Here is a 72,089-nt window from a genome sequence, read left to right as displayed (position 1 = left end):
TTACCTCTCATGCCAGTTCCTGATTCAAGTTCCTGATGGCCTTGTAGGGGTTCAGGGGTGGAACATGAATGTGAAAGCCTAGAATTAGATGGGGTTAGCATTGAAAAATGCAGAAAACAGGGGGAAAAGTACTGATAAGTGATAACAGGTGGGATTGAAGTGGTCGCAGCTAGATTTTCGGGTAATTTTCTCTTCTTCCCCTGACATTTTAGCAATCAAGGTAGCAAACACAGCATACCTGAAACTACAGCAAAAGCATGTGCTTCCCACTAGTTTCTGGGCTGTACAATACCTGTTTTCCACTCAACTCAAACCAATTTCTGCACATTTCAATGTGCATACCTCTGTACTTGAGAAGCGGAACTGGATGCAAGATGAAAAATTCTTGGGGATATACTAATATTCATGGGAGTCTTGTTTGAGACAATATATCTTCAAGAAAAAAGTGAAAAATTGGAACTCATATACACTTTTAACGGTTTTTGTTCTAGGTACTACAATGAAATAACTCGTAAAATAAAACAAAGTTGTGAACCCAATGTTATTGAATTTCAATAGAATACTTTCATGTACAACTATACATGTATTGGCCTGTGAAACAGGGATGCAGTACAAAAGAATGAAGCAGAACACAAATATATCTATCCTTGACACCCCCAGCCCTAAGTAAAGAATAAAAAAAAATATGCCATAAGACATGCTGCATGATTGATTTCACTTGACATGCATACAAGGATAAGCACAATTACTATATGTATATGCAAGTATGAATATCAGAGTGTACTTGCAGAGAGAGCATGCCATCCAAAACTGCCCTTCCAAGGCGGCATTCTTCTTCCTTAGAAGCATCATCAGCCTGAAAAAGATGAGCAACTGTTGTGTTCTCAAGGGACCTTGGATTCAGGGGCATGTTGAAGAGATTTCATCAGTCCAATGATGATATCTATCGTGGTATGATCATGTGGGAAGCTGTAGCAATTATCTCATAACATGGAATGTGTGCTTGAAGTACTATTACACATGCACTCAGGGACAGGGTACTTTGTAACATCCCTTCCAGCTTTGCTAGCCCTGAGCTCTGGCTGACCAAAGGAATCACGGTGCAGTTCCATTATAACCCTGTTGAACTCTGCTTCAGGGAGAGGAGAGTTCAGAAAGTAAGGAATCATCTGTCTTTTATTCGGGGTTATATACTTCTTGTGACCTGCATAAGCCCGATGCCCCTGCATCAACAACAAATTTTAGTCAGTAGGAGTAGTAGCTTAAATTCTTCTCGTCTTCTAAAATGACAGTGTTATACAATTATATATGCTCCATGTTCTTCTCAAGAAGGTATTGAAAGAACAAATATGTTTTTGGTTGATCAGCTTGGGTGTTTTTGGCAAGTTTTATTTTTCCTTTTTGGCTTTTCCATACCTGCGAATTATCAACTTCAACTTCAATTGATAGATCAGCAACAAATATGTTGGAGCTGAAAATGATGGTTCTGGTTCTCATGAAGGTATTGAAATCACGTTGGATCTTTTTGGCAAGTTTTCTTTTTCCCTCTTGATCTTTCCATATTTGTGAATTATTAACTTTAACCACAATCTAGAAATTAGTGACAAATAAGTCGGAGCTGAAAATAATGGCGATGGCATCAATACCTGAATTGCATGGCCCATGTTTCCCCCATGAGACGGCATGAAAACATCACTCTTCTCACAAACAATATAGTCAATGGCAGCCATGAAGGAGGCTTTCTTTGAAAATGGCTCTAGTTCACCAGGCAAGGCCAGGTCCTCCTTATTGTAGAAATTAGGAAACTCTTGGGTTAATGGCAGCAAAGCTTCTTCCCCACCGAATGGTTGCCCTCCAGCCCAGTATATCCTTGCACTTTTTGGAGCTCCAAGAGCTTTAAGCAGCCTAAAACATACAACATATGAATCCAAACAAACATTTCAGTCTACTACAAAACTATAAACAAAAAACCAAGGCACTTGGTAGGGCATATATATATACACATATCAGAGAATTGAGTTAAAATTCTGACCTTGTAACCTCCAAGGCGTTTAAGGGGCAGAGGCCTGCAAGCTTTCTTTCATGGTAAGTCATGTTTGATCTAGCAGTTAGGAGCTCGGGTCTTAGTTTCCTCTCATTGTTTATTATCTCATCATACTGAGAGCTCAAACCAGGAAGACAACCTGTTCTCACCCATACATCCTTTTCCATTCGTAGATGAAGGGCAAGGTAAGGTCCTTTGCTCCTCATCCTCTCTGCCAGTTTGTTACCGAGTTCCAAAATTGGCTGCGAGAACCTCAATGCATGAAAAGCCACCTACAATCAAGCAAGATGAGGTAAAGAACAAGAACAAAATCAGGAAAATATAGAAGGGAAGAACACTGCTTGCTAGGATAAAGCTAGACTCTCATGAATTATTTGAGAAATATTTGCCATAAACAGGAAATTCCTTATGATGATAAGCGATTGTTGTATAAAATCTAAGACATTTTCAAAATTCCAGAAAATATTCTGTGCTCATCCCAATTATGAAGTTCTTTGGCTCTGCAAGCCCTAGGTTCTCCCAATAGAAAGGCGTGAATATCAAACAAAATTGAACATCAAAACTAAAATGAAACCCCACAAATACCTTGCATCGAAGCTTCTGAAGATCAGAAGGGAGGTCCTTAGAAAGCCTTGAATCCAACCCGCGTAGAAGCAAAACCCCTTCCCTCCTAAGCTGCAGAAACCAACAGAATAACATCACCATAACTTCTAAATGAATAAAAATATTACTATTTTAAGCAGCAGCAAAATCTTTTACTGATGGAAACTTTGACAGAAATCTTCTAGGAAAATTATTCCTCTGAAAAGGACAATCCATCCACCAGCTACAAACATTTACTAACTACAAGAATTTAACCAATGACTGAAACAGACAGCCTATAAGCTGATCAAGTCCATTACAAAAATAGAACCATTTCAACAGCTCAAACTCTTAACTGTCCCCCCATATTACTGAAACTGAAAATTCAGTAAAACATGGATGGCGGCTTGAGACTCGACCAATTCAATGTTTCCCTAACTACCAGAATACAACTTTTCTAGAGCTCAAAATACACCTGAGGCAACAACGCCAACAAGGCCCACAACAAAGCTCAGCCTCTATGATACCAATATTGAATTGTGGGCCATTTATGCCTAATCACAAACTAACACCATTAAGGACCTCTTGTCTGCTCTCCTACATTTTCTGCTTTACTTACTATATCAACGGTTCACATGAAAATCATCCAAGAAGAAGCCAAAGTGGATACTTCAAAGGAGAAAAGGAAAAGGAAGCAATGGCCCTTACCCTTTTGAGGTACCGTGCACGGATCCATTGAGGAGAGACATGAAGTGGCGTTCTCTTCTCCTCTACAGGCCTTGACATCAGATGCGTGGACGGCAATGATGAAACTATTCTCACATCATTGGCCAGAACTCTCTTGAAATGCTCCATATCAAATATATCAGAAAATTCACTACAACCCAAACAACAAAAGAACAAAAGGGGAAAAACCAAATAAGCAATCACATCTATGAAACAGTCAAAGAACTGAACAGAGTTAATTGGGATTAGCTATAATGCAAAAATGGGCATTTTGTGGATTGAACCACAATGAAATAATTGGATTCATTGAGCCAAAATGACAAACAATCATGAAACTAAACCAAAAAATGGTACTAACTATGAAGGCATTGAAAACGGGTGTTTGATAAATTGAATCAAAATGGTAATAGATGCTTGAATCAAACAAACCTAGAATTATGGTTGAAAGAAAAAAAATCAAAGGAAAGATGTGCTGTTCAGTGTTCTTCTTCTTTACCTTTCGTCACCCCAAATGACGTTGACTTGTAGGATGGGAACAACCAGAGCAGCGCCGAGAATTCTGGCAATCACAACGGCGTCAACTATCTGATTCCTCTGCTGATTCATCCCACCTGAGACTACCACCATCAAATACTTGGTCCTGTCCTCCACAATCTCCAGGCTCGTCTTCTTATACTCTTTGCTGAACTCCAAACACGGTCTGTACCCCAACCCATCAGGCTGCTCCCAGAACTCACTCTTTTCCCCATCTTCCTTAACACCCAGATGAGAACTCAACGACCCAGCAGAGACTATCCCCTGGGACTGGGTAATACCACAAGGGTTTGGCGAGAAGGGGATCAAAGGCTCGAGATTGAACCACATTTTCAGCATGGCTATGAAGCCAAAAAGAAAGAAAGCAAGGAACCAGAGCCTTGGGTTCTTGAACAAGAAAGAAAAGAACTTGCTTGAGCTCCTGGAGGACTTCTTGGGGGAGACAAGCAGAGACTGAAGGGAGGAAGAAGAAAGAGAGTTGATTATTTGTGAAGGCACGGAGATGTAAGAGACTTTCTTTGATTTAGCCATTGTAAGATAGAAAACAGAGGCTCTTGCTCAGTTGGTTTCTCCAGAGCTGGGAGAGAGAGGTTTTAGAGAGAGAGAAAATGGGGTTCAGACGTCAGAGTAGGCCGCGGGAACACGAAAACCGAGTGAATCCGCGTTGGGAAGAAGAAGAAAAAAGAGAGAGAAAGGAAGCAGGGGGGGGAGAGACAGAGGTGTCTCTTTTGGACCGTTTTGGGTTTGGGTTTTGGGTTTTGAAAAGTGGGTTTATATATATATATATATATTTAAATGGGAAATTTCTGTTTTTATTTTTTTAATTTATTTTTTCATCTAATAATTTAGATAAAAAATAATTTTTCCTTAAATATTACGTGGGAAGTAGATTAAATATTAAAATTATTTTTTTAATAAAAATATTTTCAAAATATAATTTTCAAATAAAAAAATTAACAACACAACAAAAATAGTTATTTTTATTTTTAATTTTTTAAAATGTAAATAAAGAAAATGGTAAAATGGATAAAAAATTTATTAAAATTTTAAATTTTTAAATTTTAATTTTTAATATTATTTAAATAATAAAATAAATAAATGGAATATCCAAAACTATGTGTGTGGGAATATATATATAACAAGGGTGATTTGGTGAAATTCTAGAATTTAAAAATGAGTGTGAGAAATGAGGGGGACAAAACGTTGTCGTTTTGTGGAGGACGCCAGCTGTGAGCAAACAAATGGAAGAGAAAGGAATCATGTGACCTGCCGCCATTACCAGACAGGCTGGTCAGATACCTTCTACATCTTCCACCCAATTACTATAAAGCTCCACTCCTCTTTTCTTTTGCCAGCTGGCTTCCACTCTCTCTCCACGCTGGCAAATTTGGCCGCGTGGCAATAGTGGGCCCACCTATGCCTCATGCCACGTTGGCCATCCTTGTTCGGCTGCTATGCTTATGGCCCTGACCTTCCACGGTTCCACCCAATATACTCATTTTTTCGGCTGGCGCCACTCCCACGCCACGCTGGCTTTTTCGCCACGTGTCAGTCTTAACCCACCAAACCCTCATGCCACGTTGTTCATTCTTCTTTGGTTGCTATAATTATTGCGCTGACGTGGACCCCTCAGAAAGTGTCTTGTCCCCAACCCCCCCAGCCACATGTTGATTAGGTCTTTCTATTTTGGTTGAAGAATCCTATTTTCCATATTTATTAATTTCTCTTCTTTTTTTTCGATAGTTATATTCATGGTAGCGTGTATTTAAAATTTTATAATATTGAAAATGATGTTTTATTAAAATACAAAAATATTCTAATCGATAATAATTTATTCAACTAATTTGATAAGATTGATGCATATATTTACTATAACAATTTATTCAACTAATTTGATAAGATTGATGTATATATTTACTATTACTATTTATGATATTAAATTAAGAAAGGACAATATATTTACTATACTAATATATAAAAATTTTGTAAATATTTATCAAAAATACAAAATATTCTAATTCTAAGTTGGTTTATTCATATGGGTTTGTCCACAAAAACTAATTTTCCTCTTTTTTAAAAAAAATTGAAAAGAAACTCATTTTATATATAAATATCCTTCAATATTTTGATTATTTACATTCATATTTTAAAGGAAGAAATTATTTTTGTAAGAAAAATATTAAGATATTTTTGTCAAAAATAAATATTTTTTAGAGTGAAAAAGTAGAGAATTAGTTTTACAAATTAGGGATAATTTTATTCTTTTTAATCAAATAACCCCTAAATAAAGAGAGAAATAACATTTTTTTTTCTTTTGAAAGAATAAAACTTAGGATTATTATTATTAATTTTTAATTATTTATCACCATTCAAAGTGAGCGGTGGCGTATTTTCATTTTCTCTTCTTATTTTACATTATTATAAAAATATTAGAGCTTGTTTGAACATATGTTTCAAAAACATGGTTAAATAAGTCAATGTTTTTCTTTTATTTTTAAAATTTGTTAAAACAACATCTACTTATTCTCTATTTCATTTTGCTTTTAAAAATTGATTTGGAAAAACATGGGTCAAACAATGTTAAAAAAATTTTAAAATAATATTTTAGTTTTAAAAACATAAAATTATTTTTAAATTATACGATCAAACAGACTCTTAATTTTCTTACCTTATCTCAACAATCCCTTACTTTTGACCAATATTTTAAATAACAAAATTGTGATTAAAAAAAAAAAAAAAAAAGGCAACTATTGCACCACAAAAATTGTCTTTGATTCAAAAACCCCTTTAAGAAAAATCATTCAAACATGTGGTAGAATTTTTATGAGTAAATACAAATTGTGGATATGACTTTGTGAGAGTATTGGGTTATCTTTCATGATACAATGGCGATGAATGTGCACCATAAAAAGAATTCTTGAAGTCAAAAAGTCTTTTGAGAAAAATTATTCAAATACATAATCATGCTCTTATTGAATTGAAAATTTGGAAAAGGGGGTTTGATTTTTCATAAGTCAATCCAAAATGGGAATATGAGTTATCATACACTAACATATCTCCCATGATTCAACAACATCCACACAATACCATTAAAAAAAAATAATAATCTTAGAGTCAAATAGGCTTTTATAAAACATAAAATTGTGACTTTAAAAAATTCAAAAAAATTTAGATTTTATCAAGCTTTTAAAAAGAGAGGGTTTTTATTTTTTTTTTTATTTTTTTATTTTTTTTAAAAAAGATTTAATAATTAAAAAAAAAAACTAGATCCAAACAAAAGTATCTAGCTATTTTTAATATTGGGAAAAGCTGATAGCATTGCTAGAGCATGAGACAATACCATCAACCTCACCATAAGAAAATACCAAATTCAATTTTCATTTTCAAAGACAATCACAATTTTTCTTTTAAAAAAAAAAGGTTTTTGATTTTGAATGAGCTGATCTAGACAAAGACTAAAACTTCGAAAGACTAATAATTAGTGGGTGTTTGATAAACCAACTTAATAATTTAAAATGATTTAATAACTAAATTTAAGTCATTAAATGAATTAAGTATATTTAATAAAATAATTTAATGATATGATTTAAAACAAAAAATAATTTAAAATGATAAGTAAAAAAATTAACTTATTCTTGAGTCCACATTTTTATTTTATCATTTTATCTTTATTTATCCAAATCATTTTCATCATCTTTTTTATTATTCCACTACAAAAATTAAATAATAAATTTTAAATCAATAGCTTAAATATAATTTAACTTAAATTCAATTTAAATCGTTAAATAATAATACCATCCTTTTAAATTAAAAAATATCCATATTTCAAAATTAGGGAAAAAAAAAATAATAGCATTGCCAACATGGTACAATAGCCTGCACTAAAAGAAAAAATTTTAAGCCTAAAAAAATAAGGTGCTTAATTCCATACTCCTCAATATTTTTTTTAAAGAAAAAAATATGTAAAATAAATTTGGTTAAATTTTAAAATTTTAAAAAACAAACAAATGTTGTACAAATTGGCAACCACCACCCAATATCCGTCTTTTAAAATTTAAAAAAATACCCATATTTTAAAATTAAAAAAGAAAAAAAAAAAGAATTAATAATTAGGGAAGGTGAGACCATATGGAAGTGAACAATGGGAGCGGCTAGCGTTTATATTACGCTATTCTCCGCGTCTGGTACACCCTCCCTATCACGCTCTACAAATTCCAGCTACCTAATCATATTTTTTTTGAATTTTTGTGAGGCCATCTCTCTCTCTCTCTCTCTCTCTCTCTCTCTCTCTCTCTCTCTCTCTCTCTCTCTCTCTCTCCCTCTCCCTCTCTCTCCCTCTCCTTTCTTTCTTCTTCTTCCATCACTTACTCTCTCTCTCTCTCTCTCTCCTTTCTTTCTTCTTCTTCTTCTTCTCTTCCATCATGGCTGCTCTGTGGGTCCATACCCTTTATTATCGTCTAGCTGCCCACTTCATACTCTTTCTTATTCTTTTATATTTTCAACTCAAACTTGTACAATTTATTTACGCAAAGATGCTTCAACTTTCATTGTCGTTCACTCCTCATTTCATTGTCTTTACACCTAACTGACTCCATCACCTTTAATTTATGGCACTTGGGTTTTCTTTCTTTCTTTCTTTTTTTCTCAGTTATCTTCTATAATTATTATAATAATTTTTTTGTCTCATTAAATTTCAATCATTTTTGCTTCCCCTAAAAGATGTGGTTTAATAATTGTCCTTGAGTCTTTTCCCATCATTTTTACTTTTCTATTACAAGATTTTGTTAGTAATAATTTGGAGGTGGGATTTTTCTAGAGAAAATAATGGTTATTTACCCTCTAAAGAAGGGAAAAAATGATAGAAAATTAAAATCAAAGTTTAACTTTGTTGAGATTGGATTGGGTTTCAAGATGGATTGCATTGGAGTGAATTTTTAAATTTTAATTTATGTAATTTATCTATATTATAGTAAATAAATTAAACTCGTTATTGAAAAATTTATCTAAACATTTTAAAATTATTTTTTACCTACTTTTAACCTTTAACGTTTTAAAAAGTTAAATGTTTTTGAAATATTGTTTAGATTTGATCTTATTCTCAAGTGAATTTTTTTTGTTTATTTTACTGAATAAAAAAGTTAAAATATTTTAATTTTTCTATTAAATTAAAAATGACTTATTAATATCAACTAATATAAATAACCTATTGATATCAATTAATATAATTAAAATGAAGTTGATATCAAAAAATTGCTTTTAGTTGAATAAAAAAAAGTTAAAATATTTAACTTTTTTTTTATTTGACTAAAAAACAAGCACCATCTAAAAAAAGACAAATATTTTTCTTTGATGCTTTTTATTTTTAATTATGTCATAATTATCCTTAATTTCCATAAAAGTATTTAAAAATATTTTTAAAATACAAATTTCAATAATTATTTCACATTTTAAAATTCAAAAGTTAAACATTGTCTCAAATGGGGCCTATTTTTGCAATAATAAATTAAAATATTTAATAAAATAATAAACTTTATATTATATAATAGAAAATTCATAAATAGGTATAATAGAAAGTTTTAGTATTTACTTTTGAGGCATATTTTGTGGACATCCCATCAAGGAAACACAAAAATTTGGTGACTTTACCGGTTAGGTTAGCATCTTCTAATAATTGATGAGAATGTCTCGTAAGTCCAACTTTTGTGGTCTACCAATTGGATTTCTTCACGTGGCAACTAGAAATTGCATGATGTCATACATAGACTTTGGTAAAAGCCATAACTGACTTAGAAGTTTCGTGCAGTGTTGGCCAGCTGTAACAAGCCACTAATTTTTATAATTTTGGCAATAATTTAATAATTTCCAAAAAAAATCAAATTAATTTTTAGGGAAAAATTATTTTCATAGTTGGGTGTGTGATACTTTAATATTATTCGGTTATTAAATGTAATATAAGTAAAAATAAAGTGAAATTTTAAAAAAAATTATAATTGATATTAAAAAATATGATTAAAATATAAAAAATATTAAAAATAAGAAAAATATAATCAAGTAAAAAAGAGTAATTGAAGTAAATCAAAATAATAATTCTTAATTTAATAAAACTGGTTTTGATATAGCATTGACTAGATATATATAGGAAAAACTGCAATCAATCAAATAGTATTATATGTGCATTTTGATCCCATAGTTTTATATATGTTATTTTATATCGTGATCACATTTATTTGTACCTTAATCTCATTAATTCTTTATACTTTGTCTTGTTATCTATTTATTGACTCTAATATTTTTATTTCCATTTATAAAATTCTTTTTTGGTACATTTTTCAAAATAGTGATTGAAAATTCAACCGACATCGAATTCTTGATGAAAGCGGTTGACTTTTTAGAACTTGATAGCTAATATTAAACTTTAATATCTCATATTTTAGAATTTTTCTCCATGTCATTTTTTAATAAAATTTTGAGAAAAAAAGTTGAAGAAGAAAGTATTAAAGGAGTTAACTAAAATATTTAAAAAGTATGGACTATTAAAATTCAAACATGAATTAATAATTTATTTGGAAAGAAAGTTTAATAAATATCCCTCAACTAAACCCTAACTTGTTTATGAGCTTAAGGAAGAAGGGACCTATAATATGATGTAATAAAAAAAAGTATAAATTTGATAAAATTTAAGGTTTCTTTTTGAGCTTCTAAGGTACTAAGAAAAATAATTAAAATAAAAGAATTTAATTTAATTTTTCTTCCTTATATGCTTCTATCATTTCAATGTTCAAACCTTTCATCGTTAATAAAAATACGAGTATCATAAGACGTTAATAACGACTAAAAAAAATATAAATATGTAGATTCAAATTCGTTAAAAAAAATTATTATACTTCATCGTCATTCATCATCGATTTCATCATTAATTATCACCGACTAAGATTATATACATTCATTTAATCTAAAAAAATATATGGACCTAAATTTTAAAATTTTTACTTAATAACAAAATGTTATTTTACATCAATTTTTTATTAAGAAAAAGAATAGAAAAATGCAAGACATCACATGAGGTATATATCTAGACCATATTAAAATATGATGGGCTCATAGGTGTACAGTCTGACATCACATGTCACACATTTATTTGATAAATAATAAAAATTATTATTACTCTTTTTTATACATCAAACCTCAATTGTTGACTCTCATTTTTCAAACCAAAAAGTTTGGTCAAAATCCAATTTAATTAATTTAATTAATCACCTCCCAAACTCACATGAGTTTCATCACTTCAACCCACATATAATATTAGAAGATGCATGCTCCATTTATAGATCATGACCTTTCCTTTCACTAATTATAGATCATGACCTTTCCTTTCACTAATTAATAATGATTTGCACCTTCCATAGAGATTTTTTAATCCAAAAAAATAATTTTTAATAATTTTGTATTTTATTACAATATTACAAGTTGTGAGGTAAGATCAGGGCATCATGGAAGTTTGTGCATAGCATTTAATTTTAATTTTATTTTTTTGGTAGCATTTAATATATCCGACATTATGCATCCTTTGGATGTGTGTCCATGTTACATTTTACAAAGGTCTCTTATCCTCACCATTGAAAATTGTGAATCAAGTTTAATTAAATTAATCTTTTCTGTTTTTTTTTTTAAATAAAAGTTATTTTTACAAGAAAAAAAAGTAAAAAGTGATTATGTTAAAAATGAATATTTTTTATGGTTTGAAGAAATACGAGGGTTTGATTTTCAAATTGGGGATTATTTAACCCCTTTTAATTAGAAGAGACAAAGTTTGCTATAATTCACCAACATGATTCGAACTCAACATACTTTTTGAGAGTTTGAGTTAAGTATAATTGAATTCGAATCAAATTAGTACTGACCTGCATAATCTGTTTAATAAATATGTAGTTTTTGGGTTAATCTATATAATACGAATTTGACTAGAATTGATCCATTTAATAATACCACCAATTAACCTAATTAAAATTTTAAACAGTTCAACTTACATTCGACTTATTTTAAATTTGTTTTTAAATAAATATGTCAATTGAGTTATAAATATATTTGATCGATTGGGACATTAATTATATAAATTTATATAAAACATAACTCAACCTGATTATTAAATACGAGGAGGACTTAATTATTAAATGAGTTATACGATGTGTTATTTGCTTAATAATTATGTAATATTTGTGTTTATTTTTACCATGAGATTATTAAGCATATCGAACTTAAGTTTTTCTATATAATAGAATATTTAAACTTTAAAACGACATTAATATAACTCACTAACAAGAATTATCCTTTTTTTTTTCTATCTTTTGTTTTATGTTACCTTCTTGATCTTCTGATATCTAAATGAAACGTAAATGGTCATTTTAGAAAAGCATACTTAGAAAATGTAATATTAAACAATATTCTCTTTCCCGTCACTATTAACTTTGACAAATCATTTTATTGTGCTGATCTTATAATTCAACTTAATAAAATTATTAAATTTAAGTAACACCATAAAAGTTGTAAATAAACATAAACAAATCAATTTATTATTTTTAATTTTGGGTGGTTCAACAAATTCCAACAAATATCATCACACAAACTTTAGAAAGCACACCCACCAAGTCAATTGTGAACTAATCTATCAATCTTCCATAATGACTTGTACGTGGGCTCAAAATATTTGGACACCAAGTGAAGTGCTATTCTTTTGAATTAATAATATGTATTTTAACAACTTCAATAATATTAGTGGTTTAGTGGATTATTAATCATGAAGATTTTATGAATATGGGGGTGGGTGTGGGAGATAAATGCCACTAGCTCCATCTCTTTTCAACTAAATCATCATATCGTTTCTTAAGTGAAGTTAGGTGTAAACCCCTCAAGGTCAGCAGGTCACATATTGGTCACAAGTATTTTTATTTATTTATTTTAAAATTTATTATACTATATAGTCGAAAAAATTGGAAATATATGTTATTATAATAAAAAAAATCCCACTAAAAAAATTAATAATATTGATTAATCAAGCAAAAATATTCTCCATGTAACCGTAAGCATTAACTAATATGATTATATTTTCTTTGGGTAGGCTATGAAAGAGATAGTTTTAGATTTAAAAAATATTATTTAATAATTTTTAAGCTAAAAATAAGTGGTTTTATTTTATTTATTTGTTTTTAGACTTAGGTATAAATGATATATATGGAGGTTGAAGGGTTATGGTCATGACAGTGAGGAGTTGAACAACCATGGAATAGTTTAATTGAATGGTGTGTAGCTAATAATGTTCTCCAAATTTTTGGTGTATTGCCTAAATTTTGGTCTATGTTTGATTGGGGTAAAGGTATCAATGGGTCCACTATTTTTTTGGATAGACAATGAAAAATACAAAGAAAAATAAAAATAAAGAAAGTATAAAATATTATCCTTAAACCTAATGAACAAAGAGGCAGGTGAAATGAGGTTATGGAGGGTTTGTCAATCCCTCAACATTTTCTAAAGTAAATGAATATTTTTGAAATGCCTCTAAAATTAATTTTACAGCTGGACAACATGCTGGATAGTTGAAGAACAATAATAAATGCTCAAAATGAAAATAATTGAAACTGGCTAGGGCAAATAATTCACAAAGAGGACCAATGATTGTCCAATAATACTTGTTTCATGTATGAGTGTGAGAACAATGTGGGGTGCCTCTATAGGGAAAAAATGGTTCAATGGCTTAAGAATATGACCCTAGAACTTCACCATAACAAGAGTAAATACTTTTGTGTCCAATTTCCAAGTGATTCTATCCAAAACACTAGGTCTAGAACACTTGATTTTTGGTGGTATAGACAATAGAATTAACAATAAGAATCCTCCTATTGTTTTGTACCATAGAATAATGCTATGAATTACAAGGCCTTGGATCTTGTAATTTTTGACCGTTAGACCATGTTTCCCAAACAATTGTTTTTGACAACAGATGATTTCATATTATGTACAATGATTGGGACATAGGATTCTATCAACTATTCAATTGTTGTAACATATGCACATGGCCAAGAGCATCACTGCACAACTTGATAGTTAAAAATGTGGTTCCTAGGTTAGTTTTGTTGTGAATTAAGGTCGAGTTTGTAAATTTCATCGACGAATGCATATGGATTAAAGTTTGTGTTCACGATTTATATCTAAAAGAAAACCGTTAAACATGTTTCCCCATTAATTAATTCTGGTAGCATACATTATGATATTGGTTTTGGATCATGCAGTATGAATATAGAAAACTTAGTTAGGGTTTTATCTACCATTCAACCTTTATGACATGCACATGGCCAAGTTTAGGGTTTTATCAACTGTTCATCCATGAATGCATTTTAACTAAAAATTGGTAATCACACTTCATAACTCTCAAATTTATGCCATTGGTTTCGGGTAATGTAGGGTGATTGAAATCTAGGGTTTTGTCAACCATTGAGCTGTTATAACACATGCACATGGCTGAGTACGTACCATCCATAATGAGTCTTTTAAAATGCGAGTTCTAGGGTTTATTTTGCTAATGTTGAATTGAGTTTGAGCTTGTAAAGTCATCCATGATGAAGGCATTTTAATTAAAGCTTGATAATCACACTTTATAACGAAGGTGACCCGACATTATGGATTGATTAATAAAGCAAACATCGTGAACCCCATCTGTGCCCTATTAGGTAAACATGCAGTGAACTAAAAATTCCAGCATACATAGCAGAGGTTGTTCAATGATTAAGTAACAATCATGAAGGAGACATGGTTGTGTCAATATCTATAGCAAGAACATGTAATGTGACCACACAGTTGGAGTCTTTTTTTTTAGTGCAAAGACAATATTGTATGCATAACATCCTATACATAAAACGCTGCTAAAACCCTTATCATTTCCTCTATAATAAAGGGCCATTTAGTCTTCAACCAAGTGGGTACCCTAAGGGTATGGACCCTTAAATGTAATGGCATTGTCCTATATAATTTGACTAAGAGGATAAGATGAGGGAGAGGGAGATGTGGGTGAGTAATATATATGGTAAGTAAGAAAATATAAAACATCCTAATGGTACTAAAACCCTTCTCATTTCCTCTATAATAAAGGGTCAGTTTGGCCTTTAACCATGTGGGTACCCTAAGGATGGACCCTATAATGTAATGATATTGTCCAAATAATTTGACTAAGAGGATAAGATGAAGGAGAGAGAGGACTGTGGATGAGTAATGTGAGAAGTAAGCAAATGGAGATGTGCTTTGAATTCAGGAAGCAAGGCATAAAAGGCCCATGTTTCCTACATGTGAGTATTGTCCCCTTCCCCCATGTGCATTTATGTCCTCTATACATTGATCTTTCATTTCCTTTTCTTCCCACCCTTAAAAATGTCCAATTCTCAATCTCTTTTTAGGGTTTTACTTGAATTGAAGCCACACACCCTTGACCTCTAGATGGGGTCTCCCTTCACTTTTTTTGGGCTCACTTCATGATTGAAGGATGTGTGGGGATAGTTTTTTGGCATAATTTCAGCCAGTCGTTGAGCCAAAAAATATTCAACATTTTTATGTTTTTTTTTCCTCATCATTCTCCAATGTGGAATTCTTTTTAAGTCTCTTTGATGGCTTAATAATGTGTTTTCAAAGCTCATGTTCAAACCATTATTCAAATATTGTCCGTGATAATAGGGTAGTGATCACACAAGTTTCTAAATAGACTTCTTACTTATGTTAGAAGCTTTAGAATAGTACGAATGTCGAGATTGTCTAAAATTAGTTCATCACTTAAGATTAGGAAAATTTTTTTTCAAAAACTCATACGTAAATTCTAAGAGTACTAATAGTATTAGCTAATCGAATTTCCCTTTTTTATCATAACTTAATGTACTTGTAACCAAATTATGGCAACAATGTTTCATTTGTCAAATTGATCCCTAAGGGTTTGAGTCTCCAGTACTAGAAGTTAGATGTAAGAATGCCCTTTATTCCATAGAATGGACTTGGAAGTTGACTAACAGACATGGACTTAAAGAAAAATACAATAGGATCACCTGAATCAGTGGGCATTCAATTTGAAATTTGTGGCTTGAACCCTTTGCTTTTATCTCAGTATGTACCATCATCTTGTATTTCAGTCTGGCCCCCCCCTGGCCATGTGGTACCAGGACCAACTTGCCTTGAGCTGTCCATTTAACTTTACCTTAGCTTTCTGTAGACATGTTTCTCTCAAATTAGCATTTTTCTCAGCTGGTTTTTCAGCAACCCATGATCTGAGTTTGAATTTTCTCGTCAATTCTGACATGGGTCAGAAAAATGAACCTTTTTTTTTCTTGGGATTTGCATCAATTCCTTTATTTTCCTCATTACCCATCAGTAAATGATTTGAAAAATTGCATTTTTTTTATAGCATACATTGAGTAATGATTAGGGGACAATGCTATGAAAATAAGAACAATTCTCAAGACCTAAAGGCCATGTGACCTACAAAAGGAGAGTTGAATCAATGAGTAAATCATAAAAAATCCAACTCTAAACTCTTGGGCCATTTTTTAAGGCTATAAATATCCTAATATTTCATTTTTCATGCATTAATAATATCATTATACAACCATAAATGTGATGGGAAGTACCAAAAAATGATAAAATTGAAAAAATAAAAATAAAAATAAAAGTAAAAAGTAAAAAGTCTTATTAAACTGAAATAGTTTGCTCCTTTTTATGTATAGTTTTCCTCCTAATTTTTGAGATGTAAAAGTGGATATTGTACTATTCTGACTATGTCTTCCTGGATGTTCTCATAGCTTGGATTTGTTCTATTCCTTCAAGAGAACAGTGCCCACTTATCTTATAAACAAGAGCACATGGTGTAGTACTTGTATGACAGGCAACATTAATCAAAGCCCTTTAACACCCCAAATAATTGACCACCAAATTTTTGGCCTCACCAATCTTCCAAGATGATTTTTCTCAACAAATTAAAGCAATAATACTTGCTTTGAGCAATTTTTTTGGCATCTCCACTTGGGTTGACCTTTTAAGTTTGAGCCTTGCCAGCTACATCCTCTCAAATGGTTTTTGAAAATATCTCAGGATACATTTGTTCTTGAAAAGTGTGAGGGATTATAAGAGGGAAAGAAAATAGAGTAGAAGAATAAAAGAAAAGAAAAAGTGAGGGACAATAATTTTTTTTTTAAATCACTAATTATTTTTATATATTATTTTAAACTTATTGATTTTTTTATGTACAAATAAAGTAATTTAAAAATATAAAAAATTTTAATTAATTTTAAAATATCTTATTTTTAAAATTTTCTTCAAAAAAATTAAATATGAAATTTCTTAATATTTTTTTTTTCTTTCCTTTGTGTAAGTACAATAGTATCGTTTGTTAAAAGCTTGGGTCTATAACTAGGCTTAGGTTAGAAATTAAATCAAGCAGCCCAAAGGCTATCCTGGGCGAAGCTAAGAGCAGCTCAAGGCCGGGCCAGACCCAAGCTAAGAGAGCCTGGGCCTGGTTGACCAAGCCCATTTACGTGCTTATTTGAAATCAAACTTTTTCTCTATACTGTGATGTTTTTGGGCCTCCTATTTTTATTTTAGTGACCATGCTTGGGCCGTATTTTCAATGTTGTTACAATCATATAAGAAATTAATTGCACTTTAGCCTTGTTTGGATCAACTTCTGAAAAGGAAAATATATATTTTTAATTTAATAGGATTAAAAAGGACTAAAAGCTTAAAAATTAAATTTAAAATATAAAATATTAATAATGTTCCTAATTGAACCGGAGAACCCCAAATTAACATTGTTATCATATAATTTAATAGGTATATATTCATTTTATTTGGTCCTATATATCAAGAGCTACCCAATTACAAACTTGCTTGTGATTAGTGATTACTATTCAAAAGAGCATATTTCAGATAGTAATTTTGATGAGTTTCACATCTTTTGAGTAGTAATTATGCTTAAAATGCTCAATTAACATGTTATACTTACAAGAGTTGCAAACAAGTTTTATGAAGTTTTGGGGCCATTTCAAGGTATGTTTTGATAAATTGGTGATGAAAGAGATGAATTGAATTGAAGAGAATAAATAATGTTGATGATGATCCAAATACATAATGGAAGAAGAAATGCAATTGGTTTGGATCGAGATTTGGGTTAATTAGAGATAGTTAAGGTGGAATAAAAAAAAGGAAATGAAAGAAATGACAAAGAGGAGCTCAAAAACCAAATGTTGCAGATTCGCATGATAATGCAAAAATTTCACATGATTGTGTGAAATGGATTAGAGAAAGAAAATCGACTATAGGCTAAGGAAGATGTGTAAGTTGATTTCGCATGAATATGCGAAAATTTTGCATACTCATGTGAAATGGTCCAGAAAGCTCTCTGATGCTCCTGCTGTTCTGCTAAATTTTGCATTATCGTGCAAAAATAATAGTCTTTGTGCGAAGTGGCCGAAGCTCATGTGAAATCATGAGTTTGATGATAAACTCTATATTTGTGAATTTGGAATGTTCTAGAAGACCAATGAAAGGTTTCCAAGTGTCCACTTGACCTTAGCTTATAAATAAAAACTTAAATTTATCATGTAAAGAGCTTTTGAATACTTTTGATTGTAGAATTTTCTAGATTCTCTCTCTTAATAGAATTCTTTTTTTTTTCTCTTTCATTTTTCCTCATTTTCTTATTAGCCAAACATGCCTTGTGAGACCAAATCTTCAAGCATGAGTGGCTAAATCTTGTTTTTCTCGAAGAAAGGAGGGTTTAGAGGCAAGATCTATAGTCAATTAGAGAAATGAACTTTAATTGTAAAGGTAATTTGATCCAATTGATTGATTAATTGAAATTTGAGGATTTTTCTCTTCAAATTATCTAAATGATTATTGCATTGCAAACTAGGTAAATTCATTAAATTTTTAAAGTTAGATTTAATGAGATCGAATAGTTGCATTATATGAATCATTAATTGGAAGATGATTTAAGATGAATTGAATATATACTTTAAATTGATCTTTTGGATTAAATAACTCAATTTGAAGAGAAATCAAGTTTAGACTTAAAGTTAAATTTAAAATCAGTTTAGATGAAAATTTAAGTTTTCAATCTAACTTGATGAAAAATAGATCTCAACATCTATTCATTATAGAGATTGTTTTCTAGAAAATTCTAACTCTGAGAGTTTTTTTCCTTATTAATTTCATTTTATTGTTCTTTTCAATTTGAAATCATTGTTATTTTGAATTTTTATCATGAATTGTCAATCCAATTTCACTTAATCACAATTATTTCATCACAATTATTTCTTTTCCTCCAATTCATGCCTTAATTACTGGAAATAATCCATCCCAATGGACGACACCTAAGATCACTATACTACCATATCTTTTGCTAAAAACCCTTTTTGATCGTATAAGATTATAAATTTTGTTTTGATGTGATAAATGACGAAAATCAAGTGATCAATTAGATACTTAAATTGCTTCTTTTGAATAAGAACACTACATAAATACCTTTGGTTCTATAAAAGATAGATGATATGCCATTAGTTATTGTTGTAAAGAAAACAATGTGAAGAAATAACATGGGTTATTTAGCCCATTTACATGATCCCACTTTGAAAAGGAAGTCAATGGATGAAATGAGAGAAAATTAAAAGATGCATTATAGATTTAATTAAAATAATTCTTTGAGTAAATCGGAGTAATTATGTAATACTAATCTAATTTTTAACTTTTGTTTAGAAGCTAAAATTTTATTATTAAATGCATTAAAAGGTCCTTTTTTTTCTTAAAGTTTGTTATGGTGTGAAAGAGGTGACATAAAATATTTTGAAAATAATATTAATCAACACCTAAGTTGTAATGTGGATTGGTATCGAAGTCAATGATTTTTTCTTTTCTACTACACTTGAATATCATGGAAGTCACATAAAATCATAAAAAATATGATCAAGATTCACTTCATTTTGATGCACTATATCACCGTATGTTTATTTTAGAATGACCTTATGGTTTTTTTAATAGATTGTCAATTTTTTTTTCTTCTTTGACTAAGTATATAGCACATATAAATTGCTTTAATTTCATAAAAATTGCAAGACAATTACAATCCTTAATGAATGCAATTAGCAATTGAAGAACTAACGAGAAACTTATATTATCATTTTGGAATAGTTTAAACTATTTTATTTTACGAGCTGGAAAGAGAATTCGTGAAATATGATACTAAAATTACAACACATCAAATGGCAGATACATTATAGATTTAACAAAGAATTCTTTGATAAGTGAAAGTTATTATGAAGGGAATGGAAAACGATAATCATCTTTCTTATTTCTTTCTTTTATTGAATCCATTCATGAAAAAGAGATTATTGCGAAATTCCGGAAAAATACTTCAAGATTTCATGTAATAATATCAATATATGATTATAAATGTGATGGAAATTACCACCATAGAATTTAGAGAAAATTTATGCACTATACATTTTAAAAAGTGAGGAAGGTATATCCCCATATCTTGAAATTTTCTGTGCCTTCAAAAATGTAAAAACAACAAGACCATATGATGTACCAAAACCCTTCTTTTAACAGCCTAATTCATTTAGCCAAAACCCTTCATTTAACAGCCTAAGTCATTGACTGTCAAAATTTTCTTGCCTTGCCTTGCTTCTTTCCATCTCAACCCTAGCTCCATTAATCTTCTAAAATGATTTATTTTCAATAAATTAATCAACACTTAGTGATCTTTTACATAATGAAAAGCAATATTCTGAAAACATATTCGATAAATGTAGGATAATTGCCTAGGGTTTATGATAACCTTTCTTGGACTGATTCTTTAAGCTCGAGACTAGCTCAATAAATCCTGTAAAAAGGTTCTTGAAAATATGTTAAGATATTTGAATCTTTTCAAAGTGGGGAAAGCATTACTAATACAATTGGTAGGTACATATGTTACGAATAAAATAACTGATTACTAAATACTAGGGCATGATTGAGCCATTTCAGCCAGGTTAAGGGTGGTGGCCCAAGCTTGGCCTTAACCTAAAGCTAAAAGGGCTTGACCTGGCTTATGATTGTGCTTGGGTTGCAACAAAATCATAGGAAATGATCCACAAATACTCAAAAGCTTATTCTATTTTGATCCGATTGTTGTCTATTCAGTACATGTGTTAATAATGATTGACCCTGAATTGACTTTCATGTTTAGTGACCAAAAGGAAATTTGCCATGTGTTTTTGAAAAAAATTAATTGTTTCAAATAAAATAATACCACTTATCTAAAATATGACACTTAACGACATATTAACTTTTGCTATGTATCATCCATTTCTTAAAATAATTAATATTGTGAATGTGTGTCATATGAGATCCATAGAAAGGAGGATTGTAAATAAATAAATATAGATAATTAAATAATAATAATAATAATTATTAATTTTAGTTTTGGATAATTATAAAGACAATTATATAAAAAAATTGTTTCTAAAAATTGAAGATAATATCAAAGAGAATTTCTCAACCTCTAGCACCTCTTTAACTTTCAAAACACATAGGCAAACTTTGAGACTTATACATTTGAAAAGAGTTACTGACAGTTTGCCTTGATAATTTAAGAAGTTTTACAAGCATTAAAAAATTTAAAGATCCAAAATCAAGTTTAAAGCATCTTTAATCCAAAATCAATCCTTCATACTCTTAGTCAAAGTTACTCAAATCAAGCCTATGTCATGTCAAGTCAAGACAAACCAAAGTCCAACTTATTATAATGCTAGGTTTTCCAAATAGATGGTCATATTACTTCTTTCTAATAACAATAATATATAAATATTTTTGATTTTATAAATGTATATTGTATGCAATAATTATCTATTTATTATAGAGAAAACAATTTGATGAAAGGATTTGAAAAGTATGTATATTGTTTAGGTTGTGTGAACTTTAACATGATCTTACTTTGAAATGGAGGATAACAGTGAAATGAGGGATATAATATAAAATCAACCCACAAGAAGATGTATTATAGATTTAATCAAAATAGTTCCATGCGAAAACCAAGCTTATTGTCAAATAGAGGGATACAAAGATATGATCAAATAGGGATACAAAGAGATGACAAAATCCATCTTATTGAAAAGATATTGTTGTGGATTTCCTCTATTTTTGGAGGAATTTCTTGAACCATCTAGCTGAATGCTTGGGATATCTTTTTAATCCATGATCATAATCAACAAAGACAATGCCAAACCTAACAGTGTAACCAGAATTCCATTCGTAGTTGTCCAATAATGACCATGCGAAATAACCCTTCACATTAACGCCATCCCTACAATAAAAAAATATTGATAACCCATCATTTAATTTAGCATAGGTTTTATTTTATTTATTTTTTTTTATTTTTATTTTTTAATTTTTTTAATTTTTTATTTTATGCAATCGAATAATCACAAAATAGTTATAAATGTAATAACTATTGTAAGAATGAAATCATCCAAAATTGAGTAATTATAGGAACAATAAGCACAACAACAAAATTTGTACATCTAAATAATTAAACTCACTCGATAGCTAATTAAGGAACAAAAGATGGCAGTAGTAGTAATCTATCCTTTTGGGGTCCTTCAAGGCCTCCTTAAGTGTTAAGGTACTATTATTGGCTTCATTGACACTTGGAAATAGTTTCAAACTTTTATGTTAATCGCCCAAAGATGTAACAAGATAATTCTTCTGAGTTACATGTATGTTTATAATATAATATATGATCAGAGAGGAAATTAATTAAAGATCATTAGTCTTACCATTTTTAGTGATGTAAATAAGTGGATCGTTGTATTTTCTCTTGACATAGAGTAAAAGACTTCGAATTCCACTAGGATAGACACTAAGCCAACTTGAACCCGTCTGCAAATTCATTTTCCATGCATGTTATTTATGAAAATGAACTAATTAATGATCTTCATGCTCTAAAAAGAAATATGCTATGCTAAAACTAGGGTTGATAATTCATATTGTAGGTTGTGTTCATATCATATCAAAGGTTAGACACTTGATTAAATAGATCACTTCAAATACGACACAAATATTAATCAAATTATAAACCTAAATATGACCTAATTATTAATCAGGTTACACAACGTGTAACCTATTCAACCCATTTAATAAACAAATGTTATTTAATAATCAAATTGAGTTAGATTTTGATATAATTAACTTGCCAACTTGACATGCTTATAACTCAATTTTGATCTATTTAATCAAAATTAAATTTTACATAAGTCAAATATGGTTTTTATATTAGAATTATAATTAGATTAATTCATACATTATTAAATAGATCAATTAAGGTCAAATTCATATTATGCAGATTGATAAAAAAATAACCTATTTATTAAATATGTTGTACAAGTAGATATGAATTTGACCTAAACATACTTGATTAAAACCTACAAAAAATGTATTGAGTTTAAGTCATGTTGATGAATCATATCAAACTTTGTTGTCCCTAGCTAGTTATCTATTCATGTATAATGTGACTTTTTTTTAGTATTTTAACAACAATTTTTGCTCACATACCGTTGGACCGATGGGGATTCCATGGCGATGTGCTACCAAATCAAAGGAAAAAAAAAAGAAATATTAATTGCATAGGCTTATAGTGATCAAGAATCAAAATTTGAGGAACTTGTATAAACTTACTGGTGAGTTTAACAAGAGAATCTGTAGAGTAGCTCACATTAACGGTATTAGCAACAGGAACATGAGCTGCATAATTTGCAGTATAGTAATTCAATCCAAGAAAATCAAAGGACCCTTTAATTAGCATAGATTGCCTAGGGGGTGAACTTTGGTAGCCGCCGTCCAACAAGCTTGCGCATGCTATGTGGATAATCACCATAGCTTAATGGGTTCATAAACCTATGCATGGACAAGCATGTAATGATATTAATATGTGTTGTAATTTATAATTAAGAGGCTAATTGTTGAGTATACATGTATATACTAACCATCCCAACATGAAATCTAGGGCTCTTCTGGCTGCTTTCTTATCAACTTTCTGGTTAGAGTAGGGCACCATCCAGTGGCTCACCAATGTTATTCCAATCTTCCCCTTTTGTGATGCCTGCGTAGTTTATTAGCATAACATTTCTAGTTAAGTATTATAACATTGATAATGAATTTTCTTTCTTCAAGACACATAAAATTTGTTACCAATTTGAAAATCCTATTTTCAATTTTGTTACATGTTATGTAATAGTCCAAAAGTTTATTAATTCGTTATTGAAAATTTCAGTTTTTAGGTTAGTTAATAACTTAATATTACAGTTCATAATTTATTCATAATACTAACTATAGATGGATAGACAAAATAAACTAGATCATACATGAAATTCACTAGAATACTATTGCATACTCACCTGGTATTTATTCTTATACACTTTTACTGCAGCTGCATGAGAAAGAAGCAGCTGGTGGCCTACTGTATAAGGCTCAGTGGCAGAGTTTCCAGCTCTGCACGCTCCATTAACCCACTTAGAACATCGTCCTGGTGCAAAATTTCCTTCGACATAACCACCGTTGCTGTAACTCCATGGCTCGTTAAGGGTGATCCAATACTTCACTCGATCACCAAACTCCTTGAAGCAAAGCTCCGCAAAGTCCCGAAAATCGTTTCTATTGATCATATTGTACTATTTTAAGTATATATGTTTACGAAATATTGAATTTTACAAATATATGTAGTTGAGAATTATTTTGTATAGAATGGTAAATAAGGTAGGGTTGAATTTACTTACATAATGTGTGGGCTTAAAAAGCCACCATACTCATCTTCTAGTGCTTGTGGAAGATCCCAGTGAAATAGTGTCACGTAGGGTTGTAGACCTGTGGTAAGTAAAATGTACATGGAAGAAGCTTTTTTAGTGCTTTGATCCAAATAGTCCTTTTCTTCGGCTGAATGTTTGAGTTTGTGGCTTAACTTTTACAATCTAAATCAAATCTTAATTCAATTTGGATACTTATACTTGTACGGTACTTTTGGCTCAAAAGCCTAAATGTTGGCTTAGCCCAAACCCATGGTTGGGTTGTTCACATCCAAGTCCAATTTTGATCCGAACTACCGATGAACATCCTAGATTGTTAGACAATCTAAACTTTGTCAGTCAATCTAAACTTAACCCAAACATAAAGCTTAGTTGTTTAAAGTCTAAGCTAACCCAATTAATGTTGAATTTGAGGTACCTAACTCAAGTTTAACATAAATTTGCTTTTCCAAATTCAAGTGAAAAATTAGATTTGTAAGTACTTGGGTTATGAGTAGACTTAGCTTAAGTTGCAACCTCAAATATGACTAGGTAATTTACTTCAAAATATAAAGAGATGAGAGGAAGTAATGACCTTTTGATAGTAGTTCATTGATGAGGCTGTTGTAAAAAGTTGATACCTTCCTTATTCACTCCTCCGCTTAGCTTCCCACCTGAGTTACAAAAATTTATATTCATTCCAAGCAAAGGAAAATGACATGCTAAATTCCTTGGAATAAGAGGTCAATTTATAACTATGTAACTTATATTATCACATTGATTGGAAAAAGTAACTTCAACAATTCTTCAAAGAAAAAAAAAATTGTCATTCTCCCTTTTACAATATGGGCCATTCTAACTTTTTGTAAGTAAATAACCATTGAAGGGTAATCATTCAAGGGTTGTTCTTTTGGGAGTCATTGATTTGCCATCCTTAATGCTTTTTTCATGGATAAGACAATATATTGTCCAAGTTAATATTAATTATAATCGGAATCTTTCTTAAGTATTACCCTTAGAAAACATTAACAATGAGCTTACCCATTTAGATTTGATCATATTTTCGGTGAATTTAGGTCATTGCTACCCTTTAATGTCTTATGTTATGATGTTAAATGTATAAATAATATAATATAAACTTTGTATGTTTATGATATTAAGTCTAAAGATAATATAATATGGATTTTCAAAAATAAACATTTGTATTGCAAAGAAGAGTAATGCCCAAATCAATGATTTTTTAGTTACATTTTGATATAAGAGTTAATTTATCCTTTTTAAGTTTCAATAATTAATAATGAAGTTATTTTTACTAATACTTATTTTACTTCAAATATATATTGCAATCTTTGTTGATTCTATTCATAGACATGATAAAAACTAAGAAGTCGATTTTGCAATCATAAGATATATCTTTTAAGATGTGGTATCATTTCAATTGTCATTAGGTGTGATATCTTTCATTATCAAGTTTAATTTTGATATTTATAAGAGGTGGCTTATCTAATGTATTTAATTACATATTATGAAGTTGTGAGAGATAGTTAATTTTAAATATATAATATTTAGTTTATGATTAGTTGGTTGTGACTTACTATCCAAGAGCACATGAGTCGTCAAAGAGAATGTCATACATGACCATCTACCAACACATGATTAATAGATCATATTTACACATGATATTAATTTATTAATAGTTTACTACTTATTTTCTTTTGCAAAAGTTTGTTTCATATTGAATTGTTTTCAAGGGTTATTTAAATATATGACTCAAAATAACTATCAAATTGTAAAAATGATCTTCTCCTTTAATTTTGTTGAGAAATAACCATTTTTAGACACTTTTACCCCTCCTTATTGTTTTTTTCCCTTCCAAAACATATTTTTCTACTTATTTTATTTATTTCATGCTATAATACTTTTATCTCTTTGGTTGACTTTTTTTTCTCTCTTTTGTAATTGTTTTATTTCTCAAACAACTCATTATCATTTTCATTAGAGATATTTATCTAGATTATATTTTATTTATTACAAATTTAATAAATGTTATTTTCTCATTAAGGATGTTCACTTGAACTGTATTGAAATTAAATTTGATTTATAGCGAACTTAACTAAGGTTAAGTTCTTAATGATAATGGTAACTTGAATTATACTATGATTGAGTTTCCTTTATAAATAATTTAATTAGCGTTAAGTTTTTGTTTCATCAACAAAGAATTTGATTATAATAACTTGAATGATAGTGTTGTTAAGTTTTATTTAAAAGAACTTAACTAATATTAAGTTTTCATTTTATTTACAAAAAAAAAAAAAAAACTTGATGAACCCTATGATCTCATCTTCACATTTTAGAAATTTAGATGAAACTACAAAAAAATCTATCAAACAAATTGCACTGCAAAATACCTAAACTAAAATCTCAATAGAAAACACAAATCAAAATCTCAAAAGAAAACATCAATCAAAATTTCACACCTTTACCAAAACCTCAAAAATTACAGAAATTATTAATATATTTAGTTACTACATTAAAATTATATATTTAGTTACTATATATTCATTTAGTTATTATATATTTATATATTTAGGTACTATATCTTTTATTTATTTAGTTATTATATTAGAATTATTTTCTTTCTTTTTTAGAAGTAAGGATAAATTAGTCTTTATTTATTTTTATTAGGTTTATTTAAATTCTAATGGTGTTATACCTACTTTCAAGATAATTTATAATAAGAAATCATAAATTTTCTATGATTTCAACAAAAACCCCACGAGAGAACAACAAGAAGAAACCCTAACAAAAAACATGCAAAAACTCTCAACAAAAAACATACAAAAAATCTCAACAAAAACAACTCAAACCACACCCCCACCCCCAACTAAAAAAAAAAAAAACAATTGCATAAAAAATAGAAGGGTAATAATGTCCTAAATGAGTCATTTTTTTATATTATAAAATAAACAAAGGGGTTATTCATCAAATTTAAAAATTATTTGATATCTTTTAATCAAATGCTTCCATTTTCAAATATGAATGAAACAAATGAATTTTCAAACATAAAGTGCACCTTTATGACCTTATTTGTCATTCCATGAGTTAGATCATCATCTAAGTCCATGGATTTGTTTTTTTATTATTTGGTGAAAATTATGCTTATTTTAATTAGGGTGTCTTTATAATTGGAAACTTCATTGGTCAAAGAATCAACTTCAATGTGGAAAAGGCACAATGGTCCTTTTCTTTTTCTTTCCTTATTTCTTTTTAAAGTTAACTTCCTTGCTGTGAGGAAAGAAAACAAAATTAATTATTAATTAAATATCACAATTCTTCTAACATTTTCATATATTATATATTAAGAAATCCTAGCAGCAAATTTAATAATTTATAAAAGTTAATTTTTGACAATATTGAAACATTAACTTACGAGGTAAAACTATAGACCAAGATATTGAGAATCTAAAAGCATCCATTCCCAATTCCTTCATTGTATGCAAATCTTCTTATTAAATTCAAATATGTTGTTAATAAATATCACAATAATTTTTATAACATTAATGAGAGAAAATAAGAAGGAAAAGACAATATGATGAATTACATACCTTATAACGATGATAAAAATCCTCCGCAACATCTCCATTGCTACCATCCATTATCCTATCTATACTGTCAACACATGAAAATTAATAAAATTAATTAAAAATTTTCATATATCAATATATATATATACAATTTAAAAATAAAAATATAGTACAATTACTAATTTTATTAAATAGTATAAATATAATATTTATCATTTACTATTAAGAAGACATTTTAATATCATTTAACCATTAAAAAAAATAAAATCATAAATTGGTACCTCTCTAAAGATGTCATGATAATTTTGGATTTTGGAGTAGAAAGTCAAGCAATTTAAAAAGCTATATTGAAAGATTTAGCTATTGCTTTTAGTATATAAGTAAAGAAAAATGAATTTCCATCAACATTAAGCACATCTTATCATTAAATAATTGTTTGATTTACAAATACGCATGGAGATTGTTGTGGGTGTGATATCAACCCATGGCTGGTTTTCTGAAATAAATCTCGAAGTTCACTTTTCTTGAGAAAAGAAAGAAAAAGGAGTGATGGCAAGCCAAACAATCCAAGAAAAATTCAAAATATTTGTCAACAAAAAAACACCATAAACGATGCAATGGGTTTATAGGTACCCTTCCAGTCCATTCCTGATAGTATGAGTTTAAAATAATAATAAACGGGTTATAGATGAGGTTGAGATTATTTTTATTTTAAAAAAATTTAGTCAAATTTGATTATTGATTTATCTCATCCCATCCGAATTACATATATAATTAAATAAACAGTATTAATTTATTTTTTTATTTTCACTTTCTTTTCACATATATAAAATAAAAATTTTACTTTCATAAAAATAAATTATAAAAATTATAATATTTATTTAATTATAAATTTATTTATTTTTAATACAATTTTTAAAAATAAAAATAAATAATTAAATTGGGAAGGGGTTTCATACCTTCCTGGTCCAAATCGGTTGTCATCATAATAATCACTCCTAATAGAAAATCCAAAATATTTTAGGGTCTCCTCCCCTTTTTTTTCAAAAGAATTTACTATTTCTTCAACTTTTGAATTTCAAAACTCAAATATTACCCCAAACTCTCAAGCTTAAATCCAAATATCCATCATCATAAACTTTTTATGGGTTAAAAAAAGTCATGAAAATTAATTAACTCAAAGAGAGACCTGGGTATTTTTGACTGAAAGTATCCCATATACTTGGACCTCTGCCGCCTTCTTTTGCTGCACCTTCATACTGAAAAATCCATACGCAAAACACATTAATTTATATTAAAAATAAATATATGACATGATATAGAATATGTAGTATACAAAAACTTCAAATTTTGAATATTTGAAATTCATGAAAAAAAAGACTTTAGGCACAAATAAATTTATGTGAAATATGTACAGATTAAATTAAAATTAATCTGTGTAAATTCACAAAAATATCTCCTTACCTGATAAGAAGCCGAGGCTGTTCCAAAAATGAAACCGGCCGGAAAACTACTCCGATTGAAGGAGGCAGCTACCACAGGCTCAGTCCAAGCCAATGAGCTAGCTAGGATTAGTAGGCCTAGGACCAATGAGCACTGAATTGCCATGGGTGGCTGTGGTTTCAAGGTTCTTCTTCACTTCCTTTATAGAGATCCAAATTGTGGAAATCGGTCGATTTGATGGGACATTTTTTTACCATAAAATGAGGTTTTTTTACTTTATTAATTTATATATTTGCTATCTGCGATAATAATAGAAGAGGAAAGGCAAAAATGCAGGATAGATTTATAGGGTAAAATCCTATGCCGTTGAATGATACGGTTATTATTATATTTATAAAATATTTCTTTTATTTATTTATTTATTTCTAAATAATTTATTGAAGATGATGTGTCGAAATGGTTATTGGCCATATAATAAATAATATTTGAGTATTTCCAAGAATACTTGCCTCACAGTCTCATTCCTAAATTAGTAAATTTAATGTATCCCATATTTGAAAATGAAAACTAACCATATATATATATATATATATAAATTTCATTTAACATTGGGATTATTTACATGTAAAAGAATATTTTTTGTTAAAAAAGGGTATTTTTTAGGTTAGAAAAAAGTGGAGGGTTAGATTTACCAATTAAGAATTATTTTATCATTTTTAATTAAATAAACCTTAATTAAATTGAAAATATTTTTCTAAGTTGACCATCTATTGACAAGATTTATATAAATTGAACAATGATCAATGAGCTAAAATTTCAATCATTCAGTTTCTACCTTTTCATTAATATGAAGAAAACAAAAGCTTTTCAAAAATTTCTCAAATGCAAGGGGACGTTGAGTTGTTTTTTTTAACCATTTTAATAGTTGATGGAGGCAAATTATGATGAGAATAAAAATAAAAAAAATAAAAAAGCTAAACCAAAAAACATGATTATTTAAATATTCAACTCTAAAAAGGTACTTTTCGATGTGAAAATTTCATCCATAGGCATATTTTATATTGTTATCAAAATGTGGCTAGAAATATATATTTTTTCATGATTATGATTTAACAAACATCATTAGTTGTCTTTGTTTGGAGGATGTTGAAGTTTAAACCTATTAAAGAAAACTCAAAATTTTATGATAAAACCTATATTCATTATTGAGAATCCATTGTTGAATTGTTTATAAGTTTATTGGCATCATTAATGGAATTCAAGCATTGGGAAAAGTCTACAAGGGACGAAGAAATTAGGAAGATTTTGATATATCTTCTTAAGTAAGGAGATACCAAGATTACAACAATTCAAGAAGTTAAAGACTTTATAACACTTTTTTTGGAAGAATTGATTGGGTCATTGATGACTTATGAAATCACAATGAAGTGTTATCAAGAAGTGAAAGACAAGAGAAAGCAAAATCTAACTCTTAAAATGATTGAAGAAGAGTACCTTGTAGTTATCACAAGAAACTTTAAGAAGTGAATAAGGTTTGAAAAAAAGAGAGGAAGAAAATCCTATATATCCAAGGAAGGTTTTCCAAAAGAAGAAATCCTCTAATGTAGATAAAGAGAAGGACTTGGTATGCTACAAGTGTGAGAGTCCACTAAGATTATCCCCTTTACAAAAATGAGTCAAAAGATTGTAAAAAATGGTTCATTTAAATAAGTAAGAGTGAATTGGATGTTAATTTTTTTTTTCAAAAACAACATATTAATGATAAAAGGAATAAAAAATATTAAACAAGACAACAATTAAATAAAAGATAAAGGGAAATACACAAACTCTTTTATAATGGTTTGACAATATGCTAATGTCAAATAAAAGAGTGGACAATTTACTAACGTCTACTCTCCTTAAACTCTTAACGAGGGGAGATTCCACTATCACTAAGACTTTTAAGGTAAAAATCTTCAATCCTTTTACACTGTACTTTCACAATTTCTTCAAGTATATAACCAACTTGAAGTCTATTTCCTCAAGTAAATAAAAAATGAATCTAATGCTTATAATCCTAGGACAAATTTCTCTAAAACAAATTGAGGATGATATTAAAGATAATTTCTCAATCTTTACACTTCTTTAACTTTCAAAACATACTCTCATACTTTCAAACTTCTACATTTGAAAAAAATTATAAAGAGTCTGCTTCAAGAATTTAAGAAACTTTACAAATCTTCTAAAACTTGAAGAATAGGTTTGAAGATTCAAAAATCAAGTTTGTAGTATCTTTAATCCAAGATCAAGCATTCACACACTTAGTCAATATTATTCAAAGTAAACTTATATCAGGTCAAGACCAGACCCAAGACTCATGCCTAGTCAAGCTTCTTCTTAGTCATTAATTGTAAAGAAATATATAAAAGTTAATTTGTTTACAATTTTCTATTTAAGAGAAATTTGTAGGTATACCAATGTATCAAGAGCTATCTATGTAATCATAAATTTATTTTAAAATAATGCTAGGTTTTCCTAATAGATGGTTATATTATTTCTTTCTAATAACAATAATAGGTAATGGCGGCCATGGGTGAGGCTGTGAGGGAGATGGAGAGGGTGACTGTGTCGGCAATGGTCCGTTGTGGACTGAATGAAGCTGGCTGTGGTGTGGTGATGGAGATGGAGCCGGAGAGAGAGAGGAAGCAACAACTTGGGAGGTGACGGTGCATGGACTGTGAGGGCATAATGGAGATGAGAAGTGGCAGCGCGTGGTGAGGCGAGATGAAGGATGTAGGTGGCAGCCATGGTGGTCGTTGATCTGTGGTTTTGGCTAGTCAGGAAGAGGAGTTGGAGATGGTGGAGTTTTAAGGCGGACGGTGGTGAGAGCGACGGCCATGGAAGGGTGATAGCAGAGAGGTGGTAGTGTGTACTGGTAATAGAGATGGCGGCCAAGAGCAAAGAGAGAAGCAGAGGAAGAAAATAAAAAAAATTCAAGAAAGAAAGAAGAACCAGGGAGAAGGAGGGAGGCCGGCTCTTGCCGGACGGAGAGAGCCTTCTTTAATTTCTGATAACTTGATTCTCTCTCTCAAAATCCTGATTTTCTGTTTTCTAAATAATTCTGATTTTCCTTCTAATTCTATTTCTTCCTCAAAAGTAAAGTAAATAAGGTAAAATAAAGAAAAATAAAACAAAAATACAAATAAAATAAAAGAATAAAATAATAAAAATACAAATAAGAGTGCATGTATATATATATATAAATAGGCATCAAAGTTTAGATAAAAAATAGGACCAATTTTGGGGTCTAGGATGGCATCGGACAAAATGTGTCTAACTACTATTTTCACATTGAAACTCTTATTCAAAACTCTTGAAGCATATTTATGAACAATAGGAATCTTGAGAAACTATAGTTAGATTATTTATTTGAGCTTTAAAAAGTGTTTGAGTACATATTTAATTACTTTTATTTATTCTTGCTTAATGTACCTTTAATCCTAGTTCCTTTCTATCCTTTGAGCCAAACTTGCTAAGTAGGAGTTTGTTATATTATTCTTCTCTTGTAAACCTTGTAAGTGTTCACTAGAGGATTTGTAGCAAGTGTGAGTATTCATTGAAGGGTTTGTGTCAAGTTTGAGGTATCACTAGAGGGTTTTGTTTAAGTGTAATATATCACTCGAGTACTTGTTAAGTGTAGGGTATCACTTGTAAGAAATTATAAAGGTTAAATGGGGCATGCTCCAAGCGTAAAAATTTGCAAAGCTTTACTAATAGTGGAATGACCTCAAGTTTGAGATTGAAGGTAGAGAAAGTAGTCATATATAGGCAGGTTGTCTCAAACTATTACAAATGTAAATTGAATATCTCTTACTCTTTTTTTTTAATTGCTATACAATTGTTCTTACTTGATTTTAATTTTTTAAAAAACAATTGGACAGACTAACACCTAATTTAATCCCTCCTCTTCGGTTTGTACCATAGGATTGATTAGCTTGTTATCACATGTTGACATAGAATTGAAATTGAATATTAGTGAATACATGAGAGTAGGTGGGCTACACCTAGTATGTCTAATGTTATTAGTTAATCCTACAAAGAAAAAATAATGTAAAGAAAGAATTCAGAATATCTATCTATCATTTTGGTTGTTTAGACTCCTAACATGGTTTCACTTTGAAAGGAAAGACAACAAATGAAATGAGTGATAGATCAAAAGATCCACTGAGGATTTAAAAAAACACTTCCACAAGAAAACCATAGTTATTCTATATGAAATGAGGATACAAAAGAGATGATCATCTCCATCTTATTAAATACATACATTAAAAAGATAATGTTGTGAAATTCCTCTATTTTTTGAGAAATTTCTTGAACCACATAGCTGAATATTTGGGGTACCTTTTCAAGCCATTATCATAATCGATGAAGATAATGCCAAACCTTAGAGTGTAACCAAAGTTCCATTCATAGTTGTCTAACAATGACCATGAAAAGTAACCCTTAACATTAACACCATCCCTACATCCAAAAATTTTGATACCCTACTATTAGTATTTTTTTCTCATTCATAATCAAATCATTGTAAAATACATGCAAATATATACCTATTGTCATGTTAAAATCATCCAAAATGGAGTAATTGCAAAAAGCCTTAACACTAGAAAAAATTTCCGTATCTCTAAGAGATTAAACTCACTTGATGGCTAATAGAAGGAACAAAAGATGGCGATAGTGGTAATCTATCCTCCTGTGGTCCTTTAGAGCCTCCTTAGTTGGTAAGGTACTATTGTTGACTTCACTATACCCTAAAAATGGTTTCAAAGTTTCAAGTTAATCAATTAAATATAGAACAGAAGATTTTTTTGAAGTATACATTTATGAAATAATGTCTAATGGGTGAAGAAATTATTAAAAGACCATTAGTCATACCATTTTCAGTGATGTAAATTAGCGGATTCTTGTACTTTCTTTTAATGTAGCGTAAAACATTACGGATTCCTCTTGGATAGACACTAAGCCAAGTTGAACCAGCCTGCAAATTCATTTCTCAACGTTTAGTTTATGAAAATGAAGTTATTAATGATTCTCATTCTATATATAAAATAAGTATGCAATACTACAAAACAACAATTTATTGATCACATACCATTGGACCGATGGGGACTCCATTGCGTTGTTCTATCAAACAAAAGGAAAAATTAAAAGTTAATTACATATATAGGTCAACAATGATCAAGATGATTTATTGAAATCATTATACAAATCAAACCTTGAGGATTTTATATGGACTTACTAGTAAGATTAACAAGAGAATTGGTTGCGTAGCTCACATTAACGATATTAGCAACAGGAATATTAGCTGCATAATTTGCAGTGTAATAATTCAATCCAAGAAAATCAAGAGATCCTTTGACTAGCATAGATTGCTCAAAGGTGAAATTAGGCAGTCGATTTCCAGCAAGTATGCGCATGCTATGTGGATAGTCACCATAGGTTAACGGGTCCATAAACCTATGAATAGGCATAGAATAATATTAGTATATGTTGTAATTTATAACTAAAAGACTAGTTTTTTGTGATGCATATATATACTGACCATCCAAACATGAAATCTAAGGCTCTTTTGGACGCCTTCTTATCAGCTGTCTGGTTGGAGTAGGGCACCATCCAATGGCATACCAATGTTATCCCAATCTTCCCCTTTTGAGATGACTGTACAGTTTAAGTATTATCAACTCAACCTTTCTAGTTAAGTATTATAAGATTAATAATAATCTTCCATTCTTAAAGACTTGTATAAATTTTTTCAAAACCTAATAAGTAATCATAACACTTAATTGATTCCATGCACTCCTATTTTACATTTTTTTTTACCTCTTATGTATTAGACTACATGTTAGTAAATTACCTTTATATACCACTTAAGCATTTTGGTTGGTTGATAACTTAATATTATCAAACTATAGTTCATAATTCATTCGTTACTAAATAAAGACTGACAAACCAATGGATCATGCTTGAAACTCTAGCTTGTTATTCACTTTCCTGGTATTTATCCTTATATACTTTCACTGCAGCTGCATGAGACAGAAGCATATGGTGGGCTACAATATAAGGCTCAGTGGCAGAGTTTCCGGCTTCACAGGCTTCATTAACCCACTTAGAACACCGCCCCGGTGCTAGGCCTCCTTGGTCATAAGCACCCAAGCTAAAGGTCCATGGTTCGTTGAGGGTGATCCAATGCTTTACCCGGTCACCAAACTCTTTGAAGCAAAGCTCTGAAAAGTCTCGAAAATCATCTCTGTCGATCGTACAGTAACATGTCATGTATCAGATACGAGGAATACTAAAATTTTTATAAGCAAATTAACAAGACTTGTTCTAGAAATGCTTATATTTTTCATATATATCATTGAGGAGTATAGAATGGTAAAGAAGGTAGAATTTGATTTACTTACACAATGTGTGGGCTTAAAAATCCACCATACTCATCTTCTAGTGCTTGTGGAAGATCCCAATGAAATATTGTCACATAGGGTTGTAGACCTACAATAAGTGGAATAAATTTAGAACAAGCTCTTTAGTGTTTTTCTCCATATTAATTTGTAGCTAATTTACTTTACCAGTCTATGCTTTGAGTATCTAGCTCAACCTCCATATATAGCCTAAGTTGAATTTTGGCAAAAAAGAAAAAGAAAATGGGGCCAAACCAAGTTCAATTAATACAAGCACGGTTAGAGCTGGGCGTAATCTTGGGCATTTGTCTAGCCTAGAGTGATGTCTAGGCTATTCACATCTAAGCTATTTCCAACATAACTCGTTTACATTCCTAGATTTAGCTAGGTACATTGATAGGGCAAAGGTAAAACTCAGACCGATTGTGTCGGTTGGCGGTCAACTTTAGATAAACCCAAACTTGTTTATCTGCCTAAAGCTCTATCTAACCTGGTGCTCAATTTGAATTACACAATCTAAATATAATTCAGACCTATTTTTCTAGAAGTTCGAATAAAATCAAGTTAGACTTGAATTAGTAATAATATATTTCAATTGATCAGGTGGGAGGGTTGAGCTTGTACAAGCTATAGCCTTAAATTGACCAACTAATCATCAAATTATAAAAAGATGGAAGAATAATGACCTTTTGATAATAGCTCATTGATGAGATGGTTATAAAAGTCGATGCCTTTCTTGTTCACTCCCCCACTTAGCTTCCCACCTGAGTACAAAATTTATGCATCTTTCAAGGAATGTGAGGTCAATTTATAACATTGTGGGATAATATTATTATATAAAATTAATATAAAACTTTTTATAGTATCTCAACATAAAATTTATAAGTTAAACCACAATAAAAAAAAATAGTTTTTGACTTTATTAAAATTAATTTCCATCTCATAACATTGGTTGGAAGAGTAACTATGACAATCTTTCCATAAAATTATGTATTATCTTTTTTCCTTTGGAATTGTATGATTTGTCTTGAATTTCTAACACCTTATGAATAATTTCTTTTAATATGCTTTCTAACTAAATGTTCAGATTTTCAAGGATTTTCCTTTTCAGAAGCAACATTGATATACAATCCTTAATGATTTGAATAGATAAGACAACAAATTGACCCAATTAACTTTAATATATAATTGAAATATTTCTTTATCCAATAAAAAAATATAAGCTAGCAGTAAACTTCTTTTATTCAACTATATTTTAGGCTAATGAAGTTCATTGCTTGAGGCTAAAAATAACATATTATAGATTTATTTATTTATTTTAAAGTAACCATTTGCATCAAGATAAGAGAAAAAGATGTAAAATCAATTACTTTAATTTTTAATTACATTAGAGAAATTTTTTAACATAAGAGTTAAGTTAACAAATGATGTATTACTTTTGGATTTCATTGATTAACAAGGAAGTGAGTGAAAAAAAAGAGATCATTTTTAGATATAATAAAATAAATCCAGGCTTATATAATTAAGAAGCAAAACATTACATTAAGATCAACATAAGGAAAAAAATGCATAAAAAATCTTTAAGATATGTCACTATTTTTATTGTCATGGATGTGATTATCCATGCATAGAGAAGTTTTTGACACTTAAAACAAATAACTTAATTAATATGTATAGATATATTTTAAAATTGTGAGGGGCACGATATCAAAACCAACCTTGAACAATATAAGGTTGGGTCATCCATGAATCCATGGGTAATGATGAGGACATCAATATCTAAATCTAGGGATCATAATGGGAACATTGTACCCCATAGTTAGCATATATATATATATATGCTCATACTGAGTTAGGGTACAATGTTCCCATTATGATCCCTAGATTTAGGAACATTATGATCCCTAGATTTATGATGAAGACATCGAGACCTAAATCCAAGGATCATAATGGAAACATTGTATCCTAAGTCAACATGAGCACATAGTTAATAGACGATATTTATATGTGATTAGCAATTATGTTATAAGTGAAAATTTTAATACTTTTTCATTTTATTTCATATTCAATTATTAAAATCTATAAAGGTATATAAAAACATTAAAGGACTATTTAGTGTTGAAAGTAAACACATTAAGTGAATGAGAGTGACTTCATTTGTAGCTCCTTGAGTTAGATCATCACCAATTTAGAGTTTTGTTTATGAACTTATTTCTTGTCATGATTTTTCTATGGTATTGAAAAACTACATTTCTACATCATTTTAGAAAGTCACACAATAAAATATGACCATATAATAAAAATAAATCCTATTTTTTTTAATACCTTTCGGTGGTTTCATTTTTTGGTACATATGTTTCATTTTTTTCTTATTTAATTAGTCTAATTTTTTTTATATCTTAATTTCATTTTTAATATTAATATTTTGTTTTGTATCTTTGACGTTTATGCCTAAATTTTGTCATGTATATGAAGGACTCAAATTTAATTCAATATGATATGAAATTGGTATCATAAAATTTTCTTTTGTCAAATTACAAGGTCAAAATGATGCTTACTTTAAATGGGGTGTCATGGGGTGCCTTCATGTTTAACATAATGAAAGGTTTGAATTTGGAAAAAAATGGGCATAACAATAAATCATTGTATTTGCATGACAAACTTAGAAGTGAAAAAATTAACTTCAAAAGAGAAGGGGCAATGGTTTTTTTCATTTTGTTTTCTTAATATATATATATATATATATATATATTTTAAAGTGAATTCTTTTTTCTTGTGTGTTTGTGTGGGAAGCACAATGGAATTATTAAAAAAACATTATAGTTTTTGAATATGGTAACTCTCTTAACACTTTTTTATACTATTAACATATCTAGGCAGGAAGTTTAATAATTAATGAGCATATTGAAACAATAAACTTACGAGGTAACACTCTAGACCAAGATATTGAGAATCTAAAAGCATCCATCCCTAATTCCTTCATTATGTGCACATCTTCCTATTAAATTCAAATCCACCATTAGTAATAAAATAAACATACAATTTTTAAAACCTTAAAAAAGGAAAAGTGAGTAAAAAATTTAGAATGATGAATCCAATACCTTATAATGATGATAGAAATCATCTGCAATATCACCATTGCTGCCATCAATTATCCTACATACATTATTAGTCAACACAAAAAATCTCATAAAATAATTAAAATTGTCATATATCAATACAAAATTATTATTTATGTCAATTAGAATTTAAACATAATTGTCTAATTGTTTTTTTCTTTCCCAATATTAAATGTGCATGTGATGATATAATATTGGAAGACACCATGATTTTTTTTTTAAATTTTGTAGCAGATGACATATAAAATAAAGGATCATTTAATTAAATAGGATAAAATAACCATCCAAAGAATAACCTCCATTTTTTAAAAACATGAAATATAAATATTTTTAGATACAAATACTCTCCATCAATCCCACCTTATATTCAATTTCTTTTCCTTTTAAAAGTATAGAGGTAATTGAAGTTATACTCAAATTTTTTAGTAAGTACCAGGTTTTTTCTAAGGATTATCTTATCCCTTTGATACAAATGATTTTAAAATAAAGCAATTAAAATAATTATTTTAGAAAATCTATTAATTTTTAGGAAAAAAAATTCCATAAAAAAAGGGAGATATGAGATATCAAAACCATGGGTAATTTCATGGAAATGAATATGGAAATTCACTTTTCTGGAGAAAAAAGAAAAAGAATGGATAGATCATAAGCCAAACATTCCAAGAAAAATTAAAAAGGTTTGCAAAAGAAAGAAAAGCACTTGTGAAATGGCAATAAGCCTTGCCTTTTGAATCCTAAACTCTAAATTTTAAACTCAATTATAGTAACCGAAAATTTTTATGTCAAAAATTAACCCAAAGAGAGACCTGGATATTTATGGCTGAAAGTATCCGATATACTAGGACCTTTTCCATCTTCTTTGACAGCACCTTCGTACTGAAAAATCCATAAACAAAACACATTCATTCCTATTGAAAATATACTCACACAAAAAAAATGAACATATACGAAAATTCATACAAAATACGGCTAGATTACAATTGATTTATGTATGAAAATATGTTCTTACTTGATAAGAAGATGAGGCTGTTCCGAAAACAAAATCAGCCGGAAATTACTCCGATTGAAGGAGGTAGCAACCACTGGCTCAGTCCAAGCCAATACACTAACGAGGATTAGTAGAGTCAGATACAATGAGCCTTGAATTGCCATGAAGAGCTGTGGCTTCATGGTTCAGCACTTCACTCCCTTTGTATATAGACCAAAATTTAGGACATTAATAAACTCGAAGGATTATTTTTTTACCATGAAATAAGGTTTTATTTTTATTTTTATTTTCTATATATGTGGTGACCCCAATGTGATAAAACTACAAGAGGATGAACATATACATTTCACACATCAGCCTTTAAAATCATTATCTCTATAAAAATATTAATATAAATAAATATTATTTTATATATATTTGAATATAAATATTATCTTAAAAGTATGGTATAAATATTTTGTTTATTTATTTAATTATGGATTATTATAGAAGAATATATTTTTTATATTAGAGTAACTTCTTTAATTAATTATAAGAAAAATTAATAAAATAATATAATGTAATAATCCTTTTTTAATAATATGTCTCATACCATGACATGTATTATGTAGAATTTTTGTAATTAAATTTTATTAAATCATTTTTTGCAATAGTGAAAAATAAAAATTTAACAAGACTATATAAATTTCATTTTTTTTAAAATACTTTTTTTTTTTTTTATCAAATGTATTTTCAAGAAAAAAGAAAACGAACAAAAAAGGAAAGAAATCTAAAAAAGTTTTCTTAGAAAAAAAAAAAGGAAGAGAAAATCATTTAATTTCTAACTGTTTTAAAGAAATTATTTCCAGTTTTCTCAATATCATGGAATTGTTTCTGTTATGGCAAAAATCAAAGTTGGCAAATGACATGGCACACATCGGAGGACAGCAAAGCGACTTACTGGCAGGTGGGGTGGCATTGATGAAATCAAAGGAAAGATGATTAGAATGGGAATATATCCAAGGAGGATCCAAATAAATTTCTAAATAAATTTAAATCTATATTTTAGGTATTGAGACTATTTCTAAATAAATTTAAATGTATATTTTAGGTATTGGAGACTATCTCAAATTCTTATTAGGAAAAACATGTTTTCATGGGCTGATTAGAAAATATTTATAAAATGCAAAATCATCCTTTCATATTTCAAACTATATCATATCAACTCGAAATATTTATTGTTTTGTGTATTTTCATGATAAATCTAGTACCCGGGCATTACCTTATGTAAGTAAAATTTTAACTTAAGCAAATAGTACTTTTGACCTTTAAGTGTATAAAAATAATTAAAAAACTTTAATTTATTGATTAAAGACATAATGAATTGGAACTATAACATGAAGTATGATCAATGAAAATAATTAAATTATGTCCTTTAGTCTTACCTTTCTCGATGATGTAAATAATTATATTTTTGCATCTTTTTTTTTTAAATAAAATATATATCACAAAATCTTCTTTGATGGATAGTCGGACTTAAAGCAATTTGCAAATTTATTTTTCCACACATGTTATTTAAAGAAATAAACCGATATAGTGAACTTCTTGAGCATAAAAGAAGCTTGAAATTCTACATCTCTATGTACTTGTAAAGTTGTTTACCAACATATTAAACTTTCAACAATTTTTTTTTTTTTTTTTTTGTAACATATTTTTGCCAAACCACACACACAAGCAAAAATAAATAAAAGACAATAGATTTTAATGTAGTTCGACAATCAATGTGATCCTTCCAGAGAGTGTATCAACACTCAAGAATCCACTAATCAAACGAGAGGGAAGAATTACAATAGTGAAGACTCTTACTCTCCTCTCAATTGTGACCGGACTCCCTAAAAACAAAATTTTTAAATCATAAAAGGGTTAAATATATAATAAGAACAAACTCTTCATTCATCAAATACAAAAAACAAATTCAAAGGGGCACTACCCCTTTAAACCATCACAAGTTGACTGGATAGCTTGATCCTTATGAGGTTAGTAAGGAGCTCGATCATGATATTTCTTGCGAAATACAACAAAATTGATTTAGACTTCATAATCCAACAACATACCATTGGATTAATAGGGGCTCCATTTCTTTTCCCTATTAAATAAATAAAAAAAAAAACATTGAGAAATTTGTATGCAATTACTAATTAGAGAAGATTGTGAAGATTTTGAGATCTCTTTCTCAGCAATGAGTAGTCTAGGTTACACTAATCCATGAAGCTAAGGACTTTACTAAACTTCCTTTGGAGAAATTGATTGGGTCATTGATAACTTATGAAATCACAATAAAGGGCCATTCATAAGAGAGAGACAAGAGAAAGAAAAACTTAGATCTTAAAGCTTCACTATTTATATATATAAAAAAAAAGGACTAGTAAAGAAGATGAGGACCTTGCACTTATCACAAGAAAGTTTAAGAAGTTCATCAAACTTGAAAAATATAAAGGAAGAAAATTCTATCCAAGAAAGGACTTCCAAAAAAAGGAATACTCTAATGTAGATAAAGAGAAGATGGACTTCATATGCTACAAGTGTGAGAACCAAACTATATGAGGTTTGATTATCTCATCTACAAAAATGAAGCAAAAAAAAAAAAAAAAAAAAAAAAAAAGAAAAAAAAAAAAGAAAAAAAAAAAGGAAAAAGAATTAGAAAATGACCAATTTAAATAAGTAAAGTAAATCACCTAAAAGAGGGAGAGTGAATTGGGTGTTAAAAACTTTTTTAAAAATAACCAATTAATGGCAAAAGGAATAAGAAATGCTAAATAAGACAATAATTAAGTAAAAGATAAAAGGAAGAGATATACAAATTCTTTTATAGTGGTTTCACAATTCACTTATGTCCACTCTCCTCAAATTTCTAACCGAGTGGGAGTCCCATTGTTATTAAGACTTTTAAGGTCAAAGTCTTCAACCCTCTTACACTTGAATTACTAAATTCTAAATGTATATTCACAATCTCTTCAAATATACAACCAACTTGAAGTCTATTCCCTCGCAATGAGTAAATAAAGAATGAATTTAATATTTATAATCCTAAAACAAATTTAGATCATAATGTAAAAAAAAAAAAAAAAAAAAAAAGTTAAGATGCATTTGAAAGTGTACTAAAGGAATTTGCAAGTGAGAAATCAATGCACCTTAAATAAGAGTTAGAGAAAAGAGTTTTTTTTTTTTTAAACTGAATTAAGAGGACATATTAACTCTTCCTATGTGTCATTCACTTTTTCACATAATTAAGATTATGAAATGTGTTATATGGGATCCATGTAAAGGAGGACTCATCTTATGTTGAAATATTAAATAAATAAATCAATTTAAGTAATTAAAATATATAGTACTGATAATAATAATTATTAATATCAATTTTTGGATAGTTATAAAGACAACTATTAAAATAACAATACTTATCTCTAAAAAATTAAGGATAATATCAAAGAGAATTTCTTAACCTTTAGGACCTCTTTAACTTTCAAAACACATTCTCAGACCTTCAAATTTCTATATTTGAAAAAAATTATAGAGTATGCCTCGAGAATTTAAGAAACTTTACAATTCTTCGAAAACTTGAAGAATAAGTTTGAAAATCCAAAAATGAAGTTTGTAGCATCTTTCATCCAAGATCAAGCATTCACACTTTTATTCAATATTACTCAAATCAAGCTCAGGTCAAGTCAAGATAAAAGGGCCAAATCTAGTCAAGCTTCTTAGTCATTAATTGTAAAAGAAATAAATATTACTATACTTATAATTTTATAAATTAAAAAGTTTAATTTGTTTCATATTCTCTATTCAAGTGAAAGTTGTGTGTACAACAATGTATCGAGAGCTATTCTGCAAATTAATAAAGTTTAATTTGTTTCATAGTTTTCTATATAAGAGAAATTTGTGTGTTCACCCATATATCAAGGGTTATCTATATATGTAATTATAAATTTATTTCAATATGATGTCGGGTTTTCTAATAGATGATTATATTATTTCTTTCTAATAACTATAATATATAAATGTTTTTTAATTGTATAAAATGAATAAGGTATGTTGTTATTATCCGCTCATTGTGAAGAAAACAATTTGATGAAATGATATGAAGGTGCAAATATCATTTTAGTCATTTAAACTCTTAGCATGATCTTACTTTGAGAGGGAGGACAATAATGAGATGAGAGACAAAATGTAAAATCAACCCATAAGAATGCGTTATGCATTTAATTAAAATAGTTTTATGCAAAAATCAAAGCTATTTTGAAATGGGGATACAAAATTCTTTATTTAAGAGATATTTGTTCGTATGCCAATATATCAAGAGCTATCAATGTAAGTACAATAATATATAAATGCTTTTATTTTATAAGATGTATATTGTATGCTATTATTAGCTATTCATTGCATAGAAAACAATTAGATGAAAGGATGTGAAAGTATCCTGTAATTTGATGAGAGGATTGAAAGTACAAATATCATTTTAGTCATTTATACTCTTAACATGATCTTACTTTGAAAAATATGACAATAATAAAATGGGCGATATTGTAAAATCAACACACAAAAAGATCTATTATAGATTTAATTATGGTAGTTCCATATGAAAACCAACCATATTATGAAATGGGGATACAAAGAGATGATCATCTCCATCTTATTGAATTTATATATTGAAATGATATTGTTGTGAAGCTCGATCATCTATTATAGGAGGAACTTCTTGAACCATAGAGTCGAATGCTTGGGGTATCTTTTTAAACCATTGCCATAATCAACAAAGACAATACCAAACCTAACAGTGTAACCAGAATTCCATTCATAGTCATCCAATAATGACCATGCAAAATAACCCTTCACATTAACGCCATCCCTACAACAAAAAAAGAAAAAGAAAAATATTAATATGCCATAATTAGAATATGTTTCTTTTATTTTGTGCCATCAAATAATCATAAGGTTGTTATAAATATACTTACTATAGTCAAAATGGAATAATTCAAAAATGAGTAATTGCAAGAACCATAAACACTAGAAAAAAATGTATATCAAAATAATTAAACTCACTTGATCATGGCTAATTGAAGGAACAAAAGATGACGGTAGTAGAAATCTATCCTCTGTGGGTCCTTCAACGCCTCTTTAAGTGTTAAGGTATTATTATTGACTTCACTAATGCTTGAAAATAGTTTCAAATATTTATGTTAATTGACTAAAGATGTAATAAGATAATTCTTTTGAGCTATATGTTTCTAAGATAACATGTGACCGAAAAGGAAATTAATAAAAGGTCATTAGCCTTACCATTTTCGGTGATGTAAATAAGTGGATTGTTGTATTTTCTTTTCGTATAGAGTAAAAGACTCCAAATTCCACTAGGATAGACATTAAACCCACTTGAACCAGTCTGCAAATACATTTTTCGTACATGTAATTTATAAAAATGAACTAATTAATGATATATCTTTATGCTCTAAAGAGAAATATGCTATGTTATATAGGGGTAACAATTCATATTGGTGAGTCTTATTCTGTATTGTGCTAAAAGCGAAACACTTAACTAAATAAGTCAATCCAAAGGTGACACAAATAATAAAGTTAAAATATAAACCTAGAGTACATGCACAACCTAATAAAATATATTATGTAACCTATTTAATCCATTAATAATTAGGTATTGTTTAATAATCCAATTGAATTAGATTTTGTGCGAGTCTATATAATTAACTTTTCAACTTGTATGTTTATGACTCAATTTTGACTTATTTATTCAAAATAAAATTTTATATAAGTCAAATATAGTTTAAATTAGAATTATAATGGATTAATCAATATGATTATTAAATAGGTGATTAATTTGGATAAAATTTACGATATATAGGTCAACCTAAAAATAGCCTATTTATTAAATGAGTTATGTTGGTAAACATAAATTTGACCCAAATACTATTATACTCAATTTAACCCTTGAAAAACATGTTAGATTCCGATTGTGCAGATGAATTATATCAAACTTTTGCCACCCCTAACTACAACTATCTATTCATGCATAATATGACTTTTTTTCTTAGTGTTTTAGTAACTTTTTTTTTGTCCACATACCGTTGGACTGATGGGGATTCCATTGCATTGTGCTAACCAAGGAAAAAAAAGAAGAAGAAATGTTAATTACATCGGTTTATAGTGGTCATGAATCAACATATGAGGAATTGATATAAACTTACTGGTGAGATTAGCAAGAGAATCTGTAGAGTAGCTAACATTAACGGTATTAGCAATAGGAACGTTAGCTGCATAATTTGCAGTGTAGTAATTCAATCCAAGAAAATCAAAGGACCCTTTCACTAGCATAGATTTCTCAGGGGTGAACTTTGGTAGTCGTGGTCCAACAAGTGTGCACATGCTATATGGATAATCGCCATAGGTTAATGGATTCATAAACCTATATATGGACAAACATATAATAATATTAGTTTAGTAATTTACAATCAAGAGGCTAATTGTTGTGTATACATGTATATACTAACCATCCAAACATGAAATCTAGGGCTCTTATGACTGCTTTCTTATCTGCCTTTTGGTCAGAGTAGGGTACCATCCAGTTAGACACCAATGTTATTCCAATCTTCCCCTTTTGAGTTGCCTACATAGATTATATATTAGCATAACATTTCTAGTTAAGGATTATAGCACTGATAACGATTTTTCCATTCTTAAAGACTCAAAATTTGATTAACAATTGGAAAAACTATTTTAAATTTTGTTACATGTTATGTAATAGTCCAAATGCTAATAAACTTGATATGAATTGCTAGTTTCTTATTAAAAACTTTAAGATTTTAGGTTAGTTAATAACTTAATCTTGTAGTTCATAATTCATTCATAATTCTAAGTATAGATGCACAGACCAAATGTACTAGACTATCCGTGAATTTTACTAAAAACCATTGCATACTCACCTGGTATTTATCCTTGTACACTTTTACTGCAGCTGCATGAGAAAGAAGCAGATGGTGGCCTACCAGGTAAGGCTCAATGGCAGAGTTTCCAGCTGTGCATGCTCCATTAACCCACTTAGAGCATCGTCCTGGTGCTAAGGTTCCTTGGTCATAACCACCATTGCTGTAAGTTCATGGCTAGTTGAGGGTGATCCAATACTTCACTCGATCGCCAAACTCCTTGAAGCAAAGCTCCGCAAAGTCCCGAAAATCATCTCTATTGAATGTATGGTAACATGTTACATACATATCGTGTTCACAAACAAAAAATTTGCCCCACAAATGTGTTTGTATATATACTTAGATATGTAGTTAAAGACTCTTTTGTATATTGTAAATAAAATAGGGTTTGATTTTGCTTACATAATGTGTGGGCTTAAAAGCCATCATACTCATCTTCTAGTACTTGTGGAAGATCCCAGTGAAATATTGTCACATAGGGTTGTAGACCTGTGGAAAGTGAAACATATATGGAACAAGTTTTTTTTTTTTTTAGTGTTTTGATCCAAATATTTCATTTTTTAGATTGAATGTTTGAGTTTGAGTCTTGACTTTTACAACCTCAATTGAAGCTTATTCAATTACGATACTTATAAGGGTACAGTTTTGGAAAAGCCCAAACGTTGGCTTATCCCAAACCCACCTAGTGTTGGGCTCTATCTTAGGTATTAGTCCATCCTAAAATGATGGTTGACATACTACATTTAGGTGCATTAAGTTAGTGGGTGTAACTCGAATGAGTTAGATTGGTTGGTGGTCAACCTAAACTTTACCCAAACATGAAAATTATTTATTTAATATCTAAGCTAACCCAATTAATGTTCAATCTAAGTTACCTAACTCAAGTTCAACTTAAGTTTATTTTTCTAAATCTAAGTTAAAAGATAGATTAGTAATTAGTATTTGGGTTAATGGATATAGTTAGCTCAAGTTGCAGACACAAATATGACTAACTAATCATCAAAATGTAAAGAGATGAGAGGGAGTAATTAATGACCTTTTGATAGTAGTTCATTGATGAGGTTGTTGTAAAAGTTGATACCTTCCTTGTTTACTCCTCCGCTTAGCTTCCCACCTGAGTTACAAAAATTTATGTTTGTTCCAATAAAAAATAATTGAATATATGTTACACTCATTGGAATAAAAGGTCAATTTATAACTAAGTGATTTGATTATCACATTGGTTGAAAAACTTACTGTCATTTTCTCCTAATCATGCAATGAATAATTTTTATTATTATTATTTTTGAGATCTACTTGAGTAAATAGCCATTCAAGGGTTTCTTTTGGGAGACATTGATATGTCATCCTTAATGCTTTTTAATGGATAAGACAAAATATTGTCCAAGTTAATATTAATTATAATTGGAATCTTTCTGAATTATTATCATTAAACAATATTAACAATGAGCTTGCCTTTTTAGATTTAACCACATTTTAGGTGAATTTAGGTCAACTTTTTAATGTCACATGTTATGATGTTAAGTCTATAAATAATATAATTTAAACTTTGTATGTTTATTGCATTAAGTCTAAAAATAAAATAATATGGATATTTTTTCTTTAATTAACCATTTCTATCACAAAAAAGAGTAATGTCAAAATTAATGATTATTTAATTACATTTTGATATAAGATCAGTTAATTTATCATTTTAAAATTTCGTTAATCAACAATGATGTCACTTTTACTAAAACTTATTTTACTTCAAATATATATTAAAACCTTTGTTGATTGCATTCCACAAATATATAAATATAAAAAAAAAAATCAAAAGTCAATTTTCTCTAAGATACATCTTTTGAGATATGACCATCTTTTCAATTGTCATTAGGTGTGATATCTCTTCCTATCAATTTTTTTTTATACTTATAAGAGGTGATTTATCTAATGTGCTTAATTAAATATATTGTGATGTTGCGAGAGATGATAGATTTGAAATAGTTAAGATTTAACCATGACTAGTGGGTTGTGACCTATTATTCAAAAGCTCGTGTCATGACCATCCACCAACACATAGGTAATAGACAATATTTACACATGACATGAATTTACTAGTAGTGTTTGTTTCATATTGAATTGTTACAATCAAGGAAGATACGATACAAAGAATTTTTTTAACATAGAAATGAACTGGTATGACCTTATTTGCCATTCCACAACACAGGTCATCACCTGAGAGTCATTTCTATGGATTTGTCTCTTCTATTATCTAGTCAAAATTATGCTTATTCAAATTGGGGTTGGAAACTTCACTAGCCAAAGAATCAACTTCAATGTGGAAAAGGGACAATAATCTTTTCCTTTTCTTTTCTAGCTTATTTCTTTTTAAAGTCAACTTCTTTGTTGTGTGGGAAAAAAATAAAATTAATTAATTAGTAAATATCATAATTCTTCTAACATTTTTATGCATTATTAAAAAATCCGAGCAACAAATTTAATAATTTATAAAAATATTGAAACAACAAACTTACGAGGCAATATTCTAGACCAAGATATCGAGAATCTGAAAGCATCCAATCCCAATTCCTTCATTGTATGCACATCTTCCTATTCAATTCAAATATATTATTGACAAATATCACCAAAATTTTTATAACATTAACGAGAGGAAAATGAAAAAGAAAAGATAATATGAGGAATTCCATACCTTATACCGATGATAGAAATAATTTGCAACATCACCATGGCTATCATCTGTTATCCTTTCTATATTTGTCAACATAAAAAATTTAATTATTTTCTACGATTTCAAAATCATATCGATCATTGAATTAGAAAAATTATCAAATCACAATTCACTAGTTGAATCGAGGTTGAATCACAACTCAACATGATTTTATAAAATTATAATTTATATGTTCTTAATTAAAAGTATATAATTAAAAAAATTAGAAATATTTCATCTTTCTATCTTTAATATTAACAAATTAAATTATAATAAGGATAAAATATAAATTTACTAAAATTTCTAATTTGACTAAATAGCATAAGCATAGTATTTATAATTTACTAGTAAGAAGACATATTTTAACATCAAATAAATTTTATCATTTAATTTTATTCAATATATTATGTCATTTTATTATCTTAAAAATTATTAAAGTAAAAAACCAACCATTCAAACAGGTGACCTCAGGTCTAATATGTAGAGTAACTTAATAGCTAAATTAAACCGGTTGCATGGCTGGTAGATGGGACCAATGCCTTCGATCTGATTTAAAAAAGAAACCATAAAATTTATAGTTTAAAATAATTTTTGTGCCACCACCACGTATCCATTATTGAGAGAACCCATTAAAAAAAACCATAAAATCATAAATGGGGTGGCAGTGTTATACCTCATTTATAGCTGTTCTAAGGTTTTCTACTTTCCCACTTGATGAGCTTAGTATCTCTTTGAAGACATCATCATTATTTTGGATTTAGTTTTAAAACTCAAATGTTAGCCTAAACCCTCAAGCTTAAATCCAAACACAATCATTATGTGTTAATAAAAGTCATGAAAATTAATTAACTCAAATAGAGACCTGGGTATTTATGACTGAAAGTATCCCATATACTGGGACCTCTGCCACCTTCTTTTGCTGCACCTTCGTACTGAAAAATCCATGCACAGAACACATTCATTTATATTAAAAATAAGAATATGACATGATATAGAATATGTAGTATACCATACTTCAAATTTGAATATTTGAAATTCATGAAAAAAAAAATGAATTTAGGTACAAATGAATTTATGTGAAATATGTATAAATTAAATTTAAATTAATCTATATAAATTCACAAAAATATCTCCTTACCTGATAAGAAGCCGAGGCTGTTCCAAAAATGAAACCGGCCTGAAAACTACTCCGATTGAAGGAGGCAGCAACCACTGGCTCAGTCCAAGCCACTGAGCCAACCAAGATCTGTAGGCCTAGGAGCAATGAGCACTGATGAGATGCCATGAGAAGCTGTGGTTTGAAGGTTCATCTTCACTCTCTTTATATAGATCTAAATTGAGGAAATCAACCAATTGATGACATGACATTTTTTACTATAAAATAAGGTTTATATATATATATATATATATATATATATATATATATATATATCTGAATCATTCAGTTAAGAAAACGTGATGGGATGACCATCGACGATATGATAAATATTAGTATTTCCAAGAAAACTCGTCTTGGAGTCTCATTAATTAAATTGTTGGATAAGCGGAACAAAGAGGATATCCTTTTCCAAGCTGACCAACTATTCACAATACCATTTAGAAGATTTATATAAATTGAAGCAGTTATTATGCTGAGAAAAGAATGGAAAAGTTCAACCAATAAACAGGATTATTTCGTTTTTCATCTCTCCAAAAGGCACTTTTTTGGTGTGAAATCTGTAGGCATATTATATATTGTTATCAAAATATGGTTAGAACTAATCGGAGTGCGTCAAAATGAGACAATTATTTACAAACATCGATGTTGCATATCTCAATGATTTTTGATATATTATATATTATGGATATTTTTTTTCTATAATTATAATTTGACAAACATAATTTAGAGTTTGTTTGATAATATTATTATTCAAAATGTTTTTAATAGAAGTATTTTCAAGATAACCACCTATCAAATGTTTGTCCAAATAACTTCACAAGTGATTTTTCAATATTACAAATGATTTTTTTAGAATTTTAAAAGTATTTTCTAAAATTTGTCAAACACCTAATTTTTTTTTTCAAAAATGTTATTTAAACTAAAAACGCTTTCTAAAATCAATGTCAAATGAACTCTTAAAATCTATTTGGTAGTGATTTTAGAAAACATTTTTAATTTTTCTAACACTTATTAAATAAAATTTTTTAAATGTTAGAAATATTAAAAACACTTTTTATAATTACTATCAAATACATTCTTAATTATTTTTAGTATAAAGATATTGAAGTTGAAGTTTAACGTCCCATAAATGTAATTGCATTAAATATTATCTTTATTTTTTTGTCATTATGAAAAACTCCAATATCACTAGTAAAATGTTAAACCTTTTAAAGAAAAATGAAAAATTGATAGCAAAACCATAATGGCAAACAAATATTTTTAGAAAAAATAAAATAAAATCCGTGTTACTTGGAACTGAGAAAAGATAATGGAAGCACTAACCCATCCTCATGAAAACTTCCTTAAATTAAATGGTAAGGTACGTAATATATTTTTATTCTTGATCCATGAAAGTAGAGGAAGGAATGACAAAACTTAATTAATTATTAATTCAAAGAACTCGTTGCTGTCTCGACTGTGCTATAGGAGGCTCTAGGGAAGTCAGAATAGGAGAGCACTCTTCTTGGGTGGGTGTGATGTCATTAATACAGATATAACAACAAAAAACTTGTCCTTCAGTTAACCGTATTTTACACCATCTAGGTGATTGCTAATTTTCAGTATCTTATGTCTACTACTCCTAAGCTATAGGTAATGTAAAATATAAACATTTGCATACAACAATCAATGATTTATTAATATGAATAATTGAAAGTTGGAGAGTTGATTTATTTGTTTAAGACCGCATGAATCACTCTTGATTAAGATAATGAAGAAGGGAGCAGCTTTTATTGAAATATACGTATGGATGTTTCTTCAAATATATGTATGGATGTTTCTTCAAATATAAGTAAGACGATCTTTTAGTCATCCTGCTGTAAATATTTGAATATAACTACTGAAAGGTAACAGATTGAGGCCAAGCATACTTAATTTGAAAGTGTCAAAGGAGGAGATGATGAAAATTAAGAAGGTGACTCAGCTAACATTTGTTGAGTCCAAGTCCTGATAAATTGGAGTTTCAGATTCATGATTTTCCATAGAACCTTTGATACCATCAAACAATCAGAATGATCAATAACATACATTAAGTTTATTTAAACTACAACCTTAACATTTAATTAGGGTAAAATTAATGGTATAAAATTGTTATCATATAAGTGTTGAAGTTTTAACCTAAGTCTATATGATATAAATTGTTGGCTTGTTACTTAAAAATTAAGGGTTTGTTTGACAATATTTTTGAAAAAGGTTGTAAATTATTTTTTTGAAAATTTTCTTAAAAACATTTTTTGGCATAATTCTTACAAAAAATAGGTTTTATGAACAAAATTTTGTTTGAGAATTCACATATGAAAAATAATTTTTTCAATTAATTTATTCTCTCTGTAAATAACACTTATATCTATAATTAAAAAATTCCTAAAATATTCTTTATATCTTTTATTGTTTCTCAAATATTTTACAAAAAACACTTAAAAATAACATGTTTTTTAGAATGAATTCTCAAAGAAATAATTTTCAATAAAAAATTTCAAATATGTTTCTAAATTAGAAAATTATTTAAAAAAAAAACAAAAAAATAAAAAAAAATAAAAATAGTTCCTAAATAAATTCTAAGCTTTGAAGCTAAATATGTCACACAAGTGACTTATCCACCATTTGAGAGTAGTGAGTTAAAGAGCTTGACCCAACAATTCACAAGGTGACTCAGAGTCATATTAGAAATATTATCCATATTATGGATAAGGTAAGAATGTAAAGCTAAGAAACGTCAAAGTTTGCATGATGAAGATTAACTCATCAAGGGTTGAAGATTTTTTTTAGGTTAATTTCACATAAAACTAGGTTGGGCTAAATTAAGAATACATATGATCATTTAAGGCACCAAAACTCATCCAAGTTAAATCAAATTGTTTTGTATCTTTTCAAAAAACGGATGGAGTACCTTTGCAAATAAAACCATATTAAAATTAGGTACTTTATATTAAAATTAGGCACTTCATATTAAAATTAGCTAATTCATATTTAAAAGGTTTTCAACATCATAAGAATTTTTTTTTTTTTTTTTTTATAGCTAAAAAGTGAAGATTTTTAGTAATCAAGAAGCATATGGGAAATGGTGAATTGCCCAATTCATCAATTAGGGAGGTTTTGGTAAAGAGACAAGGCAATGACTACAGATTGAGCAACTAGTCAACCGATCAAGTTATCTCTTTCTCAACAGTCACTTGTTATACTTTGTACTTCCAATGGCTAGTTGAGTTGTCGATTGCTTGATCAATTGGTATAGTACAAAATGTGCCTAACTATTATTTCCACATTGAAACTTCTATTTAAAACTCTTCGGGCACATTTATGAATGAGAGGAATCTTGAGAAATTATTGTTAAATCATTTATTTGAGTTTTAAAAAGTGTTTGAGGATATAATTAATTACTTTTACTTATTCATACTTAATGTATCTTTAATCCTAGTTTCTTTGTAAAGGTTAAATGAGTTCTACTCCAAGTGTAGAAGTTTGAAAACTTTGGCTTAAAAGCCTTATTAATAGTGAAATAACCTTAAGCTTGACATTGAAGTTAGAGAAAAATAGACATATATTAGCGGGTTGTCTTAAACTATTATAAATGAAAATTGCATCTCTCTTACTTTGTTTTTCTTTTGTTTGATTTCAATTTTTACAATTATTCTTACTTACTTTTAAATTTGTTAAAAAATATTATTGTAAAAGACATCCAATTTAACCCCTCTCGGGTCTATGCAGAGGATTGATTAACTTTTCACACATTGACATAGTGTTGAAATTGAATATAAGTGAATATACGAGAGTTGACAGATCTACAATATTAGTGAATATATGAGAGTTGGTAGGTCTACAGTATGTTGGATGTTATTTGTTAATACTTGTAAAGAAAACAATGTAAAGAAAGAGTTTGGAAAATATGTCTGTCATTTCGGTTGTTTAAACTCCTAACATGATCTCACTTTGAAAGGAAAGACAACAAATGAAAAGAGGGATAGATAGAAAGATTCCTTGCGGATTTAAATAAAACAATTCTACAAGAAAATAAAAGTTTTATTTTCTATGAAATGTGGATACAAAAGAGATGATCATCCCCATCTTATTGAATACATACATTAAAAAGATAATGTTGTGAAGTCCCTCTATTTTTTAAGGAATTTCTTGAACCGCATAGTTGAATCTTTAGGGTACCTTTTCAAGCCATTATCATAATCAATGAAGATGATGCCAAACCTTAGAGTGTAACTAGAATTCCATTCGTAGTTGTCCAACAATGACCATCCAAAGTAACCCTTAACATTAACACCATCCCTACAACCAAAAATTTTGATACCCTAATTAGTATTTTTTTCTTTCTCATTTGCATAATTAAATCATTGTAAAGTACATGCAAATATATTACCTATTGTCATGTTGAAATCATCCAATATGTAGTAATTGCCAAAAAGCCTAAACACTAGAAAAAATCTCTATATGTCTAAGGAATTAAACTCACTTGATGGCTAATTGAAGGAACAAAAGATGTTGGTAGTGGTGATCTATCCTCATGGGGTCCTTTAGTGCCTCCTTAATTTGTAAGGCACTATTGTTGACTTTACTACACATTCCTCTTGGATAGACACTAAACCAAGTTGAACCAACTTGCAAATTCATTTCTCAACGTTTAGTTTATGAAAATGAAGTTATTAATGATTCTCAATCTAGAAAGATAAGTATGAAATGCTATAAAACAACAATTTATTGATTACATACCACTGGACTGATGGGAACTCCATTGTGTTGTTCTATCAAACCAAAGGGAAAAAATAAAAATTAATTACATATATAGGTCAACAATAATCAAGATGATTTATTGAAATTATTATACAAATCAAACTTTGAGGATTTTATATGGACTTACTAGTAAGATTAACAAGAGAATCTGTAGCGTAGCTCACATTAACAGTATTAGCTACATGAATATCAACTGCATAATTTGTTGTGTAATAATTCAATCAGAAGAAAATCAAAAGATCCTTTAACTAGCATAGATTGCTCAAAGGTGAAATTAGGTAGTCGATTTCCAGCAAGTATGTGCATGCTATGTGGATGGTCGCCATAGGTTAATGGGTCCATAAACCTATGAATAGACATGAAATGATATTAGTATGTGTTGCAATTTATAACTAGAAGACTGGTTTTTGTGATGCATTTATATACTAACCATCCAAACATGAAATTGAAGGCTATTTTGGTTGCTCTTCAAATTGATGAATGGTAGTTTTTCATTCATACTTTCATTCGTTCATGTACAGAGTATATATAGAGGGTAATCACCATTCTAAGAATGGGAAAGGATGATATAAGGAAAGAATAATATAAGGAAATAACAACTAATATCCTAATATCTCAACTTTCCTAATATCTCAATATTCTTAATATCTCAATATTCCTAATATCTAAACATTCCTAATATCCCAACACTGAATGACATAAGGAAAACATTCCAAATATCTCAACACTCCCCCTCAAGTTGGTGCATAGATGTCACACATGCCCAACTTGTCTAAAAATTTTGAGAATACTTGACTTGAGACAACTTTGGTGAGGGTATCGGCCAATTGATCTTCTGATCGAATCTTAGGCAATTCCACAATCTTATCATCCAACTTTTCCTTAATGAAGAATCTATCCACCTCGACATGCTTTGTATGATCATGTTGTACTGGATTATGAGCAATGTCACATGCGGCTTTATTGTCACAAAACAATCGGATTGGTTGCCTAGATAGGTAACCTAAATCCTATAAAAGGAGTCTTAACCATAATGCCTCACAAAGTCCTAGAGCCATACCTCTAAATTTCGCTTCTGCACTTGAACGAGCGACGACATTCTGCTTCTTACTTTTCCATGTCACAAGATTACCACCTACAAAGGTAAAGTAACTAGATGTAAACTACCTATCATCCACTGCACCGGCCTAATCAGTATCAGTATATACTTCTATACTCTGATGATCAACATTTTTAGCGAACAAAATTCCCTTCCCAGGAGCATTCTTCAAATACCTCAAAATATGCATGACTACATTTATATGTTGCTCTCCAGGATTATGCATGTATTGACTCACTACACTTAATGCATAAGCAAGATCTGGTCTTGTATGAGCTAAGTACATTAATCTCCCACAAGTCTCTGGTATCTTCCCTTATCGGTTGATACTTGATTAGACTCAACACACAATTTCAGACCTTCTTCTATTGGTGTATTAACAGGTTGACATCCCGACATTCCAGTCTCCTGTAAAAGATCTAAGGCATACTTTCTTTGAGACAAAAAAATTCCTTCACTTGATCAAGAAACTTCAATCCCAAGAAAGTATTTCAGAGGACCTAGATCTTTCATTTCGAATTCTCTAGATAGATAATTTTGCAGAGTTTTTCTTTCTTCAAGATCATTTCCTGTAACTACCATGTCATCCACATATACGATGAGTGTCGTAATCTTACCATGTTGCTTTTTCAGGAACAAAGTGTGATCTGAATTACTTTGACGATAGTCAAAAGCTCTCATTGACTTTGTGAACCTTCCAAACCATGCTCTCGAGGATTGCTTCAACCCATACAATGACTTCTTCAATTTGCACACCTTCTGACATTGCTTTTCTGACACCATACATCCTAGTGGAAGATCCATATATACTTCTTCTGATAACTTGCCATGCAGAAAGACATTTTTCACATCGAACTGTTGTAATGGCCAATCTAGGTTTGCAGCTAAAGATAGTAATATTCGAACTGTGTTGATCTTAGCTACAGGTGCAAATGTCTTTGTGTAGTCAATTCCATAAGTTTGAGTGTACCCTTTTGCTACCAATCTTGCTTTAAATCATTCAATACTACCATCTGCCTTGTACTTCACAGTATAGATCCAACGACACCCAACTGGCTTCTTTCTTGGTGGACATTCTACGAGTTCCCATGTTTCATTCTTTGCAATGATTTCATCTCTTCATTCATGGCTGCTTTCCACCTTAGATCAGTTAAGGCTTCCTGCACACTGTTAGGAATAGCTACAGTAGATAATTGATTTACAAATGACTTATTTGATTCAGACAAACAATGGTTAGACACATAGTTGCTCATGTGATATTTGACTTTGGTAGACAATTCAGGTTCATATGTGGGTTTAGGAATACCTCTATTATGACGGTGTGGTAACTGTTTCATGAATGGATCGGGTTCCAAATTAAGAACACCCTCAATAGACGACGATTGGTTTGGTATTTCAGTGAAGACATCTTCAGACCCAAATTGTTGACCATTCATATCCAACTCACCTGTTTCCTGGTTCACTAGTTCAGATTGTTCCTCCACCTCAGAGATATGATAATCACAATCGAGAGTCTGAATTTCCTTATGGTACTCCCCCTGAAGTTCAGACTCGGATGAAAAATACATCGAATCTTCATGAAACACCACATCCATTGTAATAAACATTCATCGAGTTGAAGGATGGTAACATCGATATCCTTTTTTGTGCAATGCATATCCAACAAACACATATTGCAATGCATGGGAATTTAACTTGGTGCGTTGGTGTTTATGTAGATGCACAAATGCCACGCAACCAAAAACACGAGGAGGTAGATTTGGGACAGTTGGGGCAACTATGGCATTAGTAAGAGCTTGGAAATGTGTTTGAAAGTTAATTGAGCTAGAAGGTACCCGATTGATCAAGTATGTGGCAGATGTGATTGCTTCTCCCCAATAAGATATCGGTATTTTTGCTGCTATCAAGGAAGCACGAACAACCTCTAACAAGTGTCGATTTTTCCGTTCAGCGACTCCATTTTGCTGGGGTGTATTGGAACAAGTAGTTTGATGAATGATGCCATGTCCTTCCAAATACTTTTGAAGATCAGAACTTTGATATTCTCCACCACTATCACTACGCAGAACCCGAACCTTTGCATTGTATTGAGTTTCAATCATTTTATGAAAATTTTGAAACAACAAGTTCACTTCATCTTTGGTCTTCATCAAGCATAACCATGTCATTCTGGTACAATCATCAATAAAAGTAACAAACCAACGCGAACCACTCAAAGTTGGGACTTTGGATGGGCCCCAAACATCAGAATGTATAACCATAAAAGGAGACGGACTTTTATTCAAAATTAATGGAAACGAAGCACAATGGCTTTTAGCCAATTCACAAATATCACAATGGAAACCAGAAATATCACTCTTTGCAAACAAACTAGGAAACAATTTTTTTAAATAACCAAAGGAAGCATGTCCCAGACGTCGATGTCACAACCAAATTTCAGACTTTTTCTTCTCCCCCTCAGATCCATCTACCATTAAGGCTTGTTGCAACTTATTTGAATCCTTTGACTACAAGTCCAAATAATAGAGTTTTCCCCGCTTAATACCACAACCAATCGTCTGTCTTGTTTGGATGTCCTTAAAAACACAAAATTCAGGCAAAAAAATGACAATACAAGATAAAGCTGCAGTGATTTGAGAAACTGACAAAAGATTGTAATTTAAGGATGGAACAACTAAAATAGAATCCAAATTCAAAGTATCAGTAAGAGTTAAGGATCCTTCCCCAATGACTGGGGTTGTGTTACCATTGGCTGTGGAAACAATTTTTTGTGAGGAAGGTCTAAGGGGTAAGACCTGTCTAGAATCAAAAGTCATATGATCTGTAGCACCATAATCAATTATCCATGCACTATTAATAACAGGTGTAGAAGTATTTAAAAACTTACCACCATAATCTGTAGCGGCTACCAATGCAGAGACTTTCTCATCAACATTAGCCTCTATTTTTATTTCGGCAACAATTGTAGTCGAGGTTTTCTTGGAATCCTTCTTCCGTTGGTCACGATTGTGATCCCACCAGTCTGGATATCCCATAATTTCAAAGCAACGACTCTTGGTATGACCAGTCTTATTGCAGTGAGTGCATTTGAAGGTTGACTTATCAATATTAGGGTCTGGCTTAGGATGGTTGGTCTTGGATTGGTCCTGCCAATTTCGGGTTGATTGTTGTCGGACTACCATAGCTGAGGTGTCAGGGTTGTCAGATTCTGCTTTCATACTAGCATGACGTACTACCTCTCATCGAATTAGTGCATAGCATTATTCCAAATCGGGAAGAGGATCTTTGCGTAGAATCTCTCCTCGAACTTGCTCAAAGTCACCACCCAATCCAGCAAGAAAGATGTGCACCTATTGTCGTTTAATGGATTTCCGGTATGCTGCAATGTCCTCAGGGTCTTTCATGACTACCTTATCCCGATGATCCAATTCGCAAAAAAATTCAGTTAACTCTTCATAATATTCAGAAAGAGACCTACCGTTTTGTTTGGTAGTGAAGGCTTTTTTATTAAAAGTGAAAACTTGTAATTCATCACTTCCATCATAGAAGGCCTTTGATAATGCACTCCAAATTTCTTGAGCGGTGGGTAAGCGTAAGTAACGCTTCATAATTTTTGGACTCATGGACATTAACAACCATCTCTTCACCTTTTGATTCTCAGCATACCATTTTTCATATCCATCTTCTGACTCTTTTGGTAGATTTGTCTTACCTCGAATGTAAGAAAGTTTTTCCCGTTTGGCAATATGCATCTCCACGAGTTGTGACCAAACGTCATAGTTTGATTCAGTCAAAATAATTCCTGGATTGAAAGTACCTTCAGATTGAAAAACAATAGTATTTTTTTCACTCATTTTTTTTTCTCTCGCAAAGGAGGGACAATGGTTGGCCTTACCGAGAAAATATCCAGGATTTCAGTTCCATGGCTCTGATACCATCTTCAAATTGATGAATGGTAGTTTTTCATTCATACTTTCATTCGTTCATGTACAGAGTATATATAGAGGGTAATCACCATTCTAAGAATGAGAAAGGATGATATAAGGAAAGAATAATATAAGGAAATAACAACTAATATCCTAATATCTCAACTTTCCTAATATCTCAATATTCTTAATATCTCAATATTCCTAATATCAAAACATTCCTAATATCCCAACACTGAATGACATAAGGAAAGAGTGATATAAAAAAAGCATTCCTAATATCTCAACACCTTCTTATCAGCTGTCTGGTTGGAGTAGGGCACCATCCAATGGCATATCAATGTTACCTCAATCTTCCCTTGTTCAGATGACTATACAGTTTGTCAACACAACCTTTCTAATTAAGTATTATAATATTAATAATAATCTTCCATTATTAAAGACTTGTATAAATTTTTTCAAAACCTAATAAATAATCATAACACATAATTGATTCCATGCACTCCTATTTTACATTTTGTTACTTGTTATGTATTAGACTACATGTTAGCAAATTAACGTTATATATATTCATTATTCGCTTGTAGTCCTCTAACCACTTAAGCATTTTGGTTGGTCGATAAGTTATTATTTTCAAACCCTTGTTCATAATTCATTCCCTCCTAATAAAGACTGACAAACCAATGGATCATGCTTGAGACTCTTGCTATTTATTCAGTTACCCGGTATTTAGCCTTATATACTTTCACTGCAGTTGCATGAGACAGAAGCATATGGCGGGCTACAATATAAGGCTCAGTGGTAGAGTTTCCAGCTTCACAGGCTTCATTAACCCACTTAGAACACCGCCTCGGTGCTAGGCCTCCTTGGTCATAAGCACCCAAGCTAAAGGTCCATGGTTTTTTGAGGGTGATCCAATGCTTTACCCGGTCACCAAAATCTTTAAAGCAAAGCTCTGAAAAGTCTCGCAAATCATCTTTGTCGATCATACAGTAACATGTCATGTATTATATACAAGGAATACTAAAATTTTTATAAGCAAATTAAGAAGACTTGTCCTAGAAATGTTTATATTTTTCATAAATTTCATTGAGTATAGAATGGTAAAGAAGGTAGAATTTGATTTACTTACACAATGTGTGGGGTTAAAAATCCACCATAGTAATATTCTAGTGCTTGTGAAAGATCCCAATGAAATATTGTCACATAGGGTTGAAGACCTACGATAAGTGGAATAAATTTAGAACAAGCTCTATAGTGTTTTTCTCCATATTAATTTGTAGCCAATTAACCTTACCAGTCTATGCTTTGATGTTGTTTCTTCAAATTGATAAATGGTAGTTTTTTTCATTCATACTTTCATTCGTTCATGTACAGGGTATATATAGAGGGTAATCACCATTCTAGGAATGGGAAAGAATGATACAAGAAAAGAATGATATAAGGAAATAACAACTAATATCCTAATATCTCAACTTTCCTAATATCTCAATATTCCTAATATCTCAATATTCATAATATCTCAACTTTCCTAATATCTAAACATTCCTAATATCTCAACACTAAATGATATAAGGAAAGAATGATATAAGGAAAGCATTCCTAATATCTCAACACTCCCCCTCAAGTTGGTGCATAGATGTCACACATGCCCAACTTGTCTAAAAATTTTGAGAACACTTGACTTGAGACAACTTTAGTAAGGATATCGGCCAATTGATCTTCTGATCGAATCTTAGGCAATTCCACAATCTTATCATCCAACTTTTCCTTAATGAAGAATCCATCCACCTCAACATGTTTTGTACGATCATGTTGTACTGGATTATGAGCAATATCACATGCGGCTTTATTGTCACAAAACAATCGGATTGGTTGCCTAGATAGGTAACCTAAATCCTGTAAGAGGAGTCTTAGCCATAATGCCTCACAAAGTCCTAGAGCCATACCTCTAAATTCCGCTTCTGCACTTGAACGAGCGACGACATTCTGCTTCTTACTTTTCCATGTCACAAGATTACCACCTACAAAGGTAAAGTAACCAGATGTAGATCGCCTATCATCCACTGCACCGGCCCAATCAACATCAGTATATACTTCTATACTCTGATGATCAACATTTTTAGCGAACAAAATTCCCTTCCCAGGGCATTCTTCAAATACCTCAAAATACGCATGACTGCATTCATATGTTGCTCTCCAGGATTATGCATGTATTGACTCACTACACTCAATGCATAAGCAAAATCTGGTCTTGTATGAGCTAAGTACATTAATCTTCCCACAAGTCTCTGGTATATTCCTTTATCGGTTGATACTTGATTAGGCTCAACACACAATTTCAGACTTTCTTCTATTGGTGTATTAACAGGTTGACATCCCGACATTCCAGTCTCCTGTAAAAGATCTAAGGCATACTTTCTTTGAGACAGAAAAATTCCTTCACTTGATCGAGAAACTTCAATCCCAAGAAAGTATTTCAGAAGACCTAGATCTTTCATTTCAAATTCTCTAGATAGATAATTTTGCAGAGCTTTTCTTTCTTCAGGATCATTTCCTGTAACTACCATGTCATCCACATATACGATGAGTGTCGTAATCTTACCATGTTGCTTTTTTAGGAACAAAGTGTGATCTGAATTACTTTGACGATAGCCAAAACCTCTCATTGACTTTGTGAACCTTCCAAACCATGCTCTCGAGGATTGCTTCAACCCATACAATGACTTCTTCAATTTGCACACCTTCTGACATTGCTTTTCTAACACCTTGCATCCTGGTGGAAGATCCATATATACTTCTTCAGATAACTCGCCATGCAGAAAGGCATTTTTCACATTGAATTGTTGTAATGGCCAATCTAGGTTTGCAGCTAAAGACAATAATACTCGAACTGTGTTGATCTTAGCTACAGGTGCAAATGTCTCTGTGTAGTCAATTCCATAAGTTTGAGTGTACCCTTTTGCTACCAGTCTTGCTTTAAATCGTTCAATACTACCATTTGCCTTGTACTTCACAGTATAGATCCAACGACACCCAACTGGCTTCTTTCCCGGTGGACATTCTACGAGTTCCCATGTTTCATTCTTCTGCAATGATTTCATCTCTTCATTCATGGCTGCTTTCCACCTTGGATCAGCTAAGGCTTCCTGCACACTGTTAGGAATAGCTACAGTAGATAATTGATTTACAAATGACTTATTTGATTTAGACAAACGATGGTTAGACACATAGTTGCTCATAGGATATTTGACTTTGGTAGACAATTCAGGTTCATATGTGGGTTTAGGAATACCTCTATTATGACGGTGTGGTAATCGTTTCATGAATGGATTAGGTTCCAAATTAAGAACACCCTCAACAGACAACAATTGGTTTGGTATTTCAATGAAGACATCTTCGGGCCCAAATTGTTGACCACTCATATCCAACTCACCCGCTTCCTGGTTCACTAGTTCAGATTGTCTAGATTCATTTTCCTCAGAGATATGATAATCATAATCGAAAGTCTGAATTTCCTTATGGTACTCCCCTTGAAGTTCAGACTCAGAGGAAAAATACATCGAATCTTCATGAAACACCACATCCATTGTAATATACATTTGTCGAGTTGGAGGATGGTAACATCGATATCCCTTTTTGTGCAATGCATATCCAACAAACATACATTGCAATGCATGGGAAGTTAACTTAGTGCGTTGGTGCTTGTGTAGATGCACAAATGCCACGCAACCAAAAACACGAGGAGGTAGATTTGGGACGGTTGGGGCAACTACGGCATTAGTAAGAGCTTGGAGAGGTGTTTGAAAGTTAATTGAGCTAGAAGGTACCCGATTGATCAAGTATGCGGCAGATGTGATTGCTTCTCCCCAATAAGATATCGGTGTTTTTGCTACTATCAAGGAAGCACGAACAACCTCTAACAAGTGTCGATTTTTTCGTTCAGCAACTCCATTTTGCTGGGGTGTATTGGAACAAGTAGTATGATGAATGATGTCATGTCCTTCCAAATACTTTTGAAGATCAGAACTTTGATATTCTCGACCATTATCACTACGCAGAACCCGAACCTTTGCATTGTACTGAGTTTCAATCATTTTATGAAATTTTTGAAACAACAAGTTCACTTCATCTTTGGTCTTCATCAAGCATAACCATGTCATTCTGGTACAATCATCAATAAAAGTAACAAACCAATGTGAGCCACTCAAAGGTGGGACTTTGGATGGGCCCCAAACATCAAAATGTATAACCATAAAAGGAAACGAACTTTTATTCAAAATTAACGGAAACGAAGCACGATGGCTTTTAGCCAATTCACAAATATCACAATGGAAACCAGAAATATCACTCTTTGCAAACAAACTAGGAAACAATTTTTTTAAATAACCAAAGGAAGCATGTCCCAAACGTCGATGCCACAACCAAATTTCAGACTTTTTCTTCTCCCCCCCCCCCCCCAGATCCATCTACCATTAAGGCTTGTTGCAACTTATTTGAATCCTTTGACTGCAAGTCCAAGTAATAGAGTTTTCCCCGCTTAATACCACAACCAATCATCTGTCTTGTTTGGATGTCCTTAATCACACAAAATTCAGGCCAAAAAATGACAATACAAGATAAGGCTGCAGTGATTTGAGAAACTGACAAAATATTGTAATCTAAAGATGGAACAACTAAAACAGAATCCAAATTCAAAGCATTAGTAAGAGTTAAGGATCCTTCCCTAATGACTGGGGTTGTGTTACCATTGGCTGTGGAAACAATTTATTGTGAAGAAGGTCTAAGAGGTGAAACCTGTCTAGAATCAAAAGTCATATGATCTGTAGCACCAGAATCAATTATCCATGCACTATTAATAACAGGTGTAAAAGTATTTAAAAACTTACCACCATGATCAGTAGCAGCTACCAATGCAGAGGCTTTCTCAGCAACATTAGCCTCTATTTTTATTTCGGCAACAGTTGCAGTCGAGGTTTTCTTAGAATTCTTCTTTCGTTGATCACGATTATTATCATTAATAACAAAGTGTTGATAGCCTAAACATGATTTAAAGGTCCATGGTTCAAACCCTCGGTTCCTTATTGTTTTCCTGGTCATACCAAGAGTCGTTGCTTTGAAATTGTGGGATATCCAGACTGGTGGGACCAGTCTCATTGCAGTGAGTGCATTTGAAGGTTGACTTATCAATATTAGGGCTTGTCTTAGAATGGTTGATCACTGTCGGACTACCATAGCGACAAAATATCCAGGATTTCAGTTCCATGGCTCTGATACCATCTTCAAATTGATAAATGGTAGTTTTTTTCATTCATACTTTTATTCATTCATGTATAGAGTATATATAGAGGGTAATCACCATTCTAGGAATGGGAAAGAATGATACAAGGAAAGAATGATATAAGGAAATAACAACTAATATCCTAATATCTCAACTTTCCTAATATCTCAATATTCCTAATATCTCAATATTCCTAATATCTCAACTTTCCTAATATCTAAACATTCCTAATATCTCAACACTAAATGATATAAGGAAAGCATTCCTAATATCTCAACAGTTTTTTAGTTGAATTCATGAGTATCTAGCTCAACCTCCATAGCCTAAGTTGAATTTTGGAAAAAAAAAAAAAAAAAAGCCAAACCAAGTTCAGTATAAGCCTACTTAGAGCTGGGTGTAATCTTGGACACTACTCTAGCCTAGAGTGATGTCTAGGCTAATCCCATCTAAGCTTAATTCAACACAACTCATTTACATTCCTAGATTTAGGTACACTCTATGGCCAAGGTAAAACTTAGACCTATTGTGTCGATGGGTAGTCAACCTTAGATCAACCCAAACTTGATGTTTATTCTTCTAAAACCCTACCTTACCTGTTGTTCAATATGAATTACACAACTTAAATATAATTTAGACCTATTTTTCTAAAACTTCGACTAAAATCAAGTTAGACTTAAATTAGTAAATATATATATATGTCAATTTATCAGGTGGGAGGGTTGAGCTTGTACAAGCTATAGCCTTAAATTGACCAACTAATCATCAAATTATAAAAGGATGGAAGGATAATGACATTTTGATAGTAGTTCATTGATGAGATTGTTGTAAAAGTTGATGCCTTTCTTGTTCACTCCCCGCTTTGCTTCCCACTTGAGTACAAAATTTATGTATCTTTCAAGGAATGTGAGGTCAATTTATAACATTGTGGGATAATATTATTATATAAAATTAATATTAAACTTTTTATAGTATCCCAACATAAAATTTTTAAGTTAAACCACAATACAAAAAAAAAAAAAGTTTTTGACTTTATTAAAATTAATTTCGATCTTATAACATTGGTTGGAAGAGTAACTATGACAATCTTTCCATAAAATTATGTATTATCTTTTTTCCTTTGGAATCATATGATTTGTCTTGAATTTCTAACACCTTATGAATAATTTCTTTTAATATGCTTTCTAACTAAATGTTCAAATTTTCAGGGATTTTCCTTTTCGGAAGCAACATTGATATACAATTCTTAATGCTTTGAATAGATAAGACAACAAATGGACCGAATTAACTTTAATATATAATTGAAATATTTCTTTATCCAATAAAAAAATATAAGCTAGCATACTTCTTTTATTGAACTATACTTTAGGTTAATGAATTTCATTACTTGAGCCTAAAAATAACATATTATAGATTTTTTTAAAAAAGTAACCATTTGCATCAAGATAAGATAAAAAGATGTCAAAATCAATTACTTCAATTTTTAATTACTTTAGATAAAAAATTTAACATAAGAGTTAAGTCACATATCTAATTAAGATGATGTATTACTTTTGGATTTCATTGATTAACAAGGAAGTTAGTGAAAAGAAAAATATCACTTTTAGATATGATAAAATAAATTGGGGCTTATATAATTAAGAAGCCAAACACTACATTGAGATCAACAAAAGGAAAAAAGTGCACAATTTTTTTTTAAGATGTCACTATTTTTATTGTCATGGATGTGATTATTCATGCATAGAGAAGTTTTTGGCACTAAAAACAAATGACTTAAGTAATATGCTTAGATATATTTTAAAATTGTGAGAGGCACTGATATCAAAACCAACCTTTAACAATATAGGATTGGGCCATCCATGAATCCATGGGTTATGATGAGGACATCAAGACCTAAATGAAGGGATCAAAATGGGAATATTGTATCCGAACTCAACATGAGTACATAGTTAACAAACAATATTTATATGTGATTAGCTATTATGTTATAAGTGAAACTTTTAATACTTTTTCATTTTATTTCATATTCAATTATTAAAAGCTATAAAGGTATATAAAAACATTAAAGGATTATTTATTATTGAAAGTAAACATATTAAATGAATGAGAGGAACTTCATTTGTAGCTCCTTGAGTTAGAGTGTTGTTTATGAATGAATCTCTTATCATCATTTTTCTACCGTATTGGAAAACTATATTGCTATGTCATTTTAGAAAGTCACACAATAAATTATGACCATATAATAAAAGTAAATCCTATTTTTATACCTTTGGGTGATTTCATTTTTTGGTACATATAATTCATTTTTTTCTTATAAAAAATTAGACTAATTAGATATCTTAATCTCATTTTTTATATTAATCTTTTGTTTTGTATCTTTGTTTATGTCTTAATTTAGTCTTATATATCAATGACTCAGATTTTAATTCAATATGATATCAAATTGGTATCATAAAATTCCAAAGGGTGCCTTCATGTTTAACATAATGAAAGGTTTGAATTTGGAAAAAAGAGGGGCATCACAATAAATCATTGTATCTGCATTTTAAACTCCCAACTTAACTTCAAATCAACTTCAAAAGATGAAAAGGGGCAATGGTTTTTTCTTTTTATTTCTTTTCTTAATAGATATATATATATATATATATATATATATATTAAAATGAATTCTTTTTTTTTTCTTTTTCTTTTTGCTTGTATGTTTGTGTGGGAAGCACAACGGAATTATTTAAAAAAAAAAAACATTATAATGTTTGAATATGCTAATTCTCATAACACCTTGTTATCCTATTAACATATCTTAGCAAGAAGTTTAATAATTAATGAGTATACCGAAACAATAAACTTACCAGGTAATGCTCTAAACCAAGATATTAAGAATATAAAAGCATCAATCCCTAATTCCTTCATTAAATGCATATCTTTCTATTAAATTCAAATCCACCATTAGTAATAAAATTAACATATAAACCTTAAAGAGAGAAAAATGAGTAAAAAATTTAGAATGATGAATTCTATACCTTATAACAATGATAGAAATCATTTGCAACATCGCCATTGCTACCATCAATTAACCTACCTTCATTATTAGTTAACACAAAAAATCTCATAAAATAGTTAAGATTCGTTAGATATCAATACAAATTATTATTTATTAACTAGAATTTAAACCTAATTGTCTAATTTTTATTTCTTTCCCAAAATTAAATGTGCATGTGCTGATATATTTTTTGAAGACATCATGATTGTTTTTTTTTATTTTGTAGTAGATAACATATAAAATAAAGGGTCATTTAATTAAATAGGATAAAATAATCATCCAAAGAATAACCTCAATTTTTTTAAAACATGACATATAAATATTTTTGGATAAGAATACTCTTCATCAACCCCAACTGATATTTGATTTCTTTTCCTTTTAAAAGTATAGAGGCAATTAAAGGTATACTTAAAAATTTTAAAAAGTTGAGGTTTTTTTTTTCCCTAAATATTAAGATTATCTTATCCATTTAACACATATGATTTTAAAATAAAGCAATTAAAATAATTATTTTAGAAAGGCTATTAATTTTTAGGAAAAAAAAATTCCATCAACAAATATATGGAGATATGAGATATTAAAACCATGGGTGATTTCATGAAAATGAATATAGAAATTCATTTTTCTTGAGGAAAAAAAGAAGAAGAATGGATAGATCATAAGTCAAACATTCCAAGAAAAATTAAAAAGGTTTGTAAAAGCAAGAAAAGTACATGTGAAATGACAATAAAACTTGCATTTCTAGTGCCATCACAAAAAGAATACTCTAAATTCTTGCATTTTTTTTATTCCAAACGCAAGTTGAAAATCTTTTTAATATTTGCTTCATTATTTTTATTTTTTTTAAATATCCTGAAACCCAAACTCTAAATTTCAAACTCAATTATACCAACCGAAATTTTCTATGATAAAAATTAACCCAAAATGAGACCTGGATATTTATGGCTGAAAGTATCAGATATACTAGGACCTTTTCCATCTTCTTTGACAGCACATTCGTACTGAAAAATCCATGAACAAAACACATTCATTTCTATTGAAAATATACTCATACGAAAATTCATGCAAAATAGGACTAGATTACAGTTGATTTGTGTATGAAAATATGTTCCTACTTGATAAGAAGATGAGGCTGTTCCAAAAACAAAATCAGCCGGAAAATTACTCCGATTGAAGGAAGTCGCAACCACTGGCTCAGTCCAAGCCAATACACTAACGAGGATTAGTAGAGTCAGAAACAATGAGCCTTGAATTGCCATGAAGAGCTGTGGCTTCAAGGTTCAGCACTTCACTCCCTTTGTATATAGACCAAAATTTAGGACATTAATCAACACTAAGCATTATTTTTTACCATGAAATAAGATTTTATTTTTTATTTTTTATTTTCTATATATGTGGTGACCCCAATGTAATAAAACTAGAAGTGGATGAACATATACATTTCACACATCAGCCTTTAAAATCATTATACCTATAAAAGGAGTATAATATTAAAATATTAATATGAATAAAATATTATTTTATATATATATATATATATTTGAAAATTAATAAATATTATCTTAAAGTATGGTATAATTATTTTGTTTATTTATTAAATTATGGATTATTATAGATGAATATATCTTTGATATTAGATTAAATTATTTAATTAATTATAAGAAAAGTTAATAAAATATCATAATATAATAATCCTTTTTAATAATATATCTCATACCATGAGATGTATTATGTAGAATTTTTGTATTTATATTTTATTTAATCGTTTTTTGCAATAGTGAAAAATCAAGATTCAACAAGGCTATATAAATTTCATTTTTTTAAAATATTTTTTATTTTTATCAAATGTATTTTCAAGAAAAAGGAAAACAAAAAAAAAAAGAAAAAAAAAAGAAATCTAAAAGCGTTTTCTTAGAAGAAAAAAAGTGAAAATCATTTAATTTCTAACTGTTTTAAAGAAATTATTTCCAATTTTCTCAATATCATGGAATTGTTTGTCATGGAAAAAATCAAAGTTGGCAAATGACATGGCACACATTGGAGGACAGAAAAGCGACTTACTGGCAGGTGAGGAGGTGGCATTGATGAAGTAATTAACCAGGAAGGAAATCAAAGGAAAGATAATTGGAATGGGAATATATCCAAGGAGGATCCAAAAAAAAATTCTAAAAAAATTTAAATGTATATTTAGGTATTGGAGACTATTTCTAAATAAATTTAAATGTATATTTTAGGTATTGGAGACTATCTCAAATTCTTCTTAGGAAAAACATGTTTTAATGGACTGATTAGAAAATATTTATAAAATGCAAACTCTTCTTTTCATATTTCAAACCATATCAAATGAACTCGAAATATTTATTATTTTTATGTATTTTCATAATAAATCTAGTATCAGAAATTACCTTGTGAAGGTAAATTTTTAACTTAAGCTACTTTTGACCTTTGAGTGCATAAAAATAGCACTATCTTTAACTATTCTATAACATAAAGAATGGACACCTTCATTCTTTGACTATTAGTACCATTTAACTATTACCTTTGAGTGCACAATGAGTAAATAAAGAACGATTTTAATGCTTATAATTCTAAAACAAATTTAGCTCACGATAGATATATATATATATATAGTAACACAAAGAATTTGCAAGTGGAAAATCAATACACTTTTAGAGAAGAGTTTTGAATATAAGAAAAGAGTTTTTTCTAATTGAATTAAGAGGACATATTAACTTTTACTATGTGTAATCCATTTCTTCACATATTTAAGATTATGGAATGTGTTATATGGGATCCATGTAAAGAAGGACTTGCCTTATGTTGAAATATGGTACTG

The 72,089-nt window shown here is 30.0% G+C and overlaps 1 protein-coding gene and 4 pseudogenes across 1 annotated transcript; all 5 read right to left on the bottom strand.

The window, feature by feature from the left end:
- Positions 1–517: 517 nt before the first annotated feature.
- On the bottom strand, positions 518–4,622 carry LOC117928651 (O-fucosyltransferase 20-like). Its single transcript, XM_034848603.1, has 6 exons — positions 3,849–4,622; positions 3,335–3,503; positions 2,630–2,719; positions 2,033–2,316; positions 1,647–1,905; positions 518–1,223 (listed from the first exon to the last, which is right to left on the bottom strand). The coding sequence occupies exons 1-6, from the start codon at positions 4,415–4,417 to the stop codon at positions 984–986; spliced, it is 1,611 nt and encodes a 536-aa protein (XP_034704494.1). The 5' UTR covers positions 4,418–4,622; the 3' UTR covers positions 518–983.
- Positions 4,623–22,081: 17,459 nt separating this feature from the next.
- On the bottom strand, positions 22,082–29,915 carry LOC117928920 (annotated as a pseudogene).
- A 4,509-nt stretch (positions 29,916–34,424) lies between these two features.
- On the bottom strand, positions 34,425–40,458 carry LOC117927594 (annotated as a pseudogene).
- A 4,555-nt stretch (positions 40,459–45,013) lies between these two features.
- Positions 45,014–51,257, bottom strand: LOC117927593 (annotated as a pseudogene).
- A 4,766-nt stretch (positions 51,258–56,023) lies between these two features.
- LOC117927719 lies at positions 56,024–70,512 on the bottom strand (annotated as a pseudogene).
- Positions 70,513–72,089: the final 1,577 nt, after the last annotated feature.

Source organism: Vitis riparia, chromosome 13, assembly GCF_004353265.1.
Source record: "Vitis riparia cultivar Riparia Gloire de Montpellier isolate 1030 chromosome 13, EGFV_Vit.rip_1.0, whole genome shotgun sequence".
NCBI classification, from domain to species: domain Eukaryota; kingdom Viridiplantae; phylum Streptophyta; class Magnoliopsida; order Vitales; family Vitaceae; genus Vitis; species Vitis riparia.
This window is presented reverse-complemented; position numbering and strand designations above follow the sequence as displayed.

Coding starts and splice junctions, on each gene's coding strand:
- LOC117928651 (XM_034848603.1), bottom strand. CDS start 4,417: ATGGCTAAATCAAAGAAAGTCTCTTACATCTCCGTGCCTTCACAAATA. Junction 2,720..3,334: donor GTGCACGGTACCTCAAAAGG/GTAAGGGCCATT, acceptor TGGTTTCTGCAG/CTTAGGAGGGAAGGGGTTTT. Junction 2,317..2,629: donor TTCAGAAGCTTCGATGCAAG/GTATTTGTGGGG, acceptor GCTTGATTGTAG/GTGGCTTTTCATGCATTGAG.